The 60,948-nt window shown below is 37.7% G+C and overlaps 3 protein-coding genes and 1 long non-coding RNA gene across 4 annotated transcripts; 3 read left to right on the top strand and 1 right to left on the bottom strand.

The window, feature by feature from the left end:
• The first annotated feature begins 45,208 nt into the window (after positions 1–45,208).
• LOC110913363 lies at positions 45,209–48,186 on the top strand. The gene is made up of 5 exons (XM_022158200.1): positions 45,209–46,147; positions 46,233–46,910; positions 47,322–47,628; positions 47,708–47,815; positions 47,906–48,186. The coding sequence occupies exons 1-5, from the start codon at positions 45,209–45,211 to the stop codon at positions 48,184–48,186; spliced, it is 2,313 nt and encodes a 770-aa protein (XP_022013892.1).
• Positions 48,187–48,202: 16 nt separating this feature from the next.
• On the top strand, positions 48,203–48,576 carry LOC118487393. Its single transcript, XR_004881735.1, has 2 exons — positions 48,203–48,359; positions 48,443–48,576. It is a non-coding gene; the product is annotated as an uncharacterized LOC118487393 (long non-coding RNA).
• A 201-nt stretch (positions 48,577–48,777) lies between these two features.
• On the top strand, positions 48,778–49,524 carry LOC110913362. The gene is made up of 2 exons (XM_022158199.2): positions 48,778–49,027; positions 49,096–49,524. Exons 1-2 carry the CDS (start codon positions 48,782–48,784, stop codon positions 49,522–49,524), a joined length of 675 nt encoding a protein of 224 aa, XP_022013891.1. The 5' UTR covers positions 48,778–48,781.
• Positions 49,525–51,493: 1,969 nt separating this feature from the next.
• On the bottom strand, positions 51,494–54,186 carry LOC110910925 (protein FAR1-RELATED SEQUENCE 5-like). The gene is made up of 4 exons (XM_022155504.2): positions 53,480–54,186; positions 53,133–53,391; positions 52,384–52,947; positions 51,494–52,297 (listed from the first exon to the last, which is right to left on the bottom strand). The coding sequence occupies exons 1-4, from the start codon at positions 54,184–54,186 to the stop codon at positions 51,494–51,496; spliced, it is 2,334 nt and encodes a 777-aa protein (XP_022011196.2).
• Positions 54,187–60,948: the final 6,762 nt, after the last annotated feature.

The following is a 60,948-nucleotide window of genomic DNA, read 5'->3' on the forward strand; positions in this document are numbered from 1 at the left end:
GCAACGAAAAGGGGCACATAAAGACTAATTGCCCAAAGAATCCGAGAAAGTCTGATGAGGCCAAAAAGACCAACGTTCGTGTCTTCCAGATGAATGCTAAGGAAGCAGTTCAGAATGACAATGTTATAACAGGTACATTCCTTATCAATGATGTTTATGCTAGAGTTTTGTTTGATTCAGGTGCAGACAAGTCTTTTGTAGACAATAAATTTTGTAAACTGTTAAATCTGCCTGTTAAAACTCTAAGCATTAAATATGAAGTAGAATTGGCCGATGGTATGATAGAGACTGCTTCAACAATCTTAGATGGATGTTTTATATCCATTAGGAATCACTCTTTTCCGCTGTCCTTGCTTCCGTTGAAATTAGCAGGATTCGATATAGTGATAGGCATGGATTGGTTGTCTCGTAACCAAGCCCAAATTGTATGTGATAAGAAGCAAGTGGTTATCAAGATTCCTTATGGTGAGCCATTAACAATTCAAGGAGATACGCAGTATGGATTTCCTAAGCAAGTGTCTATGCTTAAAGCATCGAAGTGTTCGAAGAAAGGTTGTGTCATTTACATGGCACAGGTAACCATTGATGAACCAAAGCCCAAGATCGAAGACATCCCTCTTATTTCTGAATATCCAGACGTATTCCTTGAAGAACTACCTGGTTTACCTCCAGATAGGCAAGTGGAGTTCAGGATCGATATTATTCCTGGAGCAGCACCAGTTGCAAGAGCACCTTACCGGTTGGCGCCGACTGAGATGAAAGAGTTAAGGACTCAGTTGGATGATTTGTTAAAGAAAGGATTTATTCGACCTAGCTCTCCCCTTGGGGGGCACCGATTCTGTTTGTGAAGAAAAAGGATGGATCAATGCGTCTATGCATTGATTATCGCGAGCTGAATAAAGTGACAATCAAGAACAGATATCCATTGCCCAGGATCGACGATTTGTTCGATCAGCTTCAAGGAGTAAGTTACTTTTCAAAGATCGATCTAAGGTCAGGTTATCACCAGTTGAAGGTTAGAAACGAAGATGTGCACAAGACCGCATTCAGAACACGCTATGGCCACTATGAGTTCTTAGTGATGCCTTTTGGGCTCACTAATGCACCTACAGCATTCATGGATCTCATGAATCGCGTTTGCAAGCCGTATCTAGACAAGTTTATCATTGTCTTCATTGATGACATTCTTATTTATTCAAAGAATCAAGCTGATCGTGAAAGATATCTCCGGTGTATCCTTAAACTTCTTCAGCAAGAGAAGCTCTACGCCAAGTTTTCCAAATGTGAGCTTTGGCTTCGTGAAGTCCAATTTCTTGGACATGTGGTAAGCGAGCGTGGTATCCAGGTGGATCCCGCTAAGATTGAAGCGATTATGAATTGGCAAGCGCCTAAAACACCTACAGAAATTCGCAGCTTCTTGGGTCTAGCAGGGTACTACAGGCGTTTCATCGAGAACTTTTCAAGGATTGTTGCACCTTTAACTTCATTGACTCGTAAGAATATAAGGTTCGATTGGGGTCCCAAGAAACAGGAATCCTTTGAGATTCTTAAGCAGAAATTAAGCAATGCTCCTGTGTTGACATTGCCAGAAGGGATTGAAGAATTTGTGGTTTACTGTGACGCATCGCACACTGGCATGGGTTGTGTGCTTATGCAGAGAGGCAAGGTTATTGCCTATGCCTCACGTCAGTTAAAAGTGCACGAAAAGAACTACACCACCCATGATTTGGAATTGGGTGCTGTTGTATTTGCACTAAAGCTTTGGAGACATTATCTTTATGGAGCCAAGTGTGTGATTTATTCCGATCACAAGAGCCTTCAACATCTGTTTAATCAGAAGGATCTTAACATGAGACAGCGTCGTTGGATGGAGACTTTGAATGACTATGATTGCGAAATTCGCTACCATCCAGGTAAAGCGAATGTTGTTGCTGATGCCTTGAGCAGAAGGGAAAGAAAGAAATAAACCATTAAGGATCAACGCCAAAAGCATCGAATTAAGGAACAACTTGAATGAAAGGCTATTAGCTGCTCAGAAGGAAGCTGTTTTGGAAACTAACTTTTCGAATGAGAAGTTAGGTGTGACTGCTGATCAAATTTCATGTGGCAAGGATGGAATCCTAAGATTGAATGGTCGAATCTGGGTTCCAATCCATGGAGGGCTTAGAGATGTGATTCTCCAAGAAGCTCATAGTTCAAAATATTCAGTTCATCCAGGCAGTGATAAGATGTATCAAGATCTAAAGGCAAATTACTGGTGGATAGGTTTAAAGAACCTATAGCCACTTATGTAGCTAAATGTCTGCCATGCGCACAGGTTAAAGCCGAGCATCAGAGACCATCAGGTTTGCTGCAACAGCCTGAACTTCCCACTTGGAAGTGGGAAATGGTGACTATGGATTTTATTACTAAGTTACCAAGGACGAAACGTGGGAATGACCAAGTCAGCTTACTTCTTGCCAATTAAAAAAACGCACAGCTCCGATAAGCTAGCTCAGCTGTACGTGGATGAGATTGTATCTCTCCACGGAGTGCCAGTGTCTATTATCTCTGATAGGGATACTAGATACACATCGCGTTTTTGGAAAAGCTTTCAGCAATCATTAGGCACTCGTTTAAATTTCAGCACTGCTTATCATCCTCAGACGGATGGACAAAGCGAGTGTACAATTCAAACGCTTGAGGATATGCTATGAGCTTGTGTTATAGACATGAGTGGAAGTTGGGATGACCATCTTCCTTTGGTTGAATTTTCATACAATAATAGCTATCATTCGAGCATTCAAGCAGCGCCTTTTGAGGCTTTGTATGGAAGGAAGTGCAGAACGCCAGTTTGTTGGGCGGAAGTTGGAGAAACCCAACTATCAGGACTTGATATAGTCCTGGAGACGACAGACAAGATTGTTCAGATCCGTGATCGTTTGAAAGCCGCAAGGGATAGGCAGAAAAGCTATGCAGATACGAGGCGTAAACCTATAAAATTTGAAGTTGGTGATAAAGTTCTACTCAAGGTGTCATCCTGGAAAGGGGTGATGCGTTTTGGTAAAAAGGGCAAGCTGAGCCCAAGATACATAGGACCATTCGAGATCATCGAATGTGTCAGAACTGTGGCCTACAAGCTAAATCTGCCAGAAGAGCTTAGTGGAATTCATAATGTATTCCACATCTGCAATTTGAAGAAATGTCTAGCCGATGAGTCCGCAATGTCGCATAAGGACGTACAGATTGACGAGAGTTTGAAGTTCGTTGAGAAACCTTTGTCGATCGAGGATCGACAGGTTAAGAAGCTTCGAAGAAAGCATGTGCCGATTGTGAAAGTGAAATGGGATGCCCGTAGAGGCCCAGTGTATACAGGGGTTAAAAGTGTCAACATGTTAATTCTTACCTCTGAATGACCTTTTAACGTTCCCGAAGCTGTATAACATATTATTATACCCTCAAAAACATCAGATATTGATTCATTAAAGATCCGGTGCAATTATGTAATATAATTTGCAATTATCAAGAATAAGGGTTAAAAGTTTAAAAGTGAGGATTCTTCATTCGGGAACCATTTACAATATGTCCAAGACATCTTTTTTGCATGGCTACACTCCCTAGATCATCCCAGACCTGATTATGTTGACCATGCATGCTGATAATGTCAGATTATCGAACAATGGAAGTGCAGGGACTGAACATGCAACAAAACAAAAGAATTTTGAATTTTGTTGTCTCGCATGGCGCGCCAGGACCTGCCTGGTCTGGCGCGTGGCGCGATGGAGATGGTTTTTCAGCAGAACTGCCAGCTGCCCAGCTCTGCAACCTGAAATCTGCAATTGATCTTCTGCAACCTGTAAACGTAAACAGCAGCATGCAAATGGTTTCTAAAAACCACTAGACACATGTATGCATCAGATTTCACCTGGGGGACACTTGCATTGATCCTAGAACATTCAAAATCCTATATAAGGGCCTAATCTCTTCACTTGAAACTTGCACAATTCAAAGAAATTCACATACAAACTCTCCACTGAGTTCTCTGAAGCATCTTGGTCTTCTAGGAAGCTTTCTGAAGTCAAAATTCGTGCTAAGGACTCTTGTAAGCGTTCTTAGCTTCTATTGTTAAGGTTTTATTAGTTTAATGACCGAAAATCAAAGATATCGTAATTACGCTTTGACTTTGTGATTATTCACTAACGGTCCAGCCATTATTCAAATTGAAAGTGGCTATGTGTTGGTAATTATTTAGGTGTTAAACCCTTAAAAAGGGCACCTCCTAATTATCACATTTACTTGGTCAATTGTCGGGTCAAACTTCTTAACAGAAAAGTCAAACGAGTCAGTTTTTGCAAAATAAATCATAACTGATAATGTAGAAGCTATAAATTACATTTTATCACTTAAACAACTTGGTAAATAATAGAAGAACATGTTTAAGCATGTTCAACCCGACAATTCTGAGTTTAGGCTCGGTTCGTAACCGAAAGTCGCAAAATTAGACTTTTGCTTTGACTTTTGGTTCTGACCCGATTTAGCTTAGTCTAGTTATGCCTTAGGGTTCCTTTGGGACCATATTATATGTTAGTATGACTCTCTGAAGTTATACTACATGGTTCCTCAGAAATCATAGATTGCATGCATGTTCCGTTATTCGCTTAAAATCAACCGTTATGCCCCTTTATCATTAAAACTAGATTTTTGAAAATGTGAGAGGACAAAAAGTTTTATTACTGATATATAAGTATGTCCGAAAAATTTGACATCAGTTTATGGTCTAAAATGAAAGTTATGCAAGATATCGTAAAACAAAAGCTTTTTATTAATTAAGTTGCATTTTTTGGCATAAATCATATTTAACCCAAATTTTGGCACCAAACTTTCTACCCACTATTATAATATAATATTTTAAGATTTTTGGAAATTTTTGTCAAATTTTATACTGACCATAACATAGAGTTCTAGCATAAATTCGGTAATTGACGATAAAGCCCTTTTTGTTAATAAAATGAGTTTAACATATGATTTGCATACCAAACCTTTTCCTACTGATAAAATATGTTAAATAAAATATTTTAAACACTTGAGACTGATCAAAATCTCAGATTTCCTTAAAACAACCCGAATATCGTCAAATACTGACTTTTATGCGAAATAGGCACATAGTATGGTTTAAAACCATATTTAGCACCTAAGACTTGTTACCTACTGATTTGTAAAACAAATTTTTATACTTTAACAGTAAGTATAAGTCTTGAACTCAGATTTCCAAATTTGACCTTAAAACCATATGTGAAATGACCAAAATGCCCCTACAGTGCATAGTTTGGCCATAAATAATAAACCTCACATATGTATGATATCTTACTAATGTAACTTGATAAAAATTAATGTTTTTACTGTATATTTTAGACCAGAACCTCAGTTTGCTATTTAACCTCTCTTATAAACTTTAAAATGACCAAAATACCCTTTCGGGGCTTAAATTGGTTTTAAGTTCGTTTTGGGCATAATGGAAGGTATCCTACTGATATCACATCATATTTTGAGCATAATAACTTATAAGACTTGTACATGAATCTTTTGGTTACCCGTTATGCATATACGCGTTCGGTACTCTTTATGTAACTAGTTTGCATAAATTAACCAAAACGGGTCAAAACTTATCATTTTTATTTCAAAATCCAGAATGTGTTTAGTTTACCCGTTTTATACAAGTATCCATACTTGTTGGGTCTAAATCACATTCTAATCCGGTCTTCGCTTAATCTTGCGTTTTGAACCGTAAACCTTTCATTAAAACTAACCGGTCTAAGTTAAAACTTAAATAAAGACCCGTTAGTAATCTAATAGGTTATTAAAACCTTAGTTCCAGATTAGGAGCCTAGTAAAAGCTACTTGTACTTGCTGATTTGAAATACGTCTGAGAATAAAGTAATTTTAGCTCAGGTAAATACTTTTAACTTATTTTCCCTTATACGGGCTTGGGATACGGTATTTAATAATACCGCTTGGTCGGGTATGAAATCATTTAATCGGATTGTGATTAATAAATTTACATTACCCGTTTTAATCTGTTTTGTTTGATGCAATGCCTTTGGGGGGTTAATGATCGTGTCCTAGATATCCTCGGCTCATTCATTAGAAATGGCTACGACTTAAGCATGGGGTGTAGGCATACACCTGACAGTTGCCTATACTGGTGGTGTGTCTATTAATCTTGTCTCGGCTCTTCTAATCGGGCCCTGAGCGGACGACAAACATATAAATTTGTATACAAGATTATTTTAAATAATTATCCCAAGTTATAAAAGAATATTTGTGCCTTGTGCAATTAAATCAATTTTCTTAAATATTTTCAAAAGAGTCGGTTAATTGTATTTACCAGTATAAACTGACGTATTTTTCAAAAAGACTAAGTGCAGGTACTATGCGTAATGGGCTGGAAACTCCCGAGTATTAAATAAAGAGTCTTGCAAACTTTGATACTTAAAGTCTTTTGAACAATATTTTCTTTTTGTTTTAAGATCCGCCTGTGGATCCATTTACAATCCGTTGTGTAATATTTTATTATACTTTCAACTCGGTTTGTATAATTACTTTTAGACTTCTGATGTGCATTAAACTGTGATTAATTGACTAAGATGATATCAACTACGTCACGATACTCCCCACCGGGCCCACCGGAAATACGTGAAAATATCAGGGTGTGATAAAATCCTATTCAAATAAACAGCCTAGTTCTGAAACATTCACAAGGCTATCATAACCTTCAAAAACACAAACAGAGGTACTGAGCAGAATTTAGTAGCAACCACTGCTCCTCAGGCTCCTGCTGTTGAGCCCACTGCTCCTTGTGATCATAACAGCACAACCCCTGCTGTGAAACCCACACCAAAAATCACCAAAAGGCCCAAAAAGAAAAATATCCAAAAGCCCCCCAAACCGACCAAAATGGTAACTCTGGAAGATGAGGTCCCATAGGTTATACATGTGACAACACAAAAGTCACCAATAACCACTGCTGCTACTTCCTCACAGCAGTTGGAAGAAAGACCTCAACCTGAGCCTAAAACTCCTCCTATATCCTCTCAAAAGGATCAGGTTATATCCACAGGGACACCACATTATGAAGCTCTGGAATCATTTGATTCCATCTTCCACAGCCCTCCTCCCGGGGCAAATTCTCTTTCTACCCCTATCCTCACTGCACAACTTCCACCATCAATGATACCTCTGTTGGATGCACAAATCAGTTCTTCTCAATCACCTGTTAATGAGAATATACCACAACAAGTGACTGAGTCTGGTGTCTCTATCTCTGCTAACCCACCAACAGTTGAGGGGCTACACTGCAGGAATTACAAGTAATTCCTGTCAGTAGTTCAACTGGAGCAGCTACTACAGGTGTTGAACCCACTGGTTTACACCTGGACAGTAGTTTCATAAGTGAGACTCCCTTGAAGGCAATTTCTTCTTTAGGAACCATAGTGTCCACTGGTGTGTTTCCATTATACACTGGTGACCTTAAAATGGTAACCTCTGGTGAAGAAAGAAGTCCCCAGTACCGAGAAGAAGGGGCATCAGTGGATGATTTTTGGGAAACTTTCCCTAAGTCACCCACTGATACAACCACCACTGGTGGGAAATTAGATGATCCCATTAACTTGGGTGATGGTTTAAAATACAAAGAATTAACGGAAAGGGTTGATAAACTTGACACATCTGTTGCAGAAATCAAATCTATGCTGCAACAGTTGTTACAAGCTCAAAAGGCTACACCCACTACTGCAACATCTGCTCCATCCCCTGTTGAGCTGTGGGATTTATTTCAACCTATGCTTCATCAACAAAGACAATATGCTAACCAACAACATGAAGTTCAAATTCAAATGATCAGAAATGTCATGGAAGCTAGGTACAAAGATACTCAAGCAGATATCAAAGCCATTAAAGCTCATCTGCTCCAAACCACTGGCACTGCTCCTCCTTTAATCATCTATGTTGAAAATCCTGATGATGCCAAAAAGGGGGAGAAAAATAAAGGGAAGAAGAGAAAAGAAGATGGTTTATACATTAAACCAGATCCAATGTCTAAACTGGTTGTAGAAATCCCAAGGCCAGATGGTTCCAAAAAGGTTGATGAGACTCAAAATGCATTTGCTGAATTAAAAGCAAACATGAAAGAGTCAATGGAAATAAAAGGGTCAAAAAGGTTTACTCAGGAGAAGAAAGTTTTGATGGAAAAGGAAGAGCAGGGTACTTCTAAACCTAAAAGAAGACAGCCTACTAGAAAAGTAAGCCAACCCAAAACCACACCTTCCAAAACCACACCTTCCAAAACCACCAAACAAACTCCTTAAATCCCCAAAAGTTCCTCACATCAAACCTCCAAACCAACAGATGTTAAGACACATGTTGTATCAACAGTTGTTGGTACTTCAGTGGTTTCAACAGATGTTATCCCAACAACTGCCATCACTACTACATCAACCCACACTCAATCCATTGCCATACCAAAAACAACCTCACCACCACAAAAACCACCTGCCAAAAAGCAGAAGATACCAGTTGACACATCAACTGTTGTAGTGACAACAGTGGTTGAAACACCAGTTGTTTCAACAGCTGTTAGTCAGACACCTACCACTTCAATCACCACCACTAAACCCACAAATACTCCACCAACTTCTCCAAGGCACAAAAGGAGAAGGGTAACAAACATTGTTCTGGAAGATGACTCTTCCCCAACTCCAACATCTACACAACCACTGTCCTTTGTCACCATTCCAAACCCTGTTCCATTATCTTCAGTTCAAGCCTTCAATCAAAATACTGCCATTGTCCCTGCAGGAGTACAATATCCTCTGGATCTTCTAGCAGTCAGGGAGGAAATCAAATCCTTCTACTCTGAAGATGACCCTGAAAAGAGGAATCTCCCATCTGTTCAAAGTTATCCTTTGCCAAAAAAATATAGAAGAATATCTCAACATAAAGGCCCAACAAGCAGAGGATATATCTAAAAGAGACACAGAGGGAAAGTCTGACAAGGAAATTCAAAGAAATTTGCAATACCTGCTCACCAAAGTTAGAACCTTAGAGTAGTTCTCAAAAGACCTTTGTCAGAAATTATCAGAAAAAGATGATGAAAGTATGAGAAATGACTACCTTGAATACATCATGGCATACAAAAAGTACAGGGCAGAAAAGTATCAATACAAAGAATGGACAATCAGTGAACTACAAGAGGAGAAAGCCAGAATTCAAAAGATGATTCAAGACAAGGTAAAGCAAACCCCTCCTGTCTGGGCCAATTACAAGAAAAATGTACCATAAAGGGTCTTGAAGCTAAAAAGAATGAAAGAAGAGCTGATAACTGCTGATTATGGGCCAAGGAACCAAGTTACAAGGTGGTCAGAGGATAAAGTGTTAGCTACCTACAAAAGGTTGGAAGAGTTGAGGAAAAGAGATCCCACTGCTCCTAAAAGGCCTGATTATCCAGAAGTAGTGGTTCCAGTCAAACAACAAAAGTTACCAATCAGGAGACCCACTGCTCCACATGCTACCATTCTTTATCAAAGAAGGAAATAAACGCGGATGGATGAAATGACTAAAGAAGACAAGGCTCAAGAAGAGTATATCATGAAGATGGTTCTTCAGACACTTATGGCAGAGAAACAAGACTGAGCACAATCTCAAGAACCTGCCAAAGTTGTCATCACCAGGCCTCAATCTCCAAACTCATCAGCAATAAAAACTCTCCCAAGAAACCCATTGGATTCAAAGATACTAAAGTGGAAGTCTGATCAAAAGACCCACGTATTGAATTTGTTCAAATCCAATGGTGAGGTGAAGCACATATCAAGGGAAGAAGCACTTGGCCTGGGTGTTGAAGATTTACAAGATCTCCTTGAGCTTCCACTGTGCAGGGATGAGGATGATGAGGACTCTATGAACTTTGAATTACAATTCAAAGGTCAAGTTAGGGAACTCTTGATGAGACAATAAAAATCCAGAATAATGAAGAGTTTTGGCATCATCTGTTCCAGGGGGAGATTGTTGGGATTGAACCCTACTAAAGGAACAGTTGATAAAGCCAAAACTGGATCAGCTCAGTGGATTCACAATAAGCAGTTGTTTGCATCAGTCTTTCCCCTTGAATGTGGCCTAACATCTGATATCCTCTAACTACTGCTCTTCTACAACAAATGATGATCTACAACAACTGCTGAACATTGAAAGACTATTGAAGACTAAGCACTGATGCTCAATCTACTGATATGGATCAAGTACTGCTGAAGACACAAAGCACTGCTGGGGCTATAATAGTGGAATGAGAAGCAGTAGTTTACTTTGTTATGTGTATTATTTGTAGTCAGTAGTTTAGTAAGCAGTGTTTGTATAGATTAGTGGTTATAGGTTGTTAGGAGGTTAGATGTCACTTTCATGGTGACGTCAGCAAAGATGCTTCAGTGGTTTGTTCTGTACTATAAATAGAACAGTGCCCTGTACTGTTCTATTAGCTCTCTTCATCACCAATTCATTCTGTATGAACAATCACTGTGAGCTCAGGCTGAGGGGGAGACTTTGTGCATGCATGCATTGTAATTGAAGATTGTAATAAATATAATCATTCGATTTCATGTTAAACATGTTTGCTTAAAATTGTTCTCTCTTTGATTCTGTTGAAAGTTTATTCATCTACTTCCGCTGCAATTATTTCTGTTTCATCTTCATTTTAGTTAAACAAACACAATCATATCAAACTCAGATCCTAACATTTCCCTTTCCGTTTCCATTCCTATTACCTCCTTCTTTCTTGTCTCCGTTCTTACCACCCTTATTGATTCCCCAACAATTCTCAGTGCGGTGACCCAACTTACCACACTTATCACTTGGTGGTTCGACATCCACCATGGTGATGATATCCACACTTGTTGCCTTTTGGCGTGTTTCCAGCATATCCCTTCGGTCCGGTTTCGGTAGAAGCCACAAATGCTTGCCCCCTTTTGTTGCGGGTTTTCTTTCTTCTTGTTGTTTGGCCTCGATCCTTTCTTGAAATGCGAGATTTTTTGCTTTTGTCGTTTTAAGAATACTCCACATGCGTTTCTTTTGTTTTCTCGGCACCCTTCCTAGTCAACTTATTCATTCTTACCACTTCCTCGGCAAGACTCACCGCAAATGTTACAGCTTAGTAATAGCAGCCGGTTTGGCGACGTGACCATAATCCTGATCTCAGGGGCTAAACCCCAAATGTAACGTTCAACTCTTTTGAACTCAGGAGTCACCATGTATTGGACAGCCCGTGAGAGATCATGAAAACGCTGAGTATAGCCGTAAATGTCGGATCCGATCATAGTCAGATTCCAGAACTCAGTCTCTAGTCTCTAGAGTTCCGCTCTCGAACAATACTTAGCTTCCATCATTTCCTTCAATCTTTCCCATAAACTAGCATGAGCAACTCCATCTCCTAATGTTTTCATTTGTAGATTCCACCATGAAAGTGTCTCATCAGCAAACAATCCCGTAACATACATAACCATCTGATTGGGAGAACAGTTACTCATACGGATCACATAGTCTGTCTTTTCAGTTCATTGTATGAAAGCTACAGCACCTCCAGTGCCATCAAAGTTTTGTGGCTTACAATCCAAAAATTGCTTATACGTGCATCCTGAAATGATTGTTCCCAAAAATTGTCAAAAATATAAATTTCTACAAATAAATATTAATGAAATTTCTTTTGTAAGGTTATGAATAACCAACCGTTTACAAGATTCAGAGCTCTCGGTGGGTTTTGGACCCTAGCATCGTCATCATGTTTATTACGGTTTGTTTCGTGTTGTGCAATCGCTTCAGCGATTCGCTGGTTCAGTAGAGCATGAAGTTCAACTTGTGATGCAGGTAGAGGGGTTTGTTGAGGTCGGCGTGCATTTCTTCTTTTTGGTGCCATGATCTTAATATATATAACATATAGAAGTGATTAGACAAATATTGTCATTCATAGACTCGATTTGAATAAAATACATCATCATATAATACGAGTATATATAGGGGAGGGTTATCTTGAGAACGCTAAATAGTGCGAGAACCGTGAGAACGAATGAAAAAACCAATCAAAACCGAATTTTTTAACACAAACCTCGTTCTAATTAAAATACAACATCAAAAAACCAATTTACAACATCAAATAATTCATTTCTCCTTTCAAAATCACTCTTTTTAGATTTTTTACACATGTGTAAATATAACAGATTTACACATGTGTAAATGGCAAACTTACACATGTGTAAATTTTCTTTATTTACGAATTCACGTAAATTTAAACGTGTAAATTAAATTTCTAACATTGTATTCGAATAATAATGATAAGTTAGAAAAAAAAATTGAATTTGATTTGTTTTCGACCAAGTTCTCGCGGTTTTTTCATTTGTTCTCACGGTTCTCACAATATTTAGCGTTCTCATTTAAACCCTACCATATATATATATATATATATATATATATATATATATATATATATATATATATAGGGGAGGGTTATCTTGGGAACGCTAAATATTGCGAGAACCGTGAGAACGAATAGAAAAACCAATCAAAACCTTATTTTTTGTTACAAAACTCATTATAATTAAAATACAACATAAAAAAAAAGAATTTACAACATCAAATAATTCTTTCTCCTCTCAAAATCACTTTTATTAGAATTTGTACACATGTGTAAATATAACAAATTTACACATGTGTAAATGGCAAACTTACACATGTGTAAATTTTCTTTGTTTACGAATTCACGTAAATTTAAACGTATAAATGAAATTTATAACATTGTGTTCGAATAATAATGATAAGTGTAAAAAGAAATTTTGAAATTGAATTGTTTTTGACAAAGTTCTCGCGGTTTTTTGATTCGTTCTCACGGTTCTCGCGATATTTACCGTTCTCATTTAAACCTTCCCCTATATATATATATTGTCAACTTCATACATCATATATGTGAAGAAACAAAAATAACTCGGAGCTACACCACTCTGATATACAAGCTATATACAACATACAAAACAAAGTAGATACTTTCTTCACATTGTTCTTCGACAGTCTTCAAGTTGACTACATATCTTCAAAAGTCTTCGGTTTTCCATAAAAACGGGTATGGGTACATACCCTCAAAAGATGATAATCTACCAAGACTACACAAATGGTGGGTGTGGGGGTGAAGACACACGTATCACACCACGGAGGTATGCAACCTCCTCCTCAAGACCAAACACGCGTCTGGTTGTGACCGCAGATAGGGTCTCGAGAATACTGATACACTCCTCATGAGATGGAGGAGTATCACAAGATCGTGAATGTGAAGGTACAGATAGGGACGATGGTGGTGGAGATGTCGGTAGTGGTGGTAGTGATGGAGATGGTGATGTAGGTAATGATGGCAGGGGTGATGATGGTGGTGGAGCACTCTGAGATGCTCGAATGGAAGAAACCTGAGCATTTAGCTCATGAAAACGACTAAACAGAATACCGAGCTGAATCTTAGTAGATGTGACTCTATCCTCTGTGGTAGCAGGTGGAATGTAACTAGGGTGGTAAGGATCAGATGGGCTCATGCCCAGTGGTGGTGGCGGAAGAAGTGCATCTGAAAAATATGGTGAAGGGTAAGTAACAGTACAATGCATAAGGGGTGGGGGATGAGATGATCCTCCAGCACTGGGTGGTCGGAAATACGAATGATGTCTAGTGTCAGTAGAGCGGCTAATGTCAGTAGGAATAACTCGTGAGGGTTGATGTGCATAAATGCAACATATAAATTACATCAGTTGTGGCAAAAAACTAACCCTTTTTTAGTACTAATGTTGGAAAAAGTGTGCTGTTGTCTTCCTTATGTATTTTCAGGATTAAATGAGCTCAAATGAACAAAAGAAGCAAAAAGACAGCTAAATCTAACATAAATACAAGAAAAGGAACAAATGTGGCATGCTCGACCTCCCGACAGCATCTTCCCAAAGCAAAACAAGAAGACAGAAAACTGAACACGCCCCGCGCTCAGTGAGCACGGGGGCGTGCCCAAGTGTCAGCAGAAAAGACAAAGTGATGGAAGCTTCTACTGCCCACCACGGGGTTGTGCTCAGCGGACACGGGGGCGTGGTCAACTGTTGCAGACGAAACTGCGAATTGCAATTAATGAAGAGAGATAGTCAGATGGACACGGGGCCGTGCCCAGTGGACACGGGGCCGTGCCCAAGCTTCTGTTCAGCCTATAAATAGGAGTGCTTGGAGCTCTTGCAACTCATCCCTTGGCACACCACCTCTCTCACACTTCACCCACCACCCACCACCATCACAACACCATCATCCACCACCATCATCCATTGTCCATCATAGAGTGTGTGAGTCATCTCGGGATCCAAGATTGATCGTAAGAGTTCTTGACAATCAAAGGCCATGTTTGCCTAAGTCTCTTACATCACTTGGTGAAGACAAGTGTTTAGTGTAATACTTTTTATTTTTAATATTTTGCACTTTTTAATTGGTTTTGTATTAATGACTTTAATTACTAGTTTCTTATGTTGAAGGTGATTCTTCCTTATCGTTTGTCCGTGGTGTCTTGGCATTATTTTACTGTCTATATAAAATAAAAGATTTTCACCATTCATATCTCCACGGTCTATATGGAGGTATGTTGGCTACCTAGTCGGGGGTTAAGGGAACGGTTTGGTAAGAGTCTTGCCATTGTTCAGTGTATAGATCCTGCAAAGGACCTGGGTTAAATTTAGTAGGACCTCCTTCAATACCCAGCGGTATTGGATGGCAGGGGTCCGAACTCTTTGATCCCCTCATAAGTTAAACTACTATTAAAACTTTAATCCGGCTACTTAGGATTGTATCCCTGCTGACTCAGACTACTTAGCCGAGGGTAACGTCGCCTTCAAAAGAGGGGCCTACCACATTATGCATTAATAACTTAATTAATTATCTTTCAATAATCCGACCCTTTAGGATTGTATCCTTGCTGACTCAAACTACTGGGTTGAGGGTAACGTCACCTTCAAAAGAGGGGCCTACTACAATAACTAAGATAATCTCTTAAACAAGTGCAAAAATAATCAAAGGTTACACTACTCACGAGTCGGATCCAAGTGATTCATCTTGTCTATCTGTTTTTATTTTTATTTTATTTTCAGCATTTTAGTCAGTTTTATATTTCTAGTTTAAAAACCCATTCCCACAAAAGTGAGTTTTGAGCCTTTATTGAGCATACAAATACATATCTTTACACAAAATGCTCATTTTTCGTTTCTTGTGTGAATAGCCGCTTGGTCCGTACGACTCTAGAACTTGCCAAGACAATGCATTCCCGGTCCTTACCAACTTAAACCCGAGTAAGTAAATGATGGAGGCATTAGGACTAACCCTTTTTTCTTTCTACACCATTATTTTTCATTTTTTTTAACCACCTACCCAAAATCCCCCCAGTTAACCCCTTTGAGCCTAAACCTTTTCATTTCTTAACCCAAAACAATCACCCTTTTTACCCACCTAAACCTTTTTATTTTAACCCTTTCTTTTAGTAACAAAGCTCGGTTTTTCTTATGACTTTTCAAAAAAAAAATTATAGTTGATGAAACCAAATAAACAAACAAGTTCATCAAAATTAACCTTGTTTGAAAGAAATGGTTCATCAAAATAAAAAAATAAAATTGTGAAAAATAAAAAAGTCTTTAAGAAAAACCGATGCTTTTTACGCTTTTCGCCCTTTTACTAACCACTAACCCAACCACCCACATTTAGCCCAAGCCTAACCCTTCACCCAAAAAGTCCTCTTGATATTTACAAAGGTATATAGTTAAAAAGGAGGAGGATTGATTGCTTGGCAAGCCTATGGTAGGAGTAAGTTTCATGCCGCTCTCGAGTGATTCACTAAAAATACACCTTCGGCCGAGTGTTGAGTGATCCCCCGTGAGGTATGTGAACTTGTATATAAATGGAATTTTAAAAAGGCATGTTATGCCCTAATAAGTAATTTATCTTATGAAACGTTTTTAATAAATCATGACGAATAGGATTGTAAATAAATAAAATTAAAACTTAAATAAGGAATCTTGGAAATCCCGACACTCTATGACAAGTCTAAAAACCTTCTCTTCTACCCATTCCATTTGGGAGTGAAAAAGCCACATTATAAAGAGTTTTGCTTGAGGACAAGCAGAGATTCAAGTGTGGGGGTATTTGATGTGCACAAAATGCAACATATAAATTACATCAATTGTGGCATAAAACTAACCCTTTTTTAGTACTAATGTTGGAAAAAGTGTGCTTTTGTCTTCCTTTTGTATTTTCAGGATTAAATGAGCTCAGATGAACAAAAGAAGCAAAAAGACAGCTAAATCTAACATAAATACAAGAAAAGGAACAAATGTGGCATGCCCGACCTCCCGACAGCATCATCCTAAAGCAAAACAAGAAGACAGAAGACTGAACACGCCCCGTTCTCATTGAGCACGGGGGCGTGCCCAAGTGTCAGCAGAAAAGACAAAGTGATAGAAGCTTCTACTGCCCACCACGGGGCCGTGCTCAGCGGACACGGGTGTGGTCAACTGTTGCAACGCATTTAATGAAATTGCGAATTGCAATTAATGAAGAGAGATAGTCAGATGGACACGGGGCCGTGCCCAAGCTTCTGTTCAGCCTATAAATACGAGTGCTTGGAGCTCTTGCAACTCATCCCTTGGCACACCACCTCTCTCACACTTCACCCACCACCCACCACCATCACAACACCATCATCCACCACCATCATCCATTGTCCATCATAGAGTGTGTGAGTCGTCTCGGGATCCAAGATTGATCGTAAGAGTTCTTGACAATCAAAGTCCATGTTTGCCTAAATCTCTTACATCACTTGGTGAAGACAAGTGTTTAGTGTAATACTTTTTATTTTTAATCTTTTGCACTTTTTAATTGGTTTTGTATTAATGACTTTAATTACTAGTTTCTTATGTTAAAGGTGATTCTTCCTTATCGTTTGTCCGTGGTGTCTTGGCATTATTTTACTGTCTATATAAAATAAAAGATTTTCACCATTCATATATCCACGGTCTATATGGAGGTATGTTGGCTACCTGGTCAGGGGTTAAGGGAACGGTTTGGTAAGAGTCTTGCCATTGTTCAGTGTATAGATCCTGCAAAGGACCTGGGTAAAATTTAGTAGGACCTCCTTCAATACCCAACGGTATTGGATGACGGGGGTCCGAACTCTTTGATCCCCTCATAAGTTAAACTACTATTAAAACTTTAACCCGGCTACTTAGGAATGTATCCCTGCTGACTGAGACTACTTAGCTGAGGGTAACGTCGCCTTCAAAAGAGGGGCCTACAACATTATGCATTAATAACTTAATTAATTATCTATCAATAATCCGACCCTTTAGGATCGTATCCTTACTGACTCAAACTACTGGGTTGAGGGTAACGTCACCTTCAAAAGAGGGGCCTACTACAATAACTAAGATAATCTCTTAAACAAGTGCAAAAATAATCAAAGGTTACACTACACACGAGTCGGATCCAAGTGATTCATCTTGTCTATCTGTTTTTATTTTTATTTTATTTTCAGCATTTTAGTTAGTTTTATTTTTCTAGTTTAAAAACCTTTTTTCTAACTGTAGGATCGGTTTGTCGACCGTTCGATTGCGTAACGTTCGTTTCAAGTGCGGAATCCGTGAACGAACGTGACCGAACACACGATAGCGTACATTTAACGTGATTCCATTGATAACTTGACAAGATCGATACACGAATCACGGATTTACAGCTTTCTCTCTCTACTTTCTCTCTCTAGAAAGTCTTCTCTCTAAATCTCTACCTCAAAGTCTTCCAAGCATCTTCCAAAGTCTCCAAAATCTAACTAAAAATATGACATAACTCCTATTTATATGGTCAAGGCAACTTAGTGAAAGTTCACACTAATTACAAGTTTGCCACCTTGCCATTTCTAACTAAATATGACATTATGCACTTGATTCTTTCCCGGCTTTTCACTATGACTTGGATTGACCGGATTGACGAAGGCGATAGACAAAATATGCATCAACAATCTCCCCCTTGGATATTGCCGTAGTCAATCTCGTAGTGAAAACTCATAACGACTTGTCTTTCTCTCTCTCTCTAAGACTCGAACAAAGATGTAGTCGACAGACATCTGCACTAACAAACTCCCCCTTGAATGTTGACGGAATCTTCAGTGAGAGTCTTCAACATGACATTCTCGGATATAGTTCGGTCTTCTTCAAGAATTCTGCCTGGATCTATCTTTCTTTGGCTATAACTTTCATCAGACTCCCCCTATCACTCTGCTAGGATAGTTGTCTGGGATTTTGTTACCACCATCGAAATTATCTCCTGGCTTCTCTCTGTTCAGCTCATCATCTGCATCATCTCAAACACTCTATCACAAACAAATAAAGTTGTGATTCAACTTAATGAATCAACAAATTATTTGAGAATTTTTTCAATTTAAACACTGATCACAAATTTGAAACATTTCAATTACTGATTCAACCTAATGAATCATTTTAAACATTTCAAACGATTTAACCAACCTGTCTGTTCATCAAGTTTAGCCTTTGAGATTTCGAAAATCAGCTCTTCACCATCAGTTGTCGAAAATCTTTTTGGATTTTTGAAAATATGAAACATAAATGCAAAGATAGAAATTTAAATGCAAAACAAACATATTTTTGTGAGTTTGTGCAAGAGGATCATATCAGTTTTTGAGACATAACACAAGCACCGTTAAGCTTTTAATCGTTTTAAGTTCTAAACGATTCACGTAGATTGACGATATAATTGTCCTCTTAAATTTTCATACAATTTTCAATCTATTCAGGATACTATTTAGGTATTTTATGAACTTAGTTCAATTCATGTGTCCCACCTCTTGAATATACTCCCGTATCCAGAATCCCAATATTCAGTCTTACAGGTATGAACACTACAATGATGTCTGTACATAAATTAGGGGAAAGATGCGAGAACTGAGGGATCTCAGGTCAGAACTTCCGTTCAGCAGAGAGATATCAGCTTCGACTTAGCAGTGTGTCCCCTTTAGAGGATCTTTTCAGCTACAACAGATGATTATCAATTTTATTGTCTAATCAACTGAGGGCTTTATGCTATGTTTCAAGCATTTTGTGAAAAGTATTAGCCAAGGACTAGGTCAGAACTACCGTTCAGCAGAAGTCCCGGAATAATACCCCAGACATCATAGAGTATAAACACCTAGTATATCAGAATACGAGACCTTTCAAACGAGATTTCAGGGGTTACCTATATATCCAAGTAGTGTTCCCCACAAATTCCACAAGTTTGAAATTTTAGGTTTATATCCCGAATAAATCTACTAAATGTACAAAAACCTATCGTCACATCATCAGTGAGACCGTTTATCACATTTGGCATTACATTTCTTTAGCATGCTGTGATAGTCCACTGATTTACTATCATTTCCTCTTTTACGCAACAAAACTCATTTTTAAATTTTTCAATGTTTTTGACATTTTCAAATTTTCTAATTTTTTTAAAATTTTTCTCCCCCTAAAATCAAAATATGTTTCAATTTTGATTTTCTGAGAAAATTTGAAACAAACTGTACAAACTTGACAACCTGATGAGAATCACTTTAATTCTCTATCCACCTGGCATAAACAATCAGAACTCCCCCTCACAACAAACTATTTTCCCATTGTGATTTCAAAACACTTAAGTTTGTTTTAATCAAAATGGCTTTTCCGGAAAACTTAGTTTGTTTACCAAACAGTTTAGGTACGGGGTTACTTCATCATCTTGTTTTCTACACAAAAGTAGGAAAATCCAAGTACAAGTTAATGTCCTTGATTTACCATATGCAGTCCAGAATCCTCTGTACCACTTGTAAAACATTCACAAACACAACCAAACCTCTTTACCGTTTGCATGATTGACGTTACCGAATAAAATTCAAGAAAGATGCCGATTCATGATCCACGATACCATCTTGGGATCTCCGGCATTTCTGCAAAATCTTCAAACACAGATTTAAAAAGATGCCGATTCATGCTCCACTCTTACAAACCTGGGAGCTCCGGCAAGTCAGGTTTTTTCTATTTGAAAAGTTTCACCCAAGCCTGACCAGCCTTGGGTGATTTTGAATTCTTGTTCAACAATGGTGGAAAATTTTTCTCATCCATTGTTAAACTAGAATTCTCGACCTTTACTTCAACACATGGCTCCTCTGGCTTTACCATTCCAGAATCATTGCCTGAATGTGGCTTGTCTGACTTTAATGAGTCAGATTCATCGCCGACATGTGGCTCCTTTGTTTCCGAAGAAACAGATTCATCGCCAGGAAGTGAAAACTTCACTTTCTTCTTCTTCTTCTTATCCTCTTTAGTCCCCAGATATGTATCTGATGAATTCGACTTGCTTGACTTTGCAGTTGAGGGAGTTGATTCATCAGCACTCTTCTTTGATCTGTCGGATGAACCCGAGGACAAAATCTTTTCGAGATATTCTCTTGCTTTCTTTCTCTTTTTCCTCAGTCGATCTTTCTGCCCCTGAGAAAGCTTCACTTTTGTTTCTTGAACTTTAGGTTCTTTGACCTTCTGTTCTTTGACGTTTTGGCCCGAAACTTTCAACTCTTTGGGCTTGACAACGACTGGTTTCTTCTTTGCCATTTTCTGAGGATTTGCCCTCAATCTGTCATTCGATCTTCTTGAGCAATCTCTGGCAATATGACCTTTAATATTGCAATTATAGCACCTCCTGGTCTCATAATTCCAGTATTGGCAGTTAACAGCAATATGCCCCTGATATCCACAGCTGTAGCACACCCTGTTATCATACCAGTTACCATTTTCACACCAAATGCTCAGATCATAGCATTGTCTGGCTTGGTGATATTCCTTCCTCAAATGTGCTGGTTTTGACGCTTTTGCACTGTGGTTTGTTCTGCACACAACAAATTTTGAATTTTCATTTTCAATTTTTTGTAATTTTTTCTTTTGATTGGATGATCGTACTGATGAGTTTTTTCCTTCATTTTTAAAGTTTTGATTCTGTTTTACAATCTTCTTCACAGGTTTTTGCTTAGAGCATTCACCTTTTTCAGTTGATTGCAGAACAGTTTTCTGAAATTTTTCTTTCAACTTTAAAAACAATTTTTGTTTTTCTTTCTTAACATTTTCATCATCAGACTCTGTCACAGACTCATCTGCTGAATAAAATTTCTCATTTTCCTCATCAGTTTTATCATCACAATCTTTGACTTTGACTTTGTCAACGTTTGTAGCCTTTTCACTCATCGGAACTGAATTGATCGGTTTTGGACAAGGAATATTCAACTTGTCAGATTTAGTCGCAAAACTGATCAATTTCTTCTCAAGTTTATCTATCTTGGTCCTGGAATTCTTAGCTTCTTCCTCAAGCTGAGATATTCTCTCAAGATGAGACTTGATGGAATTGTCATTCTCAACCTTCAAACTTTCAAGAACAGACTTTTCATTTATCAAAATTTTGATCTGTTCCTGAAATTTTGATTCATTGGCTTTTAGATTCTTGTTTTCAAGCTTTATCCAGAAATCCTCATCTTCTGACGATTTCTTTTTGCTTTCTAGCTCTTTTACCAACTCTTTGATTCTCTTTTGAGCGCTTTCACCTTCTTTTTCAAGTTCGACAATCTTCTGAAGATGGGAATTTATCATCTTTTGTTTTTCAATGTTGTTTTTACTAAACACATTTTTCCCATCCTCAAGAATTTTCACTTGCCCTTCAAATTCTTGATATTTCAAAGTCAAACTGTTAAAATCAATCAACAATTTGTCATTTTCTGCTTTCAACTTCTCACAATCTTTTTCCAGAGAAAGAATCTGATTTTCAGCAACGTGCTTCTCGTCTTTCAACTTTTTGACTTCAAATGCCAAACTTTCTATGTCTCTCTCAAGTTTGTCATTGTCAGTCTTAAAGTTATCGCATGTTGAGCACATTGTTTCATTATTCACTGATTCTTCAGCTTTTGGAGTTTCTTCTTCCTTTGCTATCAATGTACCTGCACAAAACAATTTAACGAAATCAAAAAGGTTTCCAATATTATCAATATAACAACCTCGTTTGAAATCATATTTCAGCACATGTTTTGCCCTGACACATTTAGCAACTCTTTTGTGTATTTCCTCAATCACATCAGAATCCAGATCTATCATGTTAACCTCCAAAACCTTGATCATTTCTTCCTTTTTCTTTCTGGTTTCAAGTTCATGAGCTTTAAGTTTGCTGATGAATTTGTTTAGATGTAATTTTGAAAACTTTGAATCTTTTCTCAAATTTTCCAAACATTCACTCCACTCGACAGGTAATGCATCTGCAAACTTTTCTATCTTTTCACTATTTGATAGAAATATCTCATGTTCTTTTAGATATTCAAGTAAGATTCCATATCGTTTTTCAAGATCTTCCAACGTTTCATCTTTCAGACATACGAAATATTTGAACCTTTTTGCCCATCCATCTTTGCTCACTTTTCTATAACCCTCATCTTGATATCCGTTGTGCCAATCATTAAATCTTTCGAAATAATAGTTCTCCTGTTCATCAAACACCTTTGCCATTTTTCAACCTTATGTTTGTCGAAGATTCGTAAACCCGTTCCAAGAATGTACACTGTTAACTCAAATGCCCCTCTCAATTTTTTATCACATGGGTTCCTTAAACAAATTTGGCTGTTTTAAAAAATGGGCGGTGAGAATGTGTGATGATAGAATCTCAATGGGTGGTGGGTCAACAAAACGTTGATTGGGCCTTAAATGCAAAGTGGGGCGGTGGGTTTATAATGAACGGGCGGTGGGCTCAGATATTCACGTGCAACCTTAACAAACCTGTATAGTGATTGGGTTGTTTTGACGGTGCACTTTAAACAAAAAAAAAACCAACTGACAATCACTTTAAGACAGTGCCGACAACTTGTACTGATTCAGACAGTTCACGTGAAGACGATGACTTATGAGCGGACCACACGTTGACACATAAGCGAAACAGAAAGCACTTTGAGCGGTTCAGAAGTTGTCCTAAAAGCGGTTCAGCCCCTATCCTAAACGCGATCCAGGTTCTGACATACAAGCGGACCAGACCTTTCTTACCCTTTAAGCGAACCAGGACTTGAATTATGAGCGAACCAGAATGTTATGACACAAAAGCGATTCAGACTATACCTTCGAGCGATCCACGTTACTTTTGAGCGATCCACGATGTTCGTAAAAGCGAACCAGACCTGAAATGTGACGCAAATTCGAACCAAAAACTCGCAATTACTCCTAAACGGCTCGGAATTTCGAGCTGAAACTTGGTAGGGTTGTAGATCGGGTCTAAACGCACAACATATCCAAAAATCAGACGAAACGGACCGTATTTACCTGTTCAATTTAACGTTTTTCAGAAAAGAACGAGTAGAATAAGAAAAATCGACGAAATTGGATCTGAATCTGCTTTGAAACGGCTGAAATCAGTACGAAAACAACGTGTTTGATCAAGCAATCGAGCTCCTAGCTCTGATACCACTTGTAGGATCGGTTTGTCGACCGTTCGATTGCGTAACGTTCGTTTTAAGTGCGGAATCCGTGAACGAACGTGACCGAACACACGATAGCGTACATTTAACGTGATTCCATTGATAACTTGACAAGATCGATACACGAATCACGGATTTACAGCTTTCTCTCTCTACTTTCTCTCTCTAGAAAGTCTTCTCTCTAAATCTCTACCTCAAAGTCTTCCAAGCATCTTCCAAAGTCTCCAAAATCTAACTAAAAATATGACATAACTCCTATTTATATGGTCAAGGCAACTTAGTGAAAGTTCACACTAATTACAAGTTTGCCACCTTGCCATTTCTAACTAAATATGACATTATGCACTTGATTCTTTCCCGGCTTTTCACTATGACTTGGATTGACCGGATTGACGAAGGCGATAGACAAAATATGCATCAACAATCTCCCCCTTGGATATTGCCGTAGTCAATCTCGTAGTGAAAACTCATAACGACTTGTCTTTCTCTCTCTCTCTAAGACTCGAACAAAGATGTAGTCGACAGACATCTGCACTAACACTAACATTTTGATTTGATTAGATGTTGAGGATAAACCGGTACTAAAAGCTCTTGTGTCCTTGGATGACCTCGGTATCTTACCAACACTATACTACGTCCACGATGGGTGCACTTGCCCATATATGTGTTTAGTGTTAGTGAATATCGTGTTTATAAATTTAAAACTTGGCTAAAAAGTGTAAAAAAGGGCTTAAAATATACACCTGAATTATATCGCACTTCACACGCATCAAGGGTCCGGCAGCATATGGTGAGATGTAAGGATCAGAAGTAGATACGTATGAAAAGTATGACGGTCATGCGACATGGGGAGATGATGAATGCTCGGTAAGATGTGAAGTACCTCCGATGGAATAGTGTGATGGTCCAGCAAAAGGATGAGAGGTCGGGTGATCGGTGGGATGTGCAGTATCTCCTGCAGTATCTCCTAACGGATACTGGGATGGTACGGATCCGGAAATGTGATCAACAGTGAATGCATTTGTTAGAGTGGGATCGATATGAGTAGGTAACACATATGTGGGTGGTGGTAGGAAAGTATCAGGTGAATGCACAGGAGATGGTGTCTCCGGAGTAGAAGGAGCAAAGGATGAAATGTAAATAACTGTAAACTCAAGTGGAGCTACCTCCAAAATATCTATATCAAATTCCTCCTCGATGCCAAGATCATCATTGAGGTGGTCAACATGAACAAAAGGAATAATATCATCATCATCATCATGGTCGATGACGGGAGGAAAGGCATCACCGTCAGCATCAAGATCAATGGCAAAAGGATCTACCACATTCACTGGTATAGGAATGATCTCCACAACATGTTCACCATCGGGGTGGCTGCATATGATCATATCGTGAGGGTACTGTGGAATGACTAACACGTCCTCCTCGACAGGGACGTCCTCAAGAAATAGGATCTGGAAGTGCGAAAAGCTGAAGTCGACGTCCATTCACTCATCATCTGAGAGATCATGGTCGGAATCGTCGTCGGAGATGATGATGACTGGTGCAACATGGTCGTCTAATGGTATATAATCAGCATCTGAGGCAAAACCCATGGAATCGGTGTCTGAATAACTGCTATCGGAAGACATGGTCCTGGCAAAATAACCTGTACAACGTATATATAAATAACTATTACATATAAATAAATTTTTTGGGCAATTATATTTGGTTTCGTTGTAAGTTATCCTATATGTATTGTTTGGATCAACTTATTGTTATTGTGTCTATCCCTCATACACTAACCCGTATAATGTCATTGCATTATTATTTTGAAATAAAGTTTTGTACTAGTGGACCTTTTGTAAAATGAAATGAAAACACTTGTTTGTATTTTTTCAAATCTTTTCAAGAACAAAAAGTTTTTATGAATGGATCATTTGAAATTGTAGACTAGACTCAAAGAAAGAATCCTAGTTCACTACAATCGAAGATCTGATACCAAGTATGTCACACCTGGTCATAGTGAAAGCGCGTGGTGTGATAAGAACGGTAATCATTGCATTCAATCAAGTAAACAACTAATATAAAAGATAGTAAGATGTTCATCCATCTGATTTAATTTAAAACAAGTTTACAAACTACATATTGTTTCAAAGAAAAGACAAACTACAACTTTAATTACAATGTTTGAAATTTAAAACACAAGTTTACTAAGCATATTTCTTAAAACAAATAAGACTTTTGGTTTCATGTTTTGCACAAAGGCGCGACATGTGAACTAAAGTCTACCAAAAGTGGATGACATCTTATCTCTTGACTTCTTAACCCCATGAAACTTGTTTTCCAAAGCTGCCCACTAATTACCTGAAATACATGTTAAGCTTAAAAACGTCGATGAAGTTGGTGAATTCATGTGTTTAGTTTTGAATCAAATGAATCTTTAAAACATTTGAAGTATTGAAAACCCGGTATGTAAAGCTTAAATGAAACTTGAAAGATCATTAATGTTTTGCAAAGACATTAATATGTATGCCGACATAGGTAGTAACCAAGCCTAAACGAATTTCAACGTATACTTCAAGAAAGGACACAAAAGTACTTTAATGAACTGAACTGATTGTCGTTTAGAGTGGAGCTCGTCATACTCCATAGATCTATCTTTTTCGTTCCCCGATTTAATTGGTAATTAACGGTTACCCGCATCCTATTCGCACGTGATCTATAATATTTTCATTATCTAGCTTAACCATACCAATTGTAACACGTATCCTTCCCCAAGAGTTTAAAACTGTAAAACGTTTAAAGAAAAAGGGAAACATGAACTCGCAGATTTGCGCTCCGTGCAAATCTTTAGATGATATCTGGTTCTGCGTTCGTGACGAAACCTACAAGTGTTCTAATCTCATTAGACACTTAGGCCTACGTTTGTTTTTGTACGAGTCGTTCATCTTGAATTTTTATTAGACTTGTATTTGTTTTTTGTATCTTGTTTGCTAATATATATTTCATATATATTTTTGTATACTTTTAGTTTGAATGGGCCTAGCCCAAAAGATAAGTGTAATGGCATAACCCATTTGAATTGTATGTGTGGGCCTAGCCCAATTGAATTGTATGTGTGGGCTTAGCCCAATTGAATTATATAAGTGGGACTGGCCCAAATGAATTATATAAGTGGGCCTAGCCCAATTGAAATTTGTAAGTAGGCATCGTCCATTTGAATATGTGAATGGGCCTAGCCCAACTTAAGTTTACTTATACTTTTTATTTGTAACTTTGTATATAAAAGCCAAGTATTTATAAAAACTACTAATATTTTTACATAACTTACTTTTGTTAGTCTAATATATATAAACTCTAATATATATATTTCGTATGTCGGTTCGTATATTCGTTTCGTCCGTTTTGTTCGTGTCGTCCGTTTTGTTCGTGTCATCCGTTTCTTTGTGTCGTCCGTGTTGTTCGTTTTGTCCGTTTTGTCTGATTTGTCCCATTTGTTCGAATTGTCCGATATGTTTATTTTGTCCAAGTTTGGACATACACATTTTTATACTTGTCAAGTTTCAAGTATTTTTATGTTTTGTATTTTTGAAAGTATTTAGTTTAGTATGTATTTTCCTAAAATTTCTAAATACACACAATTATATACACATAATTTTGGTGATCTAAATATATATTTTTATCCTAATATATATATATATAGTGGAGAGTTTAAATGAGAAGAATTTTTTTGTAAGAATAAAAAAGAAGAAATTTCAACCAATAAGAATGCTTCATTTTACTTCATTTAATTTTTGTATGTAATATTAGTGTAAGGGTATATTGGTAAACTTAGATAGATCATTAATTGGTAGTCTTCCTTTTTAAGAGCTAACTACATTAAATTTGTAACTTACTTTCAAAATACCATATTTTTTCAAAAAAAAAAAAGAAAAAAATATATAATTTAGAGTGTAACATAAATTACGAGGTGTGTAGGATGAATTACGAGCCGTGTAGGATAAATTTCAATATGTGTAGGATAAATTTCAAAACGTGTAGGATAAATATGGTGTGTGTAAGCAAAAATTTAAGTGTGGAGGATGATAGTGTTTATGACTAATTAATTAGTCAAAGATAATAATAAATGAATTGAGAGAAAAACTATTTAATATTTTACATTTGTACCCTTTGTTCTTTTTCTTCTTAATTTAATTTTCTTCTCAAATGAACCTTCCCCTATATATATATATATATAGGGGATGGATCATGAGAAAACTAGTTTAAATGAGAAAACCAAAAAACTAACTAAAAAAACCTAAAAAAATACCAATTTTTTTTTACAATTTTTTAAAGAAAAATCGCTACGTTTTATGTATGGAAAAAAATTTTCAAAAAAAAAAATTTTTGTTGTACTGCACATGTGCACTAATACGGAAAGCCTAAACCACTTAACCCACCCCCCAAAAACCTAAACCCCACCACCCACCCCCACCCCCCAAAAACCTAAATTCACCCTCCCACCAAAAGCCTAACCCCCCCCACCCCCCAAAAACCTAAAACTAAACCCTAAACATAAACCCGAAAAAAACCTAAACCCCCCACCCCACCCCCCCCCCAAAAAAAAAACCTAACCCCCCCCCTCCCACCCAAAAACCTAATCCTAATCCTAAACCTCCAAAAAAACTAACCCTAAAAGCTAAACTAGACTCAAAAAGCTAATTTTAAGCATGTAATGCAATTGTAGTACATGTTATATTGCACATGTGCACTACTATAATAATAGTGTTGAAAACAAGACGACACCATAAATCTTTTTTTATGTCATAAAAAATATGCTCGAATATACTTGAATGAAAGATAAGAAAATTTGTGATCTTATGGTGCCATTTTTGTTTTAAAATGATAATGTGTCACACCCCGATTTCCACGTGTCACCGGTGGGCCCGGTGTGGGGTACAGTGACGTAGTTGGCATCGTCATAGACAATCAACACAATATAATAATGCACAGCGGAAGCAGAATAGAAACATTTCAACTTTAAATAAAGTGTAATAATAAATATCACAGTAGTTGAAATGGATCCACAGGCGGATCAAATAAAAATAGAAATAAATAGTTCAACAGATAAATGTCGTCCGAGTTTGCGAGACTATTGTGGACGCTCTCTAGGAAACAGCCAGCCTATTTCCGTATAGTACCTGCACTTAATCTTTTGGGAAAAATACGTCAGTTTACACTGGTAAATACAAATCGACTGACTCATTTTGAAAATGATTGAAAATTTATTTAAATGCACAATGCATAAATATTTTTATTAACTTGGGATATTTATATAATATAAACTTGTGAACGAATTACATGCACTTATATCTCTGGTGGCCCGGGATCTACTGTCCGGGCTAGAGATTTAATTGACACACCACATCAAAGAGTTATACACGACGGGTGTACGCCTACACCCCGTGCTCTGGTCGTGGCCATCTCGTAAGATAATGCCAAGGATATCCGGGACATGGTCAATAACCCCCCAAAGCCTTTAAGTAAGACAAGACTGTTTAAACGAAATCACACAAGCTATTCAAGACTGTACACCCATAGGGCGCAGGACTTGTGCGCCCGATCAAGCGGTATTTTAAATACCGTACCCCAAGCCCGTATAGGGAAAATAAGTCAAAATGTATTTACCTGAGCAAGTATAAGTCACAAACGATAAGTGGTGGTAGCTTTTACCGGGCCTCCTAATCTGGAACAAAGGTTTATAATTAACCTATTAGATTCCTAACGGGTCCTTTATTTAAGCCTAAGCTTTGACCGGTTAGTTTTAGGAATGATACGGTTTACGCACGATTAAGCGAAAGACCGGATAGAATGTGATTTAGACCCGACAAGTTTGAATACTTGTATAATATGGGTATACTAAATACATTCTGGATTTTGAAATAAAAATGATATCGTTTGACCCGTTTCGGTCAATTTACGCAAACTAGTTACGTAAACCGAACCGAACGCGAAAAGGGTGATACGGGTAGACCAAAGATTCAAATGCAAGTTCCCTGATGTAATATGCTTAAAATATGATATTATATCAGTAAGTTATGTTCCATATTGCCCGGAATAATTTTAAACCCAATTTATGCCTTAGAAGGGCATTTTGGTCATTTAAAAGATAATAAAAGGGTAAAATTAGAAATCTGGGTTTCGGGTCTGGTTCATACAGTAAATATACTTAATATAACATATTATATCAGTAGGGTATGACCCATATACCAAATATATCATTTAAAACCAAACTATGCACCGTAGGGGTAATTTAGTAATTTCACAAGGGCTAAAAATGCCAAAACTGGAAATCTGAGTTCATATACTTATACTTACTGTTTTTATATGAAAATATGCTAAACACATCAGTAGGTATAGGTCTTATATGTTTAAAACAAGTATAACGCCTTACTATGCGTTAAAACGCTAAAAATACGATTTAAGGGCGTTTTCGGGTTTTCACAATAAATCTGAGATTTTTATATTTCCAGAATACTTAAAATAATTATTCATCATATAAAATCAGTAGAAAAAGGTTTCGGGTCAAAAGGAGGTGTAAAACTCATTTTATGGCTAAAACGGTCAAAACCGACATAAGCCGAAATGACTAGGTGATCTAGGATCCGTTCAGCCAAAAATTAATTAAAAATCATCAAAATTCCCAGAATATTATATTACATCTGTTGGTAAAAAGTTCCGTATCAAAACGTGGCCAGAAACGGGTTCTACGCGAAAAGGACCGTTTATGTAAATTTATAATATAGTTTTACGCTAATGGCCATAACTCACAATCTGGACCACCAACTGATCCGAAACTTTCGGTGCAAGTTTATATAATAAAAATAAAGATTTCTATTCTTTCACTTTTCCAAAAATCCCGTTTTAAATCGAAAAGGGCAAAATAGTCAACTTTATGCATAAACCGGAAACATGCATTCGAATAGGCTAAACATAGACTCAATCAAAGAAAATTCCAGAAAGTTCAACTAAAATGAAAATAGTCAAAAATACTTTCCAATACAGATCTCGAACATGCATGTATGAATCCGAATCGATAGTCTACGAAATAATCGTTTTACAAGACTTTCGGTTCCGATTCGCGGCTATACTATAGACTGTCGAGTTGATGATGATTAAAACACATTCTTATATATATTACAAGTTATTTTCAATGATCAATCAGGTTGCATGTCATCTATATCATTAATCATGTCATTTTTCACAAAAATCGCTTCTGTTGACTTTTTAGAAATAGGTTTGACTCGACATTAAGCATGCATGTAGTGGGAATCAGTTAGTAACCTTTAGAGGGTTTGTTTCCCACATAAATACCAATCTATAACAAGTTTCAATTCGAGAAATGACTGAAAGAAATCCGTTTAATCAGAAAGTCAAAGGTTATGAACACCCAGTTTGACTTTTACTAATAATCAAAGCAAAAATGGATTAAAGAACGAATTGAAGGCTTACAAGAGTCCTAAAGATGTTTAGTGGACACTAGAAGTCGGCCTTGATGATCAGATTTCCTCCAGAGAGCTTGCTTGAAGTTCTTGAATATTGAGAGCACTTGGTTACAATGAAAAATGATCAAGAAATGATCAATAATCTGATTTAAAGCCAAGATTTCGAGGTTCCTGTAGTAGTAGGCATGCATGGCATGCTATTGGTGCAAGAGGAGGCGAAAATGAGCTGTATAACACTTGAATTCGGACCCAAATAACCCAAAAATCGAATTTCTGTCGCTGGCAGTCCCACGCGGCCCGCCTGGGCATGTCCAGGCGGGTCGCCTGACCCTCCTGATCAGCCAACAAGTTTCAATCTTTGGCAGAAATGGTCCCTGAGCTTGTACGTGCTGTTTCGGCTACTTTTCTCGACCCGTAAACCCCCAAACTTGGTTTTTAAGGACCTTAGGACTTTTACCAACATGGTAATGCCTTCGGATAACTTTGCGCTCAACCGAAAAGCCCTGAAATTCGACGTTGACGCTTCTAGTCCCTTAAGTACGGTTTTGGCCATAACTTTCTCATACGTTGACGAAACTTCATGAAATTTTTACCACATATTCTAGTGAGTATATTTTAGCTATACAAAGCTTCGGGTCTGCCAAAAGTTCACTCAGAGGTATAAATTAAACATGTTGACACTTTTGGCCCCTATAGTTTACAATACTTCACTTTTGGGCAATTTCCGCGTCGTATGATCCATGAACCATCCGTTAAAGGTTATAAACATTATGTGGGGTTATCATAGAGTCTATTTATCCCTTGTTGACACTCTGAACCCTTACGTTCCATAGTTTTCACTGTTTGTCACTTTTAGTCCCTCTAAAGTATGTTTTCACATAACGGAACCTTATGACACGTGTCAAGACATTATTGGACGAAATTTTTCGAGGTGTTACATCCTCACCCCCTTAAAAGAAATCTCGACCCCGAGATTTATTCAAACAAATGGGGATATTTCTCTTGCATCGTGGATTCCACTTCCCACGTGTATTCGGGTCCTCTACGGGCATCCCATTTGACCTTTACAATAGGCACGTGCTTCCTCCGAAGCTTCTTTACCTGTCGATCCTCAATCGACAAAGGTTTTTCAACAAACTTTAGACTTTCGTCTATGTGTATATCTGTATGCGGTATAACCAGTGATTCGTCAGCGAAACACTTCTTCAAATTACAGATATGGAACACATTATGAATGGCACTAAGCTCTTCAGGCAAGTTTAACTTGTAAGCGACTGCCCCGACACGTTCGATTATCTCGAAGGGTCCTATGTATCTCGGGCTCAGCTTGCCTTTCTTTCCAAATCTCATCACACCTTTCCAAGGCGATACTTTGAGCAATACTTTTTCACCTACATCGAAGTGAAAATCCTTGCGCTTAGGATCCGCATAACTTTTCTGCCTATCCCTGGCAGCTTTCAAACGATCACGGATCTGAACGATCTTGTCTGTCGTCTCAAAGACGATATCTGGTCCAGACAACTGGACATCTCCAACTTCTGCCCAACAAATGGGCGATCTACACTTTCTACCGTATAGGGCCTCAAAAGGCGCAGCCTTTATGCTGGAATGGTAGCTATTGTTGTAGGAGAATTCAATCAGTGGTAGGTTCTTATCCCAACTACCACCTAAGTCGATCGCACATGCTCGAAGCATGTCTTCCAAAGTTTGAATAGTACGCTCACTCTGACCATCGGTCTGAGGATGATAAGCCGTACTAAAATTCAAACGAGTGCCCAACGACTGTTGGAAACTCTTCCAAAAATGTGACGTATATCTAGTATCCCTATCGGAGATAATAGATATAGGTATACCATGTAGCGCCACTATCTTATCGACGTATAATTGAGCTAACATATCTGAGCTATACGTCTCTTTGATGGGTAGAAAATGAGCTGACTTAGTCAGTCTGTCAACTATGACCCATATGGTATCATTTCCCTTTTTCGTCTTTGGTAACTTGGTGATGAAATCCATCGTCACCATTTCCCATTTCCATTTGGGAATTTCAGGTTGCTGAAGCAAACCTGACGGCTTCTGATGCTCAGCCTTGACTTGCGCACAAGTCAAACATTTGGCCACATACTCGGCCACGGACTTTTTCAAACCAATCCACCAGTAGTTTGATTTCAAATCCTGGTACATCTTATCAGCCCCAGGATGAACGGAATATTTAGAGCTGTGGGCTTCCTGGAGGATAACATCCCGAAGTCCTCCATATACTGGAACCCATATTCGTCCGTTTAGTCGTAGCATTCCATCCTTGTCGTGGGATAACTGCTCCTCAGTTACTCCCAACTTTTCTGCAGGATAGTTAGCTTCCAGCACAGCTTCCTTCTGTGCAGCTAACACCCTTTCATTCAAATTATTCCTTATTTCAATGCGCTTGGCATTGATTCTGATCGGTTTAACCCTTTCTTTTCTGCTTAAGGCGTCGGCAACCACATTTGCCTTGCCTGGATGGTATCTTATCTCACAGTCATAATCATTGAGAGTTTCCATCCATCGCCTTTGACGCATGTTCAATTCCTTCTGATTGAACAAGTGCTGAAGACTCTTGTGATCCGAATAGATGATACACTTGGTTCCATACAAGTAATGTCTCCATAGCTTTAAAGCAAATACAACCGCACCCAATTCCAAATCGTGGGTGGTGTAGTTCTTCTCGTGCACCTTTAGCTGGCGAGAAGCATAGGCAATGACTTTGCCTTTCTGCATGAGTACACAGCCCATGCCAGTATGTGATGCATCACAATACACCACAAATTCGTCTATACCATCGGGCAATGTCAACACTGGCGCATTGCTCAGCTTCTGCTTCAGAATGTCAAAGGATTCCTGCTGCTTAGGGCCCCAATCAAACTTAATCTTCTTACGGGTCAACGAAGTTAGGGGCGCAGCAATCCTTGAGAAGTTCTCGATGAACCTCCTATAATACCCTGCCAATCCGAGGAAACTGCGAATCTCGGTAGGAGTCTTCGGCTCCTGCCAGTTCATGACTGCTTCGACTTTAGCGGGATCTACTTGGATACCGCGCTCGCTTACAACATGTCCAAGGAATTGGACTTCTCGAAGCCAAAATTCACACTTCGAAAATTTGGCATAAAGCTTCTCTTGATTCAAAAGTTTGAGGATACAACGAAGGTGTTTCTCATGATCAGCTTGGCTCTTCGAATAGATAAGGATGTCGTCAATAAAGACTATGACGAACTTATCTAAATAAGGTTTGCAGACGCGATTCATGAGGTCCATGAACGCGGCTGGTGCGTTAGTGAGCCCAAACGGCATCACTAGGAACTCGTAATGTCCATAACGAGTCCTAAACGCGGTTTTGTGTACGTCTTCATCCTTGACTTTCAACTGATGATATCCTGACCTTAGGTCAATCTTGGAGAAATTGCTTGCTCCTTGCAACTGATCGAACAGATCGTCGATCCTGGGTAACGGATATCTATTCTTGATAGTGACCTTGTTAAGCTCACGATAATCGATGCACAGACGCATCGAACCATCCTTCTTCTTAACGAACAAGATTGGCGCTCCCCAAGGAGACGAGCTAGGTCTAATAAAACCTTTAGCTAATAGATCATCCAACTGCGTCCTCAACTCCTTCATCTCCGTTGGTGCCAATCTGTATGGTGCTCTTTCTACAGGTGCAGTGCCTGGAATGATATCTATCCGAAACTCTACTTGCCTATCCGGTGGCAACCCGGGTAGTTCTTCAGGAAACACTTCAGGGTATTCCGAAATAACAGGAATATCTTCAATCTTCGGCTTCGGCTCATCTATGGTAACTTGTGCCATATAAATGACACATCCCTTTTTCATGCATCTGGATGCCTTGAGCATGGACACTTGCTCGGGCAATCCATGCTGGGTATCTCCTTGAATAGTAAGTGACTCACCAGACGGAGTCTTAACTATTACTTGCTTTCTGTTGCACAGAATCTGGGCTTGGTTACTCGACAACCAATCCATGCCTATCACTATGTCGAATCCAGCTAGCTTAAAGGGAAGCAAGGATAGCGGGAAGGAATGATTCCTAATGGATATAACACATCCATCTAGAACAGTTGAGGCGGTTTCTAAGGTTCCATCGGCTAATTCCACCTCATATTTTACACTTAAGGTTTTAACAGGAAGGTTCAACAGTTTACAAAACTTATCATCTACAAACGACTTATCAGCTCCTGAATCAAACAAGACTCTAGCAAAAACATCATTTACAAGAAACGTACCGGTAATGACGTTATCATCAAGGACTGCTTCCTTTGCGTCCATTCTGAAGACTCTCGCATTAGTCTTCTTCCCTTCCTCGGCCTTCTTTGCAAACTTTGGACAGTTGGGCCGAATGTGCCCTTTCTCGTTGCAACCAAAACACGTTGCATCCTTCATCTTCTTGCAATCCACAGCCTTATGATCTGTGGACTTGCAGATTCCACAACGTTTCTCCGAAGACTGGGATTTCGTTTCCAACCGACACCTCCCAAAGTGGTGCCTCCTGCAGATCTTGCATCTGGGTTTCTCACCCGACTGATGATCATTTTTCCTAGACCCCGACCCTTTCCTGTGGTCGTTGTTCCCTCTATGTCGCTTTTCAGATCTTCGTGAGGTGTCATCCTCACGTTTCCGTTTGTTCTCCTCGGAGCTCTTCATAGCTCTCAATCTAACCACGTCTTGAGTGAGGGAGAGGGATAGATCCGCTACGGATCTAAATGTAGTAGGTCTTGAAGCTTTGACGCTGGCTTTAATCTCCGGTGCCAGACCCCCAATGAATCGAGCAATCCTACGCGGCTCCGGGGTCACCAAGTAAGGCACTAAACGAGACAGCGTGTTGAACGTAGTAAGATACGCTTGACAATCGAGGTTCTTCATAACCAAGGATACAAAATCCGATTCGATTCGCTCGACCTCGTGCTGCGGACAGAAGTTCTCTTTAATCAGGGCCACAAACTGTTCCCATGACAAACCGTACAGTGTGGCCTTACCGGCAGCTTGTAGGAGTGACTTCCACCATGCTAACGCGTCTCCCTTGAACGACTGGGACGCGTATTTTACAACATCTCTATCAGCACACCCGCTGATATCCACCACAGTATCCATTTCGTCAATCCACGTCATACAATCGACGGCTCCCTTTTCCCCAGTGAAATCTCTGGGCTTGCAAGATACAAAGTATTTGTACGTACAGGACCTGCTGTACGTGTCACGTTTCAGTTCGATCTCCTGCTTTGGGACGCTGCTGTGGTTGGAGGAATGATTATCATCCTCGGCTTTCTTCGGCTCACTCTTTTTAGACGGCGGCTTACTATGAGCCCCTGAATGAGTCTTAGCCTTGACATGCGTCACTGAGCGGGTTCTACTCTGAGTACCACTAGATTCTTTGAACTGCCTATCCATAGCCTTGGCGACAGCATTATCAATCAGTGCTTGCAACTCTGCACCGGTAACGTGAATCTTTGCATTATCTGAGCGTTCCCCAGAATGACTGTTGGTTTCTTCCGATTTGGCCAACGTAGCTTTAAGCTACAATAAAGGACAAGGTCTTATTTAGAACCTAACAGTATTATCGTTCTAGACGATTTATTAACCATGGTATCAAAAACCTTAGTAGTTAATTTAATAAATTTCATTCAGGCTTTTATTAGCAATCAAGGAATGAAAATATATATATGGGCACCATAGGCCTAGTCACAACGGACAATTACTAAATTATAAATTTAGATTTTTACAGGATTATAAATTGTATAATTTAAACAAATAATCCTTTACTAGGCAGGGAGTTATAAACTACAACTGCCACTATATAACATAGTTATAACCCGAAGGTATCAAGCCATTAATAGACTTGTATACAGATAAAAATCTGTAGAAAATTCTTTACTAGGCAGGGAGTCATAGACCACAACTGCCACTATATGACATAGTCATAACCCGTAGGTATCAAGTCATTAATAGACTTGTATACAGATATAATCTGTAGATAATTTATTAAAAGGGTGACATGTGTGATTTTACGAATCATGCTTAGTCAAGAATGTTAACATGTTCTCAGATGTTAACAGGGAGTTGAATCTTTTCAACCAGGTTTTACCATCAGGGCCAGGCCTGTTAATAAGGCATTCAGGCTAGGTTATACCTTACTAAGATTCTTATAAAATGGCAAATCAAATAAAAATTGATATTCTCCATTATTTTAATATTATTCATGCATACAAATAAAATGATAAATTCAAATTAACCATTTAAATTTCCAATAAAATACCAGTACATAATTGCCCTAAACGGGACTTTGAAATAACATAACTAGCATGAATAACATGCCCGCGCAAGGGCTAAACAAGTACAACAATAACAAAATAAAATAAAACAAACCCACGCAGGGGTTAACAGGATAACATACCCACACAGGGGTAGAGAAAGATAGATATACCCACGCAGGGGTAGAGTACTGGAATAAATGTCCACGCAGGGACATGAGTACATGAAATGATAATCGAAGGATTCAACGATCCTTCTTGCTCTTACCCTTGAGCAAATCAAATACCTTCTTAAACATGCCACTGGTGCGTCGGCGATCCTCTCGCATATTGTGCTGAAACTCGCGTCGCATGCTGTCAATCCCCTGCAGGATCTCCTGAACCTGCGGCGGCGACATCATAGGCGCCGGTGGTGGTGGCTGGTAGTGCTGCGGCTGCGGCGGCTGGTAAGGCTGCGGCTGCGGTGGCTGCTGGTAACCCGGAGGGTAACCAAAAGTAGACTGCCCAGCAGTCCAAGTGTCTCCCAAAGGACCACTGGGTGGGAGTGAGCTGTAGTTCATAGCTTGCCAATAAGGGTCTCCCGTGTAATCATAACCCTGAGGATAGAGCTGGGCGAATGGGTCGAATGGCGCTGAGCTGGCGAAGGCTGGAATCGGCTCCCCGAAATTCTGCGGCGGCAGAGGCGGGATCGGAACAGAAGTAACCTCCGATACGGGATGCTGAGACTCCCCTGTCTCCGACTCCCCGGGTAGAGACGTGTAGCGGCTGCTACTAACACGTGGAGGGGTGCCTATGCGAATCCCTCCGCGCGTAGACATGCGCGCGTTCCTCCTAGGCCTCTGAGGCGGAGGAGGTAAGACTGGTGGCGGCGGTGGTGACGGGGTGATCACGTCACGCCACAGGGCCTCAGATAGGTCCTGCGGTAGAGGCGGCTGCTGCTGAAGCTGCTGCGAGTGGTGCTGCGAGTGCACCGGTGAACCATGGAGCGATTGGAGCATCGGAGTACCATGGAGTGATTGAAGCATCGGAGAGTTGTGGCTAGGAGTGTGGTACCAATCATACTGCCGAAACCTCTCCTCGTAACTATCCACACCATTAAATGGTGATCCAGTGTATGGTGACCCATCCGATATCTCAATCGGATGGTTAGGCGTACCTGATGGTGGTAGCGACGGGTCCGTATCCTCGTCTACGTCCATCTCGTGCCCTCCCGGAAAATGGTCCTCCGGCCCGAGTGGGTTGTGGCCCACTGGCTCCTCCACATAAGCATTAGGGTTATACAAACCCTGGTAGGCTGGCGCTGGATACTGGTGCGGTGACTGGTGCAATGGTATGTATGATCCATGCGAACCATGGGGCCCGTTCTCCGAATGGGGCCCAAACGAGTGGGGTAATGACGGAGAAGTGCTCGCGGAAACCGAATGCCTAGCAGGCTCGGCAAAAGACCTCCAAAGGTCGTTGGCGGCTGTGTGGTGTGTAGCGGATGGAGCCCGCCTATGCGAGGGGCCAGCCTCATGATCGTGCGATGTAGGAAATCCTCCACGACCTCTCATCCTTGGCGGCATCCTGATCCTGTCAAAAATCAAACAAGTTGCACAACAATATATGTAAGACAATGCAATAATAAATAGAAATAAATTAAACGAAATGTCGAACATTTCCTAAGTTCTTTGTCTAGACTCGAAAATCGAGGAATGTGCAATTGTGTAACTGAGATTAAACACAAAAGACTAGTGTTTAATTCACTCAGCGTTGGCTCTGATACCAACCTGTCACACCCCGATTTCCACGTGTCACCGGTGGGCCCGGTGTGGGGTACAGTGACGTAGTTGGCATCGTCATAGACAATCAACACAATATAATAATGCACAGCGGAAGCAGAATAGAAACATTTCAACTTTAAATAAAGTGTAATAATAAATATCACAGTAGTTGAAATGGATCCACAGGCGGATCAAATAAAAATAGAAATAAATAGTTCAACAGATAAATGTCGTCCGAGTTTGCGAGACTATTGTGGACGCTCTCTAGGAAACAGCCAGCCTATTTCCGTATAGTACCTGCACTTAATCTTTTGGGAAAAATACGTCAGTTTACACTGGTAAATACAAATCGACTGACTCATTTTGAAAATGATTGAAAATTTATTTAAATGCACAAGGCATAAATATTTTTATTAACTTGGGATATTTATATAATATAAACTTGTGAACGAATTACATGCACTTATATCTCTGGTGGCCCGGGATCTACTGTCCGGGCTAGAGATTTAATTGACACACCACATCAAAGAGTTATACACGACGGGTGTACGCCTACACCCCGTGCTCTGGTCGTGGCCATCTCGTAAGATAATGCCAAGGATATCCGGGACATGGTCAATAACCCCCCAAAGCCTTTAAGTAAGACAAGACTGTTTAAACGAAATCACACAAGCTATTCAAGACTGTACACCCATAGGGCGCAGGACTTGTGCGCCCGATCAAGCGGTATTTTAAATACCGTACCCCAAGCCCGTATAGGGAAAATAAGTCAAAATGTATTTACCTGAGCAAGTATAAGTCACAAACGATAAGTGGTGGTAGCTTTTACCGGGCCTCCTAATCTGGAACAAAGGTTTATAATTAACCTATTAGATTCCTAACGGGTCCTTTATTTAAGCCTAAGCTTTGACCGGTTAGTTTTAGGAATGATACGGTTTACGCACGATTAAGCGAAAGACCGGATAGAATGTGATTTAGACCCGACAAGTTTGAATACTTGTATAATATGGGTATACTAAATACATTCTGGATTTTGAAATAAAAATGATATCGTTTGACCCGTTTCGGTCAATTTACGCAAACTAGTTACGTAAACCGAACCGAACGCGAAAAGGGTGATACGGGTAGACCAAAGATTCAAATGCAAGTTCCCTGATGTAATATGCTTAAAATATGATATTATATCAGTAAGTTATGTTCCATATTGCCCGGAATAATTTTAAACCCAATTTATGCCTTAGAAGGGCATTTTGGTCATTTAAAAGATAATAAAAGGGTAAAATTAGAAATCTGGGTTTCGGGTCTGGTTCATACAGTAAATATACTTAATATAACATATTATATCAGTAGGGTATGACCCATATACCAAATATATCATTTAAAACCAAACTATGCACCGTAGGGGTAATTTAGTAATTTCACAAGGGCTAAAAATGCCAAAACTGGAAATCTGAGTTCATATACTTATACTTACTGTTTTTATATGAAAATATGCTAAACACATCAGTAGGTATAGGTCTTATATGTTTAAAACAAGTATAACGCCTTACTATGCGTTAAAACGCTAAAAATACGATTTAAGGGCGTTTTCGGGTTTTCACAATAAATCTGAGATTTTTATATTTCCAGAATACTTAAAATAATTTATTCATCATATAAAATCAGTAGAAAAAGGTTTCGGGTCAAAAGGAGGTGTAAAACTCATTTTATGGCTAAAACGGTCAAAACCGACATAAGCCGAAATGACTAGGTGATCTAGGATCCGTTCAGCCAAAAATTAATTAAAAATCATCAAAATTCCCAGAATATTATATTACATCTGTTGGTAAAAAGTTCCGTATCAAAACGTGGCCAGAAACGGGTTCTACGCGAAAAGGACCGTTTATGTAAATTTATAATATAGTTTTACGCTAATGGCCATAACTCACAATCTGGACCACCAACTGATCCGAAACTTTCGGTGCAAGTTTATATAATAAAAATAAAGATTTCTATTCTTTCACTTTTCCAAAAATCCCGTTTTAAATCGAAAAGGGCAAAATAGTCAACTTTATGCATAAACCGGAAACATGCATTCGAATAGGCTAAACATAGACTCAATCAAAGAAAATTCCAGAAAGTTCAACTAAAATGAAAATAGTCAAAAATACTTTCCAATACAGATCTCGAACATGCATGTATGAATCCGAATCGATAGTCTACGAAATAATCGTTTTACAAGACTTTCGGTTCCGATTCGCGGCTATACTATAGACTGTCGAGTTGATGATGATTAAAACACATTCTTATATATATTACAAGTTATTTTCAATGATCAATCAGGTTGCATGTCATCTATATCATTAATCATGTCATTTTTCACAAAAATCGCTTCTGTTGACTTTTTAGAAATAGGTTTGACTCGACATTAAGCATGCATGTAGTGGGAATCAGTTAGTAACCTTTAGAGGGTTTGTTTCCCACATAAATACCAATCTATAACAAGTTTCAATTCGAGAAATGATTGAAAGAAATCCGTTTAATCAGAAAGTCAAAGGTTATGAACACCCAGTTTGACTTTTACTAATAATCAAAGCAAAAATGGATTAAAGAACGAATTGAAGGCTTACAAGAGTCCTAAAGATGTTTAGTGGACACTAGAAGTCGGCCTTGATGATCAGATTTCCTCCAGAGAGCTTGCTTGAAGTTCTTGAATATTGAGAGCACTTGGTTACAATGAAAAATGATCAAGAAATGATCAATAATCTGATTTAAAGCCAAGATTTCGAGGTTCCTGTAGTAGTAGGCATGCATGGCATGCTATTGGTGCAAGAGGAGGCGAAAATGAGCTGTATAACACTTGAATTCGGACCCAAATAACCCAAAAATCGAATTTCTGTCGCTGGCAGTCCCACGCGGCCCGCCTGGGCATGTCCAGGCGGGTCGCCTGACCCTCCTGATCAGCCAACAAGTTTCAATCTTTGGCAGAAATGGTCCCTGAGCTTGTACGTGCTGTTTCGGCTACTTTTCTCGACCCGTAAACCCCCAAACTTGGTTTTTAAGGACCTTAGGACTTTTACCAACATGGTAATGCCTTCGGATAACTTTGCGCTCAACCGAAAAGCCCTGAAATTCGACGTTGACGCTTCTAGTCCCTTAAGTACGGTTTTGGCCATAACTTTCTCATACGTTGACGAAACTTCATGAAATTTTTACCACATATTCTAGTGAGTATATTTTAGCTATACAAAGCTTCGGGTCTGCCAAAAGTTCACTCAGAGGTATAAATTAAACATGTTGACACTTTTGGCCCCTATAGTTTACAATACTTCACTTTTGGGCAATTTCCGCGTCGTATGATCCATGAACCATCCGTTAAAGGTTATAAACATTATGTGGGGTTATCATAGAGTCTATTTATCCCTTGTTGACACTCTGAACCCTTACGTTCCATAGTTTTCACTGTTTGTCACTTTTAGTCCCTCTAAAGTATGTTTTCACATAACGGAACCTTATGACACGTGTCAAGACATTATTGGACGAAATTTTTCGAGGTGTTACATAATGTATGGAGAAATGGGAAATGTTTGAAAAGTTATATATTTTTTTTTCAATTTTACCCCTCCTTCATTAAAAGTCCCCCCTCCTTCATTAAAAGTCTCCCACCCCCTCCTTTTTAGTGGATTTTAGTTAGTTTTCTAGTTTTCTCATTTATATCTAGTTTTCTCATGATCCTCTGCCTATATATATATATATATATATATATATATATATATATATATATATATATATATATATATATATATATATATATATATATATATATATATATATATATATATATATATATATATATATATAGGCTAAAGCTAGGTAGGAAACACTCCATTTTGAGAAAACCCTAGAAAACCCAACCTCCCGACTTTTTTTTTTTGAAAAAATAACACATGTAATATACATGTTTTTAAGAGTTTTGGGCCAAAAAACAAACAAAAAAGCGCCGAAGGGATCTTTAAAAAAAACAAATTTCAGCAAGTTTCAGCCTTTTTTGCCTAACACATGTTAGTCACCCGGAGTTTGCTGAAATTTGTTTATTTTTTTAAAAACATCCCTTCGGCGCTTTTTTGTTTTTTTTGGCCCAAAACTCTTAAAAACATGTATATTACATGTGTTATTTTTTTCAAAAAAAAAAATGTCGGGAGGTTGGGTAAAAATGGGGGGAGTTTTGAGTTTCCAGAGTTTTCTAAAAACATAAGGGTTTTCTACCTAGCCCTACCCTATATATACATATATATATATATATACAGAATTGCGCTAAAATAAGAACCACCTCGAGTTGTAAGAACCGTGAGAACTTTTTGATCCGGGGCGAGGTGGACCAATTTTTTTTCATAAACGTAGATGCGTGTATTATAAACACATTTGTAAAAAAAATTCAAAAAAAAAAATGTCGTGTGTGTAGTTTTGAGCACCACAAGTTTGTGTTTATGGTAAACACAAACTTGTGGTGCTCAAAACTACACACACGACATTTTTTTTTGAATTTTTTTTACAAATGTGTTTATAATACACGCATCTACGTTTATGAAAAAAAAATTTGGTCCACCTCGCCCGTACGGTGTAGTTCTCACGGTTCTTACAACTCGAGGTGGTTCTCATTTTAGCGGTCCCCTATATATATATATATATATATATATATATATATATATATATATATATATATATATATATATATATATAGAGGTCGGTTAACCTACATAATGACTAATCGTACATAACATACGTTATAATCCTGACCGTTGGATCAAACGATTAAAAGCGGGATTAAATAAATGTTTAAGGGTCTGGCTAAAACGTAATTATTTGAATCAAAGGTTAAAATGGTCAATTCCTATACCTAAAATCCCGGCTAAATCTCAGTATCTAATCAATAACCATATTTGTTCATCAAAAAATTCGGTGACTTTCAAACGACTCGGAGCGACGGAGAAAAGACGATTCCGACCGTCGGTGAAAGAAGACTAACAACGGTGAAATAGTAACGAACATCGATTTCACTTGAGAATGACGAATACGGCATTAAGAGGTATCGATTCAATCCCGTTTATTTTGTTAGACAGTCCCAACCTTATACTTGAACTAATCGGCGGTTACATTATACCTTGAAGCAGCTAAAAGAGAAAGAAGGAGCAAGAAAAGAAATGATCCGGTGAAGCCGGTGCACATTAGCGGCATAACTACAGGTTTGATGTTGATTGTTGTTTTTTAAAGCCAAAATTAGGGTTGATCCACTAGCGTTATTTGATAAGAACAAGCGTAATTGTTTGTTGATTCATTGATATGTCGAAGCGGGATTATCAGGATCAACATTAGATCATGATTCTCTTTAATGAACTAGCGGAATTAGGTTACATTGTGAAATTGGGAATTTTACCACTTGATATTGGGCGTCTGATCTAATTGTGAAATTGAATCATTTTAGCTATCAAACAACATTAGCATGATTGATATGGAAATATAGAATTAGGTTGTCTTGCCGGTGCACATTAGCGGCATAACTACAGTTTTGATGTTGGTTGATGTTTTTCAAGCCAAAATTAGGGTGATTAACTAGCGTTATTTGATAAGAACAAGCGTAATTTTTTGTTGATTCATTAATATGTAGAAGCGGGATTATCAGGCTCAACATTAGATGATGATTCTCTTTAATAAACTAGCGGAATTAGGTTACATTGTGAAATTGGGCATTTTACCACTTGATATTTGGGGCGTCTGATCTAATTGTGTAATTGAATCATTTTAGCTATCAAACAACATTAGCAAGATTGATATGGAAATATTGAATCAGATTACAGTGTGAATTGGGATATGAAACTTATAATCTTTGGGTTTCTGCGGTAATTGTAAAATTGGGGATTTAGAGGTAACAAGCGGCATTAGTATGATAGCTATTACATATTGATATGACCTACCGGTTCTAGCTTAAAAATTGTGTAGTTGTAGATTTTGAGATAGCAAGCAGCATTAGCATGATTCATCCCATCTTTTAAAAACTTTGTATTGGAATATGATGTAGGGGTTGCTGATGATGATGATGATTTTGAGCCCCCGATTCAGGCGATTATGACAAAGCAACCTCATAAATCAAAGGTTAATAAAAAGCATACAAACTATAGTCTAGAAGATGATGATGATGACTTTGAAGAACCTATTAGAAATTTGATAGTCAAAAGAGGTGAAAACACAAGAAAAAGGCCAAGTACTACAACTAACCAAGATGGTGAAGACTTTGAACCAGTAAAAAAGAAACAATCGAAAAACGAAAAGCAGATGGATCCTATCGAGGGGAAACGGAAGATTACCGATGCAGAACCTTTTAGGTCAGAACCAAGACCGTTCTATCATTATCATCATGATGTAATACGCCTACGGTGCAGTCCTTCAGGTTTTTTGGATACAGTTAAGCACTTTACTGAAGCGCAGGTGGCGGATGTGAAAAGCATTGGATTTGGTGATGTCCTTAATATAAAGCTTTATCATATAAGCACACGTTTAGGGTATTGGCTCGTACGAAACTATGACGAGCAATACAGCACACTAAACATAGGAAATCACAAGATAAAAATCACCCGAGATTCAGTACATGACGTGTTTGGTATTCCAAAGGGTAATGTTATTGTACGAGAAAAAAATAAGCCTAGAAAAGGAGCAATAGTGGAGAAAAATACGGCTACTCAAGGCGCAGAAACAACCATAGATGAGTTCAAAAACCAGTGGCCAGACACAAACAAAATTACTCATACTTTGCTTGCAAGAACTATGTCAGAGCAAACCACTGGCGGACGATTATTCAAGCTAAATTTCCTAGCCTACTGGAACACTTTGTTTGTAGAGATAACAAAGTCAACAACTGTTAAACAAAGTTTTCTACTTGCAATTGACAAAGAGGAAGACATTCCAAATCTGGACTGGTGCTCCTTCGTTTTAGAATCGCTGAAACGAACAAGACAAGGTTGGAAAAAGTTAGACTCACAATACAATGGCCCGGTTGCATTCCTAACGGTATGTTATGTACACATCTTTAACGGTTATGCTAAATACGATATTAATATTAATAATTTGTTTTTTTTCAAAAAACAATATGCAGCTTCTATACAGCCATTATTTCAACCAAAGACACAAAATTTTCGATGAACCTGTCAAAATGCCTGTCATACATTATGTAACCTCTGGTATGATCGACGACGTGGAAGAATATTTATACAACAACGGGCCGCTAGGTGTTGAAGATTGTGATGAAGTGGAAGAAGACGAAGGAGCAAATGATAATCGCCAGGATCAACCACATGTTACTGCCTCGCGCATAAATGGCAATGATCATCAAAATCAAGAGGCTACGACCGCACCATTCGAAATCGTAAAAGAAAACACATCGACGGTGTACACTGACCTTTTCGCTGACAACATCCCGATACACGAGGCAGCTGCGGTACAAGAAAACCTCACCGAATTCAATACATTAGATGAGATGGAAGATACGGATGAGTACATGATACCACCAGTGGATACGACACATGTCTACAACAGAAGAAACCTGACTGGAAACCTGGATGGGGAGGATCCGATTGACGAAGGAGACATACCATCAAATACGGATTGGTTTGACGGGTGGAATCCGAATGAACATATTTCAGACATGAATTTAGATGAAATGGACATAGGGACACAAACGCAAAAAGAGATTGACTACTGCAGCACTCCAGTTCAACTAACCGGGGTGATCTATGATCATGCTGCGTGGGAAGCCTCGAAAAAAAATAAAAAGGTAAACTTGATTTTTTGTTTGTTTTTATTTTTATTTATTTATTTTTTTTTTCTGTCAATAAGAGATGCTATAGAGCTTGTTTATGATGTTAGACAATAATTCTGTAGATGTAATAACGCATACTGGGTAACAAATTAATAACGCATGATATAAAACTTGATAATCACGCATGGTATTGTAGAAAAATGAAACTTGGCTTCTTAAACTGGGAATCACGCTATAACTGTTAATCACGCTAGAACTTGATAATCACGAATGGTCTTGTAAAAAAATGAAACTTGGCTTCTTAAACTGGTAATCACGCTAGAACTGTTAATCACGCTTGAACTTTTTGCAACTTGGCTTCTTAGACTTGTAATCACGCTATAACTGTTAATCACGCTTGATCTTTTTGACTGTCCAATTCCGCAGGTGTTGTTGAAAACAATGGACAATAATATAAAGAAATACATTTCTCTTGTTTCGGATATGAATGCTCTCGTTAAGGGTGTAAAGGAGAAGTTTTTCTGGGATGTTGAAATTATGGAAAGGTGTAAAAGATGGAATGATGCGGTTAAAAATTCCGTTTCTACGGATACAGTTTCGATACCTGCTGAAGTAAGCTATGCTGGTGATGAGGTGGTTCAAAACAAAGTCGGACAATGTGGCGAAACAAATCAAGAGTTAGAGGGCGATGGAGATGCAAAATTGGAACATCAAAACACGGTGAAAGATAAAGGTATATAATAACTTCTCTTATTTGTTAATATTTACGTGAAATTATGATTAATAAAAACAAAACGTATGGGATTTTATAGGATGTGATGATGTTCATGATACCCCATTTGATGATGGTGGTATTTCGGACTCGTGCCTGGCTGCCTTACAAACCATCGAACCAGGCGTATACAGGCAGACTACAGAAGGTAACAAAAATATGTTCATTACTAAACAAAGGTGCATTTTTTTAGCTTGTGATTACAAAACAAATTAATCCAAATCAAACATGAAAACAGTGGCGCAAGCAGATGTGGTGAACAACATGGACCAACCTGTAAATTTGGCAGAGTGCAGTCAACAACAAGCACATAAACAGAATACAATAACCGACGCCTATGATAAAGATAAGCCTCCGACAACATCAGCTGATGAACCTGCTGAAGTGACCGAAGCAGAAATGCAGTCTGTTGAGACACTTTTAAAATTGGCTCCAATCCTGCAAACATCAAGTGCGGGTAATCAAAAAACTCCTGTATCAGCGAACACAAATAAAACGGATGACGAGAGGCATACATAGCTAGTAACAACGCGTATCAAGATGATCAGGGAAAAGAGGGAAAAGCGGCTGGCAGAACTAGGTGACGCATATAGATCGCCTTACTGCAACAGGGTAACCAACCTATATGAGCCACTTTTGGTACGTGACCAAAACATCATCTGTTATCTCTTAGCTCCGATGGGAGATATTGGGTAAGATTTTGAATCCTAAAAATTAGTTAAGAATTTTCATCTTTTTTTTTTAACTTTTCTTTGTTGGTATTAAAAAACAACAGGACATTGATATACAAGTCTGACAGTGGAGTCGAAGCGCTTAAAATCATATTTGAAACCTTCCACCCATCGCAATACATATCATATGGTGGAATGGACACATTTGTAGATGTTTTAAACTTTGAAGAGAAAAAAAGGGACAGAAAATCATCACCCTACAGGTTGTTCTTACCAACTACAATATTGGTAAGTTTTCCAACATTAATCACGCAAAGGTTGAAAAATTAATATGTTAATCACGCATGGTTGCATTTTTTTTGAAAAAAATCACTAAATATGTTAATCACGCATGGTTTGATTTTTTATGAAAAAAATCGCGAAAAATCTTGCAGCAAGACGAAATGTTTGAGCCAAAAATCACAGATAGTGATCGATTGAAAGTATTCGGACCAGGCGTAGACGATATATTGTGTAAGTATCAGGTGAAGAAAGTTGACAAAGTTGATCTCATCTTCATTCCAGTACTACTTTCTGATCATTACTGGTGCCTATGCTTTAACATGAAAAATGGAGATATCGAGTTAATCGATAACTCTCGGTATGCCGAATCGTTTACCAAACGCTACCGTGGACGCCCCGAAAAGCTGGTAATTCTAAATAGCTTTTTATCCTTATGATGAATAGGTAATAATATGATTTTTTATCGTGCTTATAGCGGAGAGTCCTAGTGCTATACCTAAAAGGCAAACTTGGACAAAAAGAGTGGATAACAAAGTTGGAAAAAGCAAAAATAATTCGAAAGGAAATGGAGTGGAGAACTCTTCAAAACGGTAGTGACTGTGGTGTCTTCACTATGAGGCATATGGAGACATACAAGGGCAAATCTCCATGGAATGCAGGGTTTAAAACGGAAGACCAGAAAGCAATGCAAGATTCACAACTACGGTTTTTGCGGTACAGGTATCTTAGTAAGATTGTATTGTCCGACTACAATCTTATAAGGAAGGAGGTATACGACAAAGCTACGGACTTTATGGCGAATTCGATCCCCGCTAATGCTTTGCACGATCTAGATAGCAAAATAAGTAACAGATTAGAGCAGTTCTTCAAGCTCAAAAAGAGGAAACAAAATGAAAAGTCGTAGGACTACTATCTTGCTGTCTTTTGTTCCAAACATCTTTGTCATTTGGATTTTTTATTTCTATTTATAATTCTAATAATTTCTAGTTATAAACATAAACTAGTCGGATATTTTCATTATTCAAAAACACAACTTTCATACAAAAATATAAAAAACACTTAGATAGACATGATTTCGCAACCATATATGATTGACGATACATAAAAACCATCAGAAATAAGTCTCTAGAAACTGGATCTTCAACTCCATAGAGCATCCCAAGACGGTAATGGCGTCCGCGAGTTGTTTTAACTGTTTCTCATCTCGCTTGCCAAGATCAACCATAAACATCATAGCCACCTCTTTGACACTTGAATCTGACATACCAGACAACAAATTCAGTATTTCTTCCCTCCTTTTCATGTTCTCTCTGACCCTATGAATGTTAGTTTCTAGCAAGTCTTTACAAGACTTGTCTTCAGCTATTTGATCCTCAATTCTCTTTTTTAGATAGGCACGCATACCTGATGAGGAAGACGAACCACTCGATGAATTACAAGACTCTGCCATGTTTTAAAATAAAAATTGAACGGATAAAAAATGAATGGTTTTCATCGATATATAAAAGGGAATTGCAGAGCAAGAGGACAATATAAAATTATTGACCATGACAGCTGTTTTTTTTTTTTTGTAGTTTTGTTAAAAAATAACGCTTGAATATAAGAAATAACGCATGACCAATTTATACAGCAGGAATTATAAAAAAAACGCATGCCCCAGTTTTAATTAGGCATGAAATCACGCTAGTCCACATTATACCGCATTAACTAAAAAAAATAACGCATGTCAATTTTTTATAAAATTATACCGCATGAACTAACAAAAATAACGCATGCAGTGATAATTGTGCAGACATTATCAGTATGCAACTTGATGTATAAAAATAATTAAACCCTATAACTATATAGACTAGTATTAAGTCGATATGACTTGTAGAGACTTGTAATGATGTAAAATATTAAATTTAACTTACCAAAAATATCTCTCAACTACCAAAATTAATTACCCAATAACACACATATAAGATTCACTCACCCCTCCCATTAGGCATATACTATAAAAAAACATATATCAGACTCTCTTCAAGAACAACAATGTCGACAAATCCCGCAAACGAAGCAATCAAGGAGCTCTTGAATACCCGCAGGTTAACGGAACTTGCTTGTAATGTTAACTCCTGTAACAGTATTCTCGATGTGCAGGGCAGGATATTAGAACATCAAAAAAAAACCCAGGAAGTGTGGGGAATTCTGCTTGAAGAACCGAAGTCCATGTTAAGGGATAAAGCAATACAACTGATGAAGGATCAAGCATCGGCAGATAACTTAGTATACTCATATCTGAAAGATGCAGTGGAGACCGTTGAAGAGAAGATGGATACGTCCGAGAAGGAGGTTGGGAAGATAATGTCACCGAAGTAAGTGGTATGGCTGATTAATAAACTATTTTGTTGATTTTCGGGATGACCTAATGTGTTGTTGGTATTTTGAACAATGGTGGTTTTAAAGTCTAGTTTTGTGTGTATTGAACTTATATGTGGGGGTATATTTTGGTAAAATCATCCACCCATAGCTAGTTGTGATGATGAGACTCAGTGTTATGTCACTTGATGTCTCATACTTTTTTGAATGTTGGTTTAGCAATATTGATATGAAAAAAAATGCATGTTACGTATTATCACGCATGAATTTGTACCTTTTAATACGCTAGTTACGTAGATGAGAATCAGTGTTTGGTCACTTGAAGTCTCCATTTCAAAAAAAAGTCCTGTGTATGGTTATGATTAATCACAAAAAAAGGGGTAAAAAAAACAATTGAGATATATAATCACCCATATCATGTGAAAAAAAAAACCATGTGAATGTCATAGATTACATAAAAGTTCAGTCACAACAAAAATCATTAAATATGGAATGTCTGTATTGTTAAAACACTACTCGTCTTCGCATTCAAAATCACTATCTTCTGCTTCGTCGGACTCCTCAAACTCCTCTTCGTCACCAGTTTCAACCTCCTCGTCACCAGTTTCAACCTCCTCGTCCTCTTCATCAATTAAATTAGGATCCTTCTCTAACTGAATTGCTCTTCTTTTCCTCCCCTCCTTATTGGCAACCTTATCAGCAGCAGCAGTAGCTTCACCCTTCAACACCTTGCAAGTTCGAATGTCATGACCTTTGATATTGCAGTGACTGCATGTCCGACCTCTCTTGCCTTTTAGACTAATAATTTTCTCTTTTTTTGATTTAATGCGCTTATGTGAACCGCGTCCTTTGTTTCTAATACCAGTTGGCACACGGACTGTAGGTGGCTCGTCAGTGTTTGGTTTCTCGTAACCAATTAACCGTGAATATCTATCAAACTTAGGGTCGATGGGCTTGGTTATGCGAAGTTCATCAACCATTTCTTTCATCTCTCTCATCCGATCCCTAACTATAAGTAGATGATCGAAATCTTTGATCAGATTACCAATAAGATACTCTCCAGTCTGCATAATCTCATACGCAACCTCTTTGGCCTTTTTATGCGCATCATCACCGTCAACAGTAATATCAAATGTATTATTAAGATCATTCGGTACCACATCTTTAGTCCATCTTCTCATTACATACTTGTTGGGAATTTCCTTCACTTTGAACATCTTGAACACGAAATATATATGCTTGCACAACAATCCATATTGTTCAAACCTGCGACACGTGCATAATGCAATTACATCCTCGCCCTTCTTGAAACATACCTACACAAAAAAAAATAATAAAAAAAAAATAAAAAGGAAACATGGTTTGGCAATAAACGCATACTAGCTGATGTATATATTATTACCTCTAATAAACCGTCGCCGTGAGCTTTCCAATCCTTCATACTTATCCTCAAAAAAGGTTCCTCAATTTTAGTCTCTATAGGAAGGCACTCGGACAATGTTCCTTGTAACTCTGCCTGTTGATCAGCAAAAATTGACCTGGTGTAAATTTTCATGGCATCATCCTCTAGAGTAGATTCAGAAAAGTTATCCGGGACTGTATTTCTAGATATATGGTCATTCTTCCGATGGTTGAATCTTTGAATGTCCATTGCACCGTCAAAATGGTTAAAGAACTCAACAAGGGTAAGTTGAGAATTCGCAACTTGACAGAAAAAATGGTTTTCGCTCTCTGATCTAGAAGTGGTCCGCATAAGCCCAGACATAGGCTCATGACGATAGAACGCTGGGATCCACGAAGATCTCATGCAAAACATATCATCAAGCCACTTATTCTCAGTTAGACCGAAATCAATCATTATCAGCTTCCATTCTCTCTCAAACATTTCTGGCGTAATCGAATCTGTCCATACAATGTCACACATACGTCTCTTAAAGTCTTCGTTATTGCACAGCTGATGTCCGACCTATTAAACCAAAGAATTGGAACTTAGACGGTGTAATGAAAAAAAGAATAAAGCACATAATAACGCATGTAGAAAAATAAATAACGCATTATGACTATTCTTAGTCTGGTCAAATAAAGATATGAACTGAATACAACTATTACGCCAGTTCTAACATAATCACGCATACTCTATTTGAACCTAACCTTATCAGCAAGTTTCTTCATTATGTGCCACATACATAATCTGTGCCTACTCTTATCGAACACTGCTTCGATGGCTTGTTTCATCGCGGGATCCTGATCAGTGACAACCACATTCGGCTGCTTACCGAATGAGTTCAAAAATGATTGTAAAAGCCACTTGTATGATTCAATGCTTTCGGATGCTAACAACCCGGCTCCAAGTGTCACATTTCGACAATGATTATCAATACCAGTAAAAGGTACAAAAACCATTTTATACCTTCAAAATGTGAATACAAAAAATGAATATAAAAAAACAAGATGATTATAAAAAAAATACCAGTAAAAAGCTTGAACTAATGACTAACTTGTTGGTTTTAAATGTAGCATCAAACGATATGACATCTCCAAACTCAGCATAGTTACGTTTGCACAAGCCATCGGCCCAAAACAGGCCGGTTAATCGTTTGTTTTCATCGACCGAATGAAAGAATGAATAATCAACCATAAACTTCTTTTTATCGGTCAGCCTATTGATAACCATATCTGCATCATACTGTCCGATGTAGCTATGTATCCTAGCTCTAAAATTCTTGCAATCGTCTTTAGTTGCGCCTATATTTTCAAACCCGCCGTATCTTTTTCTCATTATATTAAAGGCTTTCACTGGCCCAAGATTCAATGTACCAAGCTCCCATATCATCTCTTCTTGTGTCTCAGACAGATGTCTATAAGCTGGTAATAAGTGCATGTCTTTGGGGCACACGAATGAATGATTATGCGATTGAACAAACTTATCAACCTTAAACAACACCCCATCCGTCGAACAAAGCTTAATTTGTGCTTTACAGCCGGTTCGAATAGTCGGTCTGTTCCTACGTTTATATGGCTTAGACAACTTCGAATAATTATCATCAAATGCCTGTGGTTTATGCCCCTCTTTTGAACACACAAAATACTTAGACCTAATAATACCACCAACATGATGTTCACCTCCTTTTCGAGCGGAGAACCCTGCCTTCTTGGCATATGTCTGATAAAAAACATATGCTTGTTCTATGGAAGAGAACTCCATTCCAATAACAGGAACACATGATGAAGCTACCTCTGGGATATACAATCTTTCAGCTACATTGAAAAAAAATAACGCATCAATATAAATAACGCTTGTAAAAATAATGACGCATGTAAAAATAATAACGCTTCGGAATCAGGAACATTGAAAAAAAAAAACGCATCACTATAAAAATAACGCATGTAAAATTAATAACACTTGAAAATCTAATACCGCATAAACAAAAACCACCCGGTAAATTAAACTTCTCTTACATTCAACCAAACACTCGTGATTAAAAACACAATCAAGAAACTAATAACTATGAAAATGATGGAGATAAAACACAACACATTTAATACAGCCATTTACTTTACAACTTACTAGTCTGATCGTCTAAGGTAATGTCGTTGCCTGATGTCGGATTCCGATAATGCTCTGCATCCTCAAGTCCGGTATCGACCTCTGCATCTTCAAATTCGACATCTTCTGTGTTTCGAGCATTACTACTCTGTGGATCCATTAAAATGAAAAAAATGATTAAGCCCTAATCGCCCACCAATAACCGCTAATTTTATAATTTGAAAATGGAAATTAATTGAAACTGATACTGATCGTAATTACCGGGATGCTGGAGATAACGAACTCGCGTAATTTCTTTGTTTTTAAGTAAATGTCTGAATTACCCCTGTGACAAGAATGAAAAATACTAATCTGCCCTTAATAATTAAACCTTAATTGCGAGATGATCAAACAGATCTGACGGTCAGGGTATTAGCGTACGTGAAGTACGATTACCCCTTTTGTACATTACACTTCCTCTATATATATATATATATATATATATATATATATATATATATATAATGTAAGTATCTATAGAAAACCCACTTTAATTTAGAAAACCCGGGAAACTCAAAGCTCCCGATGTTTTTTTTCTTGAAAAAATTTACACATGTTATATACATGTTTTTAAGGGTTTTGGGCAAAAAAATCAAAAAAGCGCCGAGTAGATATTTTAAAAAAAATAAACAAGTTTTGGTGTAACACATGTTACAAATATCTGACATATTTGTAACATGTGTTACACCAAAACTTGTTTATTTTTTTTAAAAATATCTACTTGGCGCTTTTTTGATTTTTTTTTACCCAAAACCCTTAAAAACATGTATATAACATGTGTAAATTTTTTCAAGAAAAAAAAACATCGGGAGCTTTGAGTTTCCCGAGTTTTCTAAATTAAAGTGGGTTTTCTATACATCCTTCCCCTATATATATATATATATATATATATATATATATACAGGGGAAGGTTCATTGGGGAACACTAAAAAGTGGGGAACCGACTCAACCGAACTTCGATTGGACTCATTCCAGCGGCGTTGGAACCGGCTCGTCGAACCCTAACTAAGATCTCTTAACTCTAAACCCTAAATCCTAACTCCTAAACTCTAAACCCTAAAGCTAAAAAATAAGGCTAAAACCCAAGCTAAACCGTAAAATCTAAACTATAAACCCTAAAAGTTAAACCCTAAAGGCTAAACCTAAAGCTAAACCCTACACCCTAAAGCTAAACCCTAAACCCTAAAACTTAACCCTAAAGCTAAACCCTAAAAGCCAAACCCTAATATATTTAGAGTTTAGGGGTTATGATTTAGGGTTTAGGGTTAAAAGATCCTAGTTAGGGTTCGACGAGCCGGTTCCAATGCCGCTGGAATGAGTCCAATCGGAGTTCGTTTGAGTCGGTTCCCCACTGTTCCCCACTTTTTTAGTGTTCCCCAATGAACCTCATACTATATATATATATATATATATATATGTATATGTATATATATATAGCTAAAATGAAAACCACCTCCAGTTGTAAGAACCGCGAAAACCACTTTCAACCAATCAGACTTTGCCACGTATACAATATTATTTTATAACCTAAAGGGTATTTTGGTCATTTACCGCTAAAGTCAAATCTCTCTTTCACTCTCTGACCGCATTTAATGTCCACAGACTTTTCATGTCATCTCTCATCTCTCTCTCTCTCTCTTCAAATATAAGTCACTCATCTCACATCTCTTTCTCTCATCAAATTTAAATCCCTGAATTCACCTCTCTCTCTCTCTCTCTCTCTTCAAATTTCAACACCATACATGTTACTGTAAATAGAAAACTGGGTTCTAGCAGGTTGATGTTTCAAGCAGGAAAGAGAGAGAGAGAGAGAGGAGAGAGAGGGGGTGTGGGTGTGCTTGTTGCCGGTGGCGGGAGGTGGTTGGTCGGAAGACAGGGGGAGGTGGGTGATGGTGGGGGCGGAGGTTAATGGAGGTGATGGTGGTTGGTCGGTGGTGGGAGATTCACTCGTAGCAGGGAGGTTAATGGAGGTGATGGTGGTTGGTCGGTGATGCTGAAACCACACCCATACCCCTATCACCTCCGGCTGGTCACCCACCCCACGTTCTCCGGCGAAGCTGATGCCCCCTCGTTTCTCCGGCGACGCTCGTGCCCCCTCGTTTCTCCAGCGACTCAGATTTGCGGTGGTTTTGGTGGTGTGGCGGTGGTTTGGTGGTGTAGTGGACCGGCGGCAGCGCCGCCGTGAGCGGCGGAGGTCCCGGTCTCCTCCCGACGAGTTCCTTGGCCTGTTTTGTTGATTTCTCTCGTACTTTTTTTATCTCTGTTTTGATATTTTGGGGATTTTGATTTGGTATGTGGGTCTGATGAACTATGTGGGTTTGATGGTTTGATTTTTTGGTTGGGTTTCTTTGTTTTTTGCATGTGTTCTTGTTTTATCTGGTGATTTTGATCAGTGGACTTTTGTGGGTTTGCCTCTGTTCTTGTTTATCCTGGTGCCTTTTGAATGTTTTGAATATGGTTGAATCTGGTGTTTTTTGAATATGGTTGAATCTGGTGATTTTTTGAATATGGTTGAATCTGGTGATTTTTGGATAGTGTTTTTGTAGGGTTTGATTTTTGTTGAATCTGGTGCTTTTTGAATCTGTTGAATCTTTGAATATGTCTGAATTGGGGCGGTGATGATGCAAAAAAAAACGTATATTTTGATGACGATGGCGCGGCAAGGACGGCGGAGGGTAGGTTTTTGAACCTGCAACCCCACTTTTGCAGCCTCTGATTATCGGAAAATCTGAGCCAAAACATCGTTTTTTTCAAGAAATCCACTCGTTCTTTTGATTTTTGTTTGTTGGGGTTTTTTTTTTTTTTGAGACGTCGATGATGATAGCAATCTATCTGAGATACCTACCGAGTAGCGATTTGTTGGGTGCATTCGTTTTGTGTAAAAAACTTTTAGATAAAACGTAAAACGTTTTTACGTAAAACGTAAAACTTAAATTTTTTTACGTAAAACGTAAAACATAAAAAGTTTACGTAAAACGTAAAAAGTTTAACGTAAACTTTTTTAACGTAAAATGTAAACTTTTTAACGTAAAACGTAAAAACGTTAAATGTAAAATGTAAAAAGTTTTACGTAAAACGTTAAAAGGTTTACGCAACACGTAAAAAGTTTTACGTTAGTCGTAAAACGTAAAAAGTTTTACCTAAAACGTAAAACGTAAAAAGTGTTACGTAAAACGTGAAAAAATCGGCACGTTAAAAAATATGGAAAAAACGGCGCGTTAAAAAACGACACTTGGAAAAACCGCGCGTAAAAAACGTGTAAAAAACGGCGCGTTAAAAAACGTCGAAAAAACGGCGCGTAAAACCGTGTAAAAAACGGCGCGTTAAAAAATGTGAAAAAATCGGCGCGTTAAAAAACGTGTAAAAAATGGCGCGTTAAAAAAACGCCGATTGAGAAATACGGCGCCTTAAAAAATGGCGCGTTAAAAATGTGAAAAAATCGGCGCGTTAAAAAATGTGAAAAATCGGGGCGTTAAAAAAACGTCGATTGAGAAAACGGCGCGTTAAAAAACGGCGCGTAAAAGTTTTTATCTTGTTCAAAAAATTTGAATTGAAAAATGATTTTCATAAAAAAAAATCTTTTTAAAAAATAAAAAGTAATATAATAAAACAAAAAAGTAATAAAAATTAATAAAGACAAAAAGACAAAATAGAGTAATTTTACTATACTACCCTTTTGAATTAAAATATTAAAGACACAATAAGACAAAATCTATTTAATATTAATTTTAGTTACTTTAAATCTCATCCATCCATCTTCTTGATTTAAAGGCTAGAAAGTGGTTCTCTTAGTTCTTACTTCTTACAACTGGAGGTGGTTTTCATTTTAGCCGTCCCCTATATATATATATATATATATATATATATGTATATAGGGTGAGGATCATTTCAGAACCCCACATATTTACAGAACTTGCAGAACTCCTAATAAACAATCTTTTTATTTATATATTTTTATATTTAGGATAATTTTATCATTTATTATATGTAGTTTTATCATTACATACATCATAAGAGTAATTTTATTATTTTTTATATGAATTTTTCTAATTACATATATGTAAACTAGTATTTTTACATATATGTAATAAATTATTACACTTATATATAATTTGACTATTAAACATATGTAAACTACTCTTAACATGTATGTAATCATAAAATTACATATAATAAGTTATAAAAGTGTCCTAAATATAAAAATATAGAGTTAATTGCTCGGATGGTCCCTGTGGTTTCAAGTTTTTTCACGTTTAGTCCCCACCTTTTGAAAATAGCAGGTATGCTCCCTATGGTTTGTCATTTTATTACTCGGATAGTCCCTGAGTAGATGTTAGTTAGTTTGAAAATAACAGGTATGCTCCCTATGGTTTGTCATTTTGTTACTCGGATAGTCCCCAAAGTAAATGTTGGGGGACTATCTGGGTAACAAAATGACAAACCACAGGGAGTATACATGCTATTTTTAAAAGGTGGGGACTAAACGTGAAAAAAAAGTGAAACCACAGGGACCATCCGAGCAATTAACTCAAAAATATATTTATAAAATGATTGTTTATTAGAAGTTCTAAAAGTTCTGTAATTACGTAGAGTTCTTAAATGAACCCAACCCTATATATATATATATATATATATATATATATATAGGGAGAAGATCATGCGAGAACCACCTCTTATTGTGAGAACCGCGAGAACCAATGTGAACACACCAAAAATGCCTAAAAATAGCTAAAAATAACACAAAATTTTTTTTTTTGAATTTTTTAATATTTTTTATAAAAAATCGCTACTTTTCGAAGCCAAAAAAAAATTAAAATTTTTTTTTTTAAATTTTTTTTTTGGCTTCTAAAAGTAGCGATTTTAACATAAAAAATATTAAAAAATTCAAAAAAAAATTTTAGATTTTTTTCAGATTTTTTTAGGTTTTTTGAGGGTTTAGTTTTTAGCATTTTAGCTTTGGGGGGGGGGGGTTAGGTTTTTGGGGGGTGGGGGAGGGGGGTTTAGGTTTTTTTTTTTTGGGGGGGGGGGGGTGGGGTTAGGTTTTTTTTAGTTTTTTTTTAGCATTTAGCTTGGGGGGGTTAGGTTTTTTTTTTTTGGGGGGGGGGGGGGTTAGGTTTTTTTTGGGGGGGGGGGGGGGTTAGGTTTTTTTAGGTTTTTTTAGCTATTTTAGGTTGTGTTCACATTGGTTCTCAAGGTTCTCACAATAAGGGTGGTTCTCGCATGAGCCCCTCCCTATATATATATAGGGGAAGGTTCTCTACAGAACACTAAATATTGCGAGAACAAGCAGAACAAAATGAATCACTTATTTTTTCAATCCTAAAAACCTAAAAAGTAAATGAAAATGTTATAAATGTAAGATTTATTGTTTCTCACACTAGGATTTAAAACAAAATATGAAAAATATTCAGTTTTTAAATAACCTACACACATGTAGGTTATGTGTAGGCTAAATTACCTACATGTATGTAGACTATGTGTAGAGAAAAATATATATGATTTTTTTTATGTATATAAAATACACATATGAATGTAAGAAACATAAAATTTAAGAAACATGAACCTCAAACCCCAAAATTTAGTGATTTAGAGTTGTTCTTTTTGTTCTCGCAATAATTAATGTTCTCTAATGATCCTTATCCGGATGAGGATCATTGCAGAACATTAACTATTGCGAGAACAAAAAGAACAAATCTAAAACACTTAATTTTGGGATTTAAGTTTCATGTATTTTTAAATTTTATGTTTCTTACATTCATATGTGTATTATATATATACATAAAAAAACCATATTTTTTTTACCTACACGTAGATTACATATATGTTGGTAATTTAACCTACAGATAACCTACATATGTGTAGGTTATACAAAAAGTAAAAATTTTCCATATTTTGTTTTGAATTCTAGTATAAGAAACAATAAATTTTAAATTTGCAACATTTTCATTTACTTTTTAGGTTTTTAGGATTGAAAAAATAGGTGATGATTCATTGTGTTCTGCGTGTTCTCGCAATATTTTGTGTTCTGCATAGAACCTTCCCCTATATATATATATATATATATATATATATATATATATATATAACCATATTTTTAGTTTAAGAACTTTTTCAACCAAAAACTTGTATAATCATGATTGAGGTTTCTAATCATTTTAATCAAAACAATCCTTTGTTAATCACAACTTAACCATGATTAAATTTTATAAAAATTTATCATAGTTTCCCCTAAACTATGGACTTTTCCTATGTTTTATAACATCATTTTTATACACTTTTCAACTCAACAATTTTCCAATCTTTCATAAAATCAAGGAAAAATTACGTTTTGTCCTTTATCTTGATACCCTTTTTCAAGCGGTGTCAGTTTCAACGGATTTT

Source organism: Helianthus annuus, chromosome 15, assembly GCF_002127325.2.
Source record: "Helianthus annuus cultivar XRQ/B chromosome 15, HanXRQr2.0-SUNRISE, whole genome shotgun sequence".
In the NCBI taxonomy this organism is placed as follows: domain Eukaryota; kingdom Viridiplantae; phylum Streptophyta; class Magnoliopsida; order Asterales; family Asteraceae; genus Helianthus; species Helianthus annuus.

Bases quoted from the DNA above. Each gene is read 5' to 3' on its own strand.
- LOC110913363 (XM_022158200.1), top strand. From the start codon at position 45,209: ATGACAAAGCAACCTCATAAATCAAAGGTTAATAAAAAGCATACAAAC. The intron at 47,629-47,707 runs GTATATAATAAC...GGGATTTTATAG, and splicing joins AAACACGGTGAAAGATAAAG to GATGTGATGATGTTCATGAT. The intron at 47,816-47,905 runs GTAACAAAAATA...ACATGAAAACAG, and splicing joins ATACAGGCAGACTACAGAAG to TGGCGCAAGCAGATGTGGTG.
- LOC110913362 (XM_022158199.2), top strand. From the start codon at position 48,782: ATGTTTGAGCCAAAAATCACAGATAGTGATCGATTGAAAGTATTCGGA. The intron at 49,028-49,095 runs GTAATTCTAAAT...TCGTGCTTATAG, and splicing joins GTGGACGCCCCGAAAAGCTG to CGGAGAGTCCTAGTGCTATA.
- LOC110910925 (XM_022155504.2), bottom strand. From the start codon at position 54,186: ATGGAGTTCTCTTCCATAGAACAAGCATATGTTTTTTATCAGACATAT. The intron at 53,392-53,479 runs GTTAGTCATTAG...CACATTTTGAAG, and splicing joins GCTACATTTAAAACCAACAA to GTATAAAATGGTTTTTGTAC. The intron at 52,298-52,383 runs GTAATAATATAT...TTTTTTGTGTAG, and splicing joins ACGGCGACGGTTTATTAGAG to GTATGTTTCAAGAAGGGCGA.